The 56975-nt window shown below is 31.6% G+C and overlaps 3 protein-coding genes across 3 annotated transcripts; 1 reads left to right on the top strand and 2 right to left on the bottom strand.

Annotated features, from left to right (window-relative positions):
- Positions 1–7317: 7317 nt before the first annotated feature.
- LOC115714874 (uncharacterized) lies at positions 7318–9709 on the bottom strand. The gene is made up of 3 exons (XM_030643636.2): positions 8773–9709; positions 8519–8667; positions 7318–7821 (listed from the first exon to the last, which is right to left on the bottom strand). Exons 1-3 carry the CDS (start codon positions 9023–9025, stop codon positions 7669–7671), a joined length of 555 nt encoding a protein of 184 aa, XP_030499496.1. The 5' UTR covers positions 9026–9709; the 3' UTR covers positions 7318–7668.
- Positions 9710–26316: 16607 nt separating this feature from the next.
- On the top strand, positions 26317–28737 carry LOC115712518 (cyclin-D1-1). Its single transcript, XM_030640805.2, has 5 exons — positions 26317–27092; positions 27184–27270; positions 27353–27671; positions 27782–27903; positions 28323–28737. Exons 1-5 carry the CDS (start codon positions 26805–26807, stop codon positions 28464–28466), a joined length of 960 nt encoding a protein of 319 aa, XP_030496665.2. The 5' UTR covers positions 26317–26804; the 3' UTR covers positions 28467–28737.
- An 18535-nt stretch (positions 28738–47272) lies between these two features.
- On the bottom strand, positions 47273–48262 carry LOC133037124 (uncharacterized). Its single transcript, XM_061113947.1, has one exon. The coding sequence runs from the start codon at positions 48260–48262 to the stop codon at positions 47273–47275; it is 990 nt and encodes a 329-aa protein (XP_060969930.1).
- Positions 48263–56975: the final 8713 nt, after the last annotated feature.

The following is a 56975-nucleotide window of genomic DNA, read 5'->3' as shown; positions in this document are numbered from 1 at the left end:
GAGTTGACTGACGCTCACAAACTGTAGCGTCAGAACGCAGCAGTGGTTGCCACGTGGCAAATTCGGATAAAGTGAATTTCAACTGTAGGGCTTCTTTTCTCAGCGCAAAACAACTAAATAACATCACAAAAACAACTAGAAAACAACTTAACCATAACATATAAATCAATTTAAGTTTATCATATTATGCAAACAAAAATAAATTTATAAGACAAAAACTTCAAAAAATACAATACTGAAATAACTTAATAACAACGAATAAACAACACGATAACAATTATATTTTAATATAAAAATTAATTGAGCATCAACGCTCACTACAACAATTTTGGTTATTAGGGGCGGACCTATTACCGGCGGGGAAGGTCCGCCCCTAATAATAAAGTTATTACCGGCGGATGTGGGGGCCCGCCGGTATTAATCAAAATTTTTAGATTTTTATTTTTGTAAAATAAATAAAATAATAATTAGCGGCGGGCATTTGGTAATACCGGCGGACAGCCCGCCGCTAATTTGAAGTGATATGTAAAGTGCGGGAAAACGAAGCAGGGGGAATTCAAAATTTATTAGCGGCGGACCAATACCGGCGGGGTCCGCCGCTATTATTATTTGCGGCGGACCAATACCGGCGGGGTCCGCCGCTAATTATATTATTACCGGCGGGTTAATTAATACCGGCGGGCCCCGCCGGTAATAATTTGTCTATAAAAAAAAACCCCAACCCAGATACCCCATTTTCACACTTCTCTCATTTTTTATCAGCCATTTTGCCCCACTTCTCTCTCGGTTTGCAGCCATATTTTTGCTCCACCACCGGCGTTGCTCCACCACCGACTCTGCTCCACCACCGATTTAATTTCACTGCTTCAGGTAACTAATTTTCCCTTTACATTTTCACTTTTCACATTTCCACAAACTTATTTTTTTTTTTCTGGTTGCATATTTTTTTTGGTTCCTCTCTCGGTTGCACTGTGGCAGTGGACCTCCTCGCACCATCACCGTCGCATCACCGTCACCGTCGGTTCTTAGTTTCAAGTATGTGTTTTGTATTTATTTTTGATAAATTTTCTGTGTAATATATGTATGTGTTTGTAATTAGTTTGAAATTTCTAAATAAATTAATTTTCTGTGAGATTTTGTGTTATGTAATATAAATTTCTGTTATATATTAGTTTTATATATAAATGTGTGATTTGTGATTTTTTAGGGTTTTTTATTTTGGTATGTAATATAAATTTGTGTTATATATTAGTTTTAGGTTTTTTTATTTGCTGTGATATATAAAATGTATATATTTTTATATACACTTAAATATATTATTTTTCTTAGTATAAATATTTTTTTTTTGTTAATATATAAAATAAATAGGTGTATTATATACATTATATTTTTTTTTTGTGTAAAAGTATATGTATTATATATATTGTATTTTTTAATTTGTAAATAATTTTATATTGTATATATTATAGTTTTTATATATAAATATATGTTTTATATATTATATATTTTTTAATATATAAGTATATATATATATTTTTTTATATATAAATATAAATTTATTGTATATATTATATTTTTATATATAAATACATATTTATTGTATATATTATATATTTATTTATATATTTATGTATAAATATATAAATATATATTTATTGTATATAATTAAAATGAAAAAAATTATTTTTATGTTATATATATTTTTATATTTTATAAATAAAATAAATAAAACTTTTATTATATAAAATATTTTATACATAATATTCATATATTTAATATTATACTAGGTGATTGTTACGTGCCAAGCCACGTAGTGTTAGTTTTATTTAATATTTTAGTTTTTTATTTGAATTAATAATTAAAATAGTATAATTATTTGAACGATTTGTTTTATAAAAATAAAATATGTGTCAGTATATTTAGTAAGTAAAATATAGTTGTGTTATAATAATGTATGTTATTAATAGTAAAATGTACATTAATCTTCTAATTGAAAAAAGTTCTATTATCTCATTTCATATCTAATAATAGCTACACAACTATATATTTATAGACTTTCACATTCTTTGCAAATTACTAATAAGCACCAATAATATTTTCATATTCTAATATTTTTCAACCTTCTCCTCTTGGTGGTAAAATTAAAAATAAAACTAAAAATAAGCACAAACATATAAGGTAAATACTAATTACAGCCAATTTTATCTTTTTTTTTATTATTTTTTTAAGCCCAAGCCCAAAAATCTCTAAGCCAACACAATTAATCTTCTTTTATATTATCTTTTCTAAATATTTTATCTATATTTTTCTTTTTTAAAAAATAAATAAAAAAATTATTAATATTTTCCCAAGATAGGTTTGTTAGAGAGATATGTGGCTAAGATGATTTTTTTAATTTAAAAAGAGATTATTAATATTTAAAAGATTGTTTATTTAAAAGATTGTTTAATTTTTTTGGGTTTAATTATTGGGTTTATTTTTTAACGGGAGATCAAACCTAATCGTTAAATTTAACAGAATATTCTTAGCCAACACAATCAATCTTCTTTTATATTATCTTTTCTAAATATTTTATCTATATTTTTCTTTTTTAAAAAATAAATAAAAAAATTATTAATATTCTCCCAAGATAGGTTTGTTAGAGAGATATGTGGCTAAGATGATTTTTTTAATTTAAAAAGAGATTATTAATATTTAAAAGATTGTTTAATTTTTTGGGTTTAATTATTGAGTTTATTTTTTAACGGGAGATCAAACCTAATCGTTAAATTTAACAGAATATTCTTTTATTTTTAAGTATATTCTGTTAAACCAAGAATGTTAAACAAGAAATGCCGTTAGATAGACACTTTTAATATATAAAGATATATAAATATTTATTTAAATATGGTATATTTAAATTTATTTTATTTAGTATTATTAGGAATTTTATTTAATTTTCTTAAATTGGTATTTTATTTATGTGTATGTGTGAAATGTATAATTTTATATATAATTGGTTTGTTGTTTACTTTTGATTGTAAGTTACAATATGATATTATGTTATGAAATTTATTTAAAATTAAAATTTTAGAAGTTTAGAAGAATAAAAATGTGACAAAAAAAAAGAATTTAATATAAATTTTTAGTATGAAATTTAATTTAGATTCATATAAATATTTTAGAATTTTAAATATTAATAATGAAGTTGAATAATGATTTTTTTCGGTCAATTTTTCGGTCCACAAAATCCATATTTTTTTCCTGGTCAGTTTCAGCAACAACCCCCGAACTTCTCGCCACAACAATCTCCAAATGTTTCGCAACAACAACAATCTCCGAATTTAGCACAACAACGACAGACTCGACAATTTCTGGAGATTTTATCTGCTCAGCAACCATATTACCCATCACCGCCAGTATCCCAAGCTCAGGACAATGCACCAAATCCTGATATTAACTTAAATGCTACTGGCTCAAATTTTGAAGATGATTTGTTTAATCAAGACAATATTAATTAGTGTATCTTAATTTTTATTATGTTTGGATTTCTTTAAGTTTAAATTAATGTATGGATAATAATCTTTTAATTTTTAAATTTTAAATAATGTATGGATGATAATTTGTGGGTTTATTAATTTTAATTTTGATATTTATTAATAATATAAATTTGAAAAAAGTTAATTAAATAAATATAGAAAAAATATTTCTAATATTATTTATAATATTTAATTAAATATAAATGTTTTTTAATTAAATAATTATTTATAATATTTATTAATAAAATTATTTCATTTTTATATTTTTTTTTAAAAAACCATTATTACCGGCGGACACCCGCCGGTAATAATGGTTCAGATTAATTAATTCTACGCGTAATTACCGGCGGACCCCGCCGCTATTTGTCCGCCGGTATTAAACATTAATAGCGGCGGATGTGTCAGTCCGCCGCTATTAATGATTAATAGCGACGGGCTATTACCGGCGGATTAATACCGGCGGATGCCCGCCGCTAATGGGCTTTACCGGCGGATTTCAGCATTATTACCAGCGGACTGTTCCGCCCCTATTAATGGTGTTTGTTGTAGTGGCTTACGTTAACTTAAAAAATAAAATAAAAAAACATATATATATATATACATTTATTTCTTTTAGTTGGTCAATATAAAATAATATTTTATTGGTCAAACAAAAATATAATTTGATATTACTTTTAATATTGTTTGACAACCTAAAAGAAACGTAAGAACAACATAAAATTAATTTTAATAAAACAAAAATAACTACAAATCACTTATACAAACACAACTAAAAAAATATCAAAAATAAACTAAAATATACAGCAAAATAACTTAAAACTAACTACAAAACAACTGGACAACCTCTCAAAATATGTCTGAAAAACTAAATATATACTCATATTTATTTTCTCTTTTAGACAACTCAATTACAATTGAGAAACAACTAGACAACAACACTACTTTAATATGTAAATTAACTAAATATCAATTTCAATAAATCAAAAACAACGACAAATTACTTATACAACACCATGATACAACAAAAAAATATAAAAAAATACATTAAAATATACATCAAAATAATTGCACAACAACTGAAAATAACCTACAAAACAACTAAATAACTACTCAAAAATATATCTAAAAAACTAAATATATACTCATTTTGTTTATCTTTTTTGGACTACTCAAGTATAATTAAAAAACAACTAGACAACAACACTGTTTTAATATGTAAATTAGCTAAATATCAATATATTTTGTTGACAACCTAAAAGAAACGTAAGAACAACATAAAATTTATCTCAATAAAAAAAAAATAACTACAAATCACTTATACCATGACAAATAAACACATACTCAATTTGATCTTTGTTGAACAACTAAATCTCTATGTACAAATAATGAATAATAACCTGAATTTAATGTGGAATTTAAATAATTAAGCATCAACACGTTGTGTCAACTCAAAAAAAAACTAAAATAACACGCAAATAATTTAGAAAAAAAAATAATTTAAAATAACTATAATGGAGATTCTTTGTGTCTTAGATTAAGTGACAAGTAATTTTTCTATTTTTTTTTTCAAGTGTGGGTGGGAGCTGAAAGGTGAGTACTATTGAATTAACTTAATAAATTTTTTAATGCGTGTGGATGCAAATAAATTTTATGTAATATTTCAAATACAATCAGTTGGACCCAAATCATTTTTAGCATATAAATTTATATTTTTAAAACTATAGATAAAAATAATAATATAAAAAAAATCAACTATAGAATACTAAAATAGGATAGGACCTCCACTTCTATATGATTTTTATGGTGCTTAGCCATTTGAGATTCAACCTTCTCACCAAAAAAAATATTTTCAGAAATAAGAAGGCTTCCTTCTTCAATTACAGTTAGCTTTGAAGGTTAAAAGAAATTTTTTACCCATAACAAGAACAATTTTGGAATTTTTTTTTAGCCTTTTTGAAAAAAAAATATAAAAAAAGAGAAGATGAACTAGAACTAGTTACAACTATAGGTTGTAAACAATGTATGTGAAATTGGTATATATTAACTATATAAAGTGATTTTTAAAAAAAAAAATAAAAAAGGAGAAGAAAAAGTTGATATGACGTGCTTGTAGAGAGTAATTATATTGAGAGAAAGAATGTACATAGAAAATAAACAAGAAAACAAAAAGTGGGGAGAGAGAGATAGACAAAAATTTTGATGTAAGTCCAAATCGTAAAAATGTAATTAATGAAAAGTTAAAAAGTAATGATGTAAATAATGAACTGTACAAAAGAATAAAATACCGAACACAAATAAAAATGTAAAATACTTTACACTTTAGTCATAAGTTGTAAATTTTCCTTTTTAATATATATTTTTTATTCAAAAGTTTAGGCATTTCCTTTCCAAATAAAAAAAAAAGGTTAGGTATTTTTCATAACTTCTATATAATGTTTATAGTAGTGTATATATATAAAAAAGTCAATTAGACCGGAAAGATGGTTCAGAATCGCCAAATAAGAAGGAAACAATGATAATAATAACGTAACAATGTATACTAAAGCAATAATATGTATTAGGTTCCTTAGCAATAACATATAACTGCATAATGCATATTACTAAATTATTGAGTAATGCAGCATATAAGGCAAAGAACCTTTTGAGAACGTATATAAAAAGAAAAAGAAGAGATACTGCATATAAAAATATCTTCTTTAATTATTAATTAAGAGTCATCATTTGAGATATATATACATATGTTTTTCTTTCTTTCTTTCTTTTTTTTTTTTTTTGATGGAAAGAGTCATTTGAGATTAAAGCACAAAAGAATCTTTTGCCTTTTTTAATTAAAAAAAAAAGAAAAAAAGAAAGAGCTCGTAGTAGCAAGCTTTTAGGTCCTATATATAGGTGCATTAAAATATGGGATAAAGTAATTCTTGAATCATTAGCCAATTATTCAACAACAAAAATCCAATAAAAATCTAATGAGAGACAGAGTAACACAAGTGGGAAAAGCACTAGGTTAAAAAACATGAAATATAGTCAAAATTCATTGGCGTTGGACTGTGCATGCTTTGTTCTTATCGTGAATATTGTAAAAATCCCACTTGTTAAACTCTCTACCACAAATCATTTAGCTTCATATACATTTTTCTTCCTTATAGATTAGTGATCAAGTTGAAAAAAATATCAATTAACTAAAAAGTTTTAAGTACTATATTACTAATGTGGCAGCCTCAAATTAGGTCGTAATTTTGTAGCCGATAATATTGTATGATGCCATCCATATCACCGAAAAAATAATAGGACAGATCTTGTTGTAGTATTTCAATAAATGATAACCACCGAATCCAACAGAATAATAAATCCACTTGACTATGAAACCGAAAACACCATAATTGAAAGCTTCGGTTCAATACACACAAACAAAACCACAGATACTGTAAATGTCATAGTGACATAAAATTATAGATGGCATCTTTCAGATTTTCAGTTCCCACTTTTGGATTTTGGAGTGAATAATACTGAAAAAATTCAATGAATAAATTAAAGACTGTTTAAAAATATAATAGTGTGTATACCAAGTAAAGCTTTTAAACTCCAACCATACCAGGTCATTACTTGTTCTTGGTTCCAAAATCTTTCTTGTTAAGCTATATATAGCTGATGTAATACTTTTCAGTTCGATTAATAATGAACTGACAAGCTAGCTTAATATATATATAAAGTAGTAAAAGGACCACAACCTAACCTCAACAACAACAACAACCTTATTACTCTCTCTTACGACCCTGATCAGTTGAACCTACTAAAATAATTGAGAATAATATAACGTTAAAATTAAGTCATACCAAGTATATATAATAAATTACAATATTTATAGTAAACACGACCTAATTGAGTATTACACATACATAGGATTAATAATTATCTAAGTACATATATATAGAAATTAGAAACGATCTAGCTAAGCTAGCAGCAGTTAGTTGAGATGACTAATCATTCATTCATAACATCATGGAAATAAGTAAACTATTAATGCTATATGGCTTGTTTTTATTATTACAAAGAGAGAGAGAAAGAGATTCGATGAACACGAACGACAAAGAGAGAGGTGTCGTTTGAAGGGGACAGATGAGAAGGGAGGGATTTTAATGTGGATGATTTCTCAAGTTCCAATAACCTCTGAAATGCTCTGCAAAGCTGGTCTCCATTGCCCCCCACCACTAACTCCGTAGTGCCTCCCAACTGATCCTCTGCCACTACTACTACTACCCACGACGACGTCGTTTCTTCCCATGCGATGAATCTCAGGTTCCGACTAATACAAAAACCAAAATAAAAAGACGAAAAACTTAATAAAAACACTATGGAGATTGGAAAACATGCACGCACTTGCGTGGTGAGACAATGACTACTCGTGATTATACCAAACTCCTTCGATTAAAGCAAAATTTATACATACAACAAACTCTTGTTAAAAAGACAAAAACAAAATCTGCAAATTTCAATATTACCAACTTTTTTTTTGGTTTTAAACTTTGTCAGTACTACAATGGCTTTTTAATTTTTCCTTAGGCTTTAATTATTTGAGTCAACTTTTTTACAAATGAAAACCGGTGTTTTCCGAAAAAAGACATGGCCTCGAGAATCGTGGCTCCAACTTCAAACTAAGTTCAGATTATTCCATATACAGAAGACAAATTGAAATGATAGCAGTATATATTCAGAGATTTTCTTTATACAAGAAAGCTAAGGATTAATTGTTTATTTAAATAAAGTATTCTATTTAATTTTTCTCTTTCGTTAATTTGTGACCTATGTTAAGATAAATGATTAAGAAAATGGCAAAATACCAAGTCACTATCTGTGCGTGCAAGAAAATAACAATTTAAAAGGAAAAGAAAAAAGAACATATTTGACAAAGATTTTCATACCGAAATGACGAATTTGCCCAACAAACAATACGAGTACGTACTTCCAAAAACGAAAAGTTAAATTGTAATAATTAATTTTACCTTGAGTGAGTTCGTGTTGTTCGGAATCGGGCCAGTACCCGAATCTCTCTTCCTGGTTTCCGGCCCAAGCCCAAGCCCAACTCCTCCTCTCTCCTTCAACAGCTTCCCTAGTTTCACGCTCTTCTTCGCTGCAAACTCCTTCAACACATCTGTTCCAAAACAAAATTAAATAAATAAAACAAAGACAAAATTCTGGAATATATAATAAGTTAGCTTAGCTCGAAGTTTCAATTGATAAAAAATAAATTAATCACCTTCAAAACTGATTAAACGATAAACCTGACCGATCAACAAGGTATCTTCGGGTCGAAGAAGCTTGAGCTGCTTCAATGGCGAACCGTTGTCAGATTTCAAGGTCGGTGAAGTGAAGACGAGAGCCACGTAATGACCTGGGTTGGATGTCATGACTTCTTGAGCACTCACCGACCAGTAAATCCGGTCGATTTTGTTATTCGCCGGATGATGAATCACCACCGTCGCCGCCTCTGCCGCTTGACAATTTCCCATATCACTACTTAATCAATTTACTTCCACAAAAAATATATGTATATATATAAGGAGACGAAATTATGGGAGAGTTGAGGAGGGACACGACGTCGTTAATGGTAATGGGCTTTTAAAATTTTTTTGGGGGATGAATCCCAATGTTTGGAGGGTAATTAGGGAATAAGGTCTTCACGTCCTCTTCTTCCTCGGCCCATTAAATGACTACACTTCTCTCTCTCTCTGTATTTCTTTCTCTCACTTTAATTCTCTTACACGTTCACCGACGCACGGCAAAGAAAGAATCCAAATATATATAAAAATAAATGAAAAGCGAATATCGAGATTGATCAGAAGAGAAGGGAAATCACAGAATTTAACACCAATGAGAACTGAGAAGTGGTGAAATATATATATATATATAGTTAGTGTGATGGGATATTGGGGAAGCGTAATTAGGAGTGGAGACGTGTTAGGTCTGCAAAGAGAGAAATCAAACCAGGTTAGGGTGATGAGTTGCTTGCGTTGCTGTGCGTCTATATGGGGAGAAAATATGGGGACCCACGTACTGGATCTGAAATCTGAATCAATGCAACACTACGATACTACTTCTACTAGTACTACTATGAATATCATGGTGCTTAAATTTAAAGCATTTGAACCCAGCTCTCTCTCTCTCTCAAATCTCTTGTTCAACTTAATCCAACGTGGTTGTAATTTATATACCTGCTAATAATAAAAATAATTAATACACTTGTTTTTTTAATAATATTCAATAGAAAAATGCTAAAAAGATGGTAAGATATAATATTACTATTAGTGAATTTAATATTAGGTTTTACTTATTTCATTTTAATAAATATTATAAAAATTATCACTAATTAGTAATAAAAATATTTTATCGTGATAATATTTTTTTTACATGTAGTTCTTTTTAGAGTATTGATATTAAGTACTATTGGTGACTACTTTTTTGATATGTTGTGTTGCGATACTTTTTAAAAATTATTATATTAAATTATAACCAATAACAATATTAAAACATATAAAAATGCTAAGCACCATTATATTTTTAACATTTCTCTTCATTTAAATGATATTTTTAAATGGATATTTTAATAATATTATTTGTTTTGATTTCGATGCTGAGGAGGACACTTTTCGAACATAGGATGTGATGGAAAGACGGGAGATTCCACCTACAGGCTGGGCGGTATTGACCTACTTCTTTCCCCTCAACCTTCAAAATTGCTTTTTTTTTTTTCAATCAAAAAATAATAGTAATAAGAGTAATACTCTGTTTTCGTAGTTAATTGACAAGTGTTTTACAAATATAAATTTATATATATACTTGTTTTTCTGAAAGCAACGTATAAATATTTATTTATACTAAATCAATATCATCAATATATATATAAAGGAAAGCATTAGAAGAGTTGAGGTGGCTTTCTATATTTTATTTAGTCTAACTTATCTATTTTGTGAGAATTTTTTATTATTTTTTTAGAAAAATACACATATATTAAATTCTCAAGTGTGACTTTTTATTTTTATAACTTCTACATATAATATTCATTATTATTATTATTATTATTATTATTATTAACATTAATGATAATGTCTCTTCATTTTCATAACTTACACAATATAAACTACATATAATGTTGCTATAGAAAATATAATGTAATTATTTAAGGAATGCTTATATTTTTTTCTCTTTTTTCAATTCATTTTTATCTTTAGAAATATAAAACTTAAAATTGAATATGTTGAAGTTTATGAAGAACTTGAAGATGACAATCACATTGAAGATTTGATGATCTTGAAATTTATAATCGCATGGATGATGATAGTAAAACTAAAGGTGCTTAAAAGCTTCATTTTTGGGATTTCTTCATGTGTTTATTTTTTTTATTTTTATTTATGTTTTTTTTTTTACTGTTTTTTTTTAATGTAAGTTTGCTTAGTTTCACCATTCTTCCTATATTTTTTTATATGAATTTTACTTTTGTGATGTATAGGTTTAGAATTTTAGTAGTTGTTTCTTAATTACAAAAAGTGATGAAGTGAGAGGTTATGTAAATTTTTTTACATTGTTTCTTTTATTTTAATTTTTTTTTATTCATTTATGTTTTTAATTTTATTTCATATTTATTATTCATTACTATTTTATATTCTCTATTTTTTTTTGTTTCATTATGTTTCAGTTTTAGTTGTGAGTTTTATATATTTATTTTAATTTATTTTTTTATTAGTAATAATTTAAAATAAAAATCATCTATTTTGTGATACTTAGTTCTAATCCTAATATTTCAATACAAATTCAAAAATAGTTTAATCATCATTTTTTTGTTCATTCTTTAGTTTTGACTAATAAAATGCTTCTATATATATATTAATATGCATAATAATGACAATTTTTTTTTTTAAGAATATGAAAAATTTATTAATCATTATGTCTTAATCGAATTATTAAGACAATCGATCAATATTTGAATGTTATAATAAATCTTCATTATAATAAATATTCAAGAATTTTTTTTTTGAATGGAATATTCAAGAATTTAATTATTAATTAAAAATGTAAATTTTTATATTAATTAAATTGATAATATTGTGTAGGAATATGAGTAATCTTATAGCTTGAAATAAATAATTTACAAACACTATTCTTATACTAAATGTTAGTATATTTTCATTATTAAAGAATTTATTAAATTTTAATAACACTATATATATGTGAATTGTACATATAGAAGATGTATCATGTAGTTCATAAGAGTTTTTTTTTATTGATCTTTTCTTCTCTATTTTGTGTTAATTTGATTAACTATTTATTTTATTTTTCTCATTTAATTTGTGCATGTTTTTTCTATCTATTTATTAATAGAGATGGATGTCCATTATTTTATTTTATTATTATATATGACATATATGTATTAAAATAGCAGTTACATGTATTAGTTTTATTGTCATTATAAAGTCTAAAATTCAATATGATAAAATATTAATAGGTAGTGGTGGTGACAAATATCTTGGAAATAGGAGGTTTCATTTTCTATATTTTATTTAGTCTAACTTATCTATTTTGTGAGAATTTTTTATTATTTTTTTAGAAAAATACACATATATTAAATTCTCAAGTGTGACTTTTTATTTTTATAACTTCTACATATAATATTCATTATTATTATTATTATTATTATTAACATTAATGATAATGTCTCTTCATTTTCATAACTTACACAATATAAACTACATATAATGTTGCTATAGAAAATATAATGTAATTATTTAAGGAATGCTTATATTTTTTTCTCTTTTTTCAATTCATTTTTATCTTTAGAAATATAGAACTTAAAATTGAATATGTTGAAGTTTATGAAGAACTTGAAGATGACAATCACATTGAAGATTTGATGATCTTGAAATTTATAATCGCATGGATGATGATAGTAAAACTAAAGGTGCTTAAAAGCTTCATTTTTGGGATTTCTTCATGTGTTTATTTTTTTTTTATTTTTATTTATGTTTTTTTTTTACTTTTTTTTTTAATGTAAGTTTGCTTAGTTTCACCATTCTTCCTATATTTTTTTATATGAATTTTACTTTTGTGATGTATAGGTTTAGAATTTTAGTAGTTGTTTCTTAATTACAAAAAGTGATGAAGTGAGAGGTTATGTAAATTTTTTTACATTGTTTCTTTTATTTTAATTTTTTTTTATTCATTTATGTTTTTAATTTTATTTCATATTTATTATTCATTACTATTTTATATTCTCTATTTTTTTTTTTGTTTCATTATGTTTCAGTTTTAGTTGTGAGTTTTATATATTTATTTTAATTTATTTTTTTATTAGTAATAATTTAAAATAAAAATCATCTATTTTGTGATACTTAGTTCTAATCCTAATATTTCAATACAAATTCAAAAATAGTTTAATCATCATTTTTTTGTTCATTCTTTAGTTTTGACTAATAAAATGCTTCTATATATATTAATATGCATAATAATGACAATTTTTTTTTTTAAGAATATGAAAAATTTATTAATCATTATGTCTTAATCGAATTATTAAGACAATCGATCAATATTTGAATGTTATAATAAATCTTCATTATAATAAATATTCAAGAATTTAATTATTAATTAAAAATGTAAATTTTTATATTAATTAAATTGATAATATTGTGTAGGAATATGAGTAATCTTATAGCTTGAAATAAATAATTTACAAACACTATTCTTATACTAAATGTTAGTATATTTTCATTATTAAAGAATTTATTAAATTTTAATAACACTATATATATGTGAATTGTACATATAAAAGATGTATCATGTAGTTCATAAGAGTTTTTTTTTATTGATCTTTTCTTCTCTATTTTGTGTTAATTTGATTAACTATTTATTTTATTTTTCTCATTTAATTTGTGCATGTTTTTTCTATCTATTTATTAATAGAGATGGATGTCCATTATTTTATTTTATTATTATATATGACATATATGTATTAAAATAGCAGTTACATGTATTAGTTTTATTGTCATTATAAAGTCTAAAATTCAATATGATAAAATATTAATAGGTAGTGGTGGGGACAAATATCTTGGAAATAGGAGGTTTCAATTGTTCTTTGACAATTATAAGGAATAAATGGAACTTGCTAAGGAAAATACGAGACTGAACTGTAAATAAGTCAATGAGATTTGGACTTCAAGGATGGATAAAAAAAGGAGTAAATACCATTTTGGATCCTGTGTTTTGCAAAAGTTACAGATTGGACCCTGTGTTTTGTTAAATGACAAAATGGACCATGTATTTTCTAAAATAGTAAAAATAGGACCCTGAGCTTAATTTTTGATAGTTTTTTTTTTAATACAACCAACTTGAAGACAATGCTTAATACGAACAGATACAAAAAATGTAAACAATTTTGTCATAGCACTTTTAGATCGGATTATAATTAAACTTTATTTTGACAAAAAATCAATTCAAGGTCCTATTTGTACTATTTTAAAAAATACAGGGTCCATTTTGTCATTTAACAAAACACAGGGTTCAATTGGTAACTTTTGTAAAATAGAGGATCCAAAATGGTATTTACCCAAAAAAAAATTAAGATGAATACACTTTTTTTTTTTTTAAAAAAAAAAACACCTTCAGTAGCATTCTACTCAAAGAGAGAAAGAAAAAAACAACTTAAATAGAATTTAAAAGACTATAACTTGAGCATTAGTATGGGAAACATTTAATTAGAAAGAAGTTACTCAAAAGTTTAGAGGGCTTTTTGTTTTGTCTATTACACCAAATACACATGATTACATTTATGCAATTAATAATGAACAATATTATGAAGAAAAAAAATGACACGTTAAAATGAGTTTATTGTTTCTATTTGTTAGGAGGGTTAAAAATGAGTTTGAAAGATATTTTTTGGTCTTTTAGCATCAATTTGAAGCTTCTCTTGCACACATCTTAAGTTAGTTTAGCCTCTCATTAATAAAGTGAAGTATCTTTGTATATAATGAGAAACAGAGAGCGAGAGAAATAAGCAAGAAATAGAAATAATTTTTTTTTTATTATGCTTAACTAAAGATGTTTTAGTACCGTATGCCTTAATATAGACAGCAAATAAAGACCACGATTAGTTAGATAAAACTAACTAAAGTTCTAACAACCTAATGAGTACCTCAACTAACTTAATCAAATATAACTAATTTAATTAAAGTTAATTCTAATATGTGTAGAAAATAATTACTATTTATTTCTATTAATTAATTTAATTAATTAAAATAATAGAAATTTGTACATTTCATTTTTTTTTTCGTTAGAATGATTCTCATCAATAGAGATAAAAAATTTGAATTGAAATTTTTTTTCACATGTAGGATGTTCTTACTATGAAAATTCAAAGAAAAATAAACATAATATAAAATTGTTGTCCGAATACTTCTTTCATCCATTAAGTATTTTATTCATTTTATTAGTTAATTCAATATAATATTTTAATAATATTATTATAATTCATAATTTACAGTAATCAAATATCTATATAATTTTTCAATATTTTAAGTTTATATTTATTTATATGATTTTTCAATTAGTATAAAAATGTAAATCAATTAAAAAAATTATAAAATTTGACAACACCGCGCGAAGCGCGGCTTAATTCCCTAGTTGATGATAAAGGAAAGTTAGCAATAGCATATATTACGCCCACAAAGCACATATTAATAATTCATGAGCCTAAATGAATTTTGTAGAAACAATGTTATTATTAATGAAATTAAGAGCATTAAATAAAGAGGAGGAAATGATTTCATATCAATGATTTTTTGAGTGTAGTAACTGTCAATTAATTATTATCAGTCACAATAAGTTATGATTATTCTTAAAAATATGGTCATAAAAAATTATTATAAGTTCATATAATAGTAATAATTGCATAGAGTTTTCCTTAGTTTTTCTTCATTCCCACAATAGCTAGTTATAATGGTAATAAGTAATCAATGTTGGTTACGTATGGTCTAAGGGCTATTAATGATAAAGAACAAAACTTTGTATATATGAAGATTGACATACACCTGAAATCTCAATTCATGAACCTATCTTAGAAAATGGTTTAGGAAAATCTTTATATAACATTAACGGTACCATGAAGCCCATATAACAGGCACATGGTTCTGGGAATTGACTCATAAAAAAATATATACTTTAGAGAAGAAAAGTTAAATTTCACCTCTGTTTTTTTTTTGGGGGAAGAACTTCAAGTTCATTAACTAGAAAAGATAGTTGAGAATGAGATGTCCCTTTCTTTGATACAAACTAGCTGGTAAGGTAGACATTCTAGCTTTTTTTGCTAAGCCATTGCAACTGAGTTAAAGGAACGATTAATAAAGAAATATTACGGACTCTAAAATTAGGACACAAATCTAAAATTTTCAAATAAACATTTAAACAAGACCACTTCGGAAGACACCTTCCCATTGCCAAAGCATTCATAAGGACTTGAGAATCAGAGAGAACATGAATATCACTCCAATTACTTTGGTGCGCCCATGAGAGAGCAAGCAGAATCGCACGAGTTTCTGCTTCCAAAACATAGGCAGCTTTCGTGATTTGCACTCTAAAAGCCCAGGAATCATCTGATCGATTAAACACGATAGTTGCCATTCCCCAATTCCCTGAAGCCAAGAAACATCTATAAACAAAACAAAATTTGCCTCTTGCTTCTTTTGACGAGCTACCAACCTATGCTTCATTTTTAGATTGGTCTAGGTTATTTTTAGTATTAATTTTAGATTAAGTTTAGTATATTTTTAATTTAATTTTTAATCGTGTTTGGAGTAATTTTACGCTTGTTATCTTTTATTTTTGTAGATTTAAAATAGAAGAATATTTGAAAAATATCAACAAAAAAAGATAAAAGATCGTAGAAAAATATCAATGTGAAAAATCGGAATCCTAACCAGAAGAAAAAGATATTACGCACGTGGGTACTGGAGCACACGAGTTGCGACCCAGCGATGTGGGCGCCGCTGCCCGCCTATTGAAAAACCAACATACCACCTTTCAAAGCCACATGGACAGCAACCCAGCAATGTGGGCACCGCGGCCCGCCGCCTCTTCAGCAGCAAAAATATATATTATTTTTTTCTCACGTGGGCTCGAGTGTGGTTTCCCAATTCAATGCTGAATAGATGCCAACTTACCTGAAATTCATGAAAGACATTCTATCCAAGAAAAGGAAGTTGGAAGAATTTGGATGGTGGCACTTACTGAGTGCAGTGTAGTTCTGCAAAAGAAACTACCACCCAAGCTAAAAGACCCAAGTAGTTTCAATATTCCATGCTCAATAGGGGGTTTGATACAAACGAAAGCTTTATGTGATCTAGGAACCAGTGTCAACTTAATGCCCCTATCTGTGTTTAAAAGATTAAAATTAGGAGAAGCCAATCCCACAACAGTGACTTTACAAATGACAGATCGTTCTTTGACTCATCCTCGGGGTATAATTAAAGATGTTTTAGTGAAGGTTTGTAAGTTCATCTTCCCTGCTGATTTCTTAATACTTGACATGGAGGAAGATGAGAATATTCCTATCATTTTGGGAAGACTATTCCTAGCAACGGGGAGAGCGTTAATAGATGTGCAGAAGGGGGAGTTAAAGTTGCGCGTTCAAAAAGAAGAAGAGACTTTCAAGGTATTTACCGTAACCGAAATTCTTTCTTGTTGTCGAGTGGAAGTTGTAAAGGATACTCGAGAAGTAACTACCAACAAGAAGAAAGGGAAATCTGAAGAACACATTCGAACATTTCAACGACGTATGAAAAGACTGTTGTGTGGGAATTGTGAAGATGACTCAATCTTTAAAAGAACATTGAATCATATTAGGTAATTTTCTAGTAATTGAATTGATTTATGTATGTTAAATTTGACTTGTGAAAAGTTGTTTGAAAAAATTCTAGAACTTGCTTGCTTGCTATTTGAGGCGAAATAATAAATTATGCACGACTAGGAAAGTGATTTAGGCATTTTTCGGATCGATTGTACCTTTCAAACCATCCTTATAATGTTATCCTAGTTACCATTTTTGAGCCTTAACCTATTCTTTATTTTTCTACACATATTGAGCCTAAAAAAGACAAACCACTGAATATCCAAAAATTTAACCCTAATTATACCATAAGTAGATCTTTAGTTTGGATGAGAAGTTTGTTCTGTGTGCGTGGAAAAGTGTAAGAATTAAGAGAATATGAAAAAAAAAAAAAATTAGATTGACAACAACCTGAAAGAAAAAAAAAATCTGACAATGAGTGTCAAAATCTAGAAAAAAAAAGATAAATATAAAATTATTGCAAACTTATTGAAAGAAAAATATATTTCTCATGTAATTAGAAAAAAAGGATATTGGGCATTGTGTGACAAATATTTTGGGTGACATGATTGGAGAAGCTTATGGTATAGACAAGCCTAAATGATCATTTTATCTACCCTTACCTAAGCCTAACAGTACAAGCCTAGAAAGATCTTTTGATTTTTGGTTGTGCATTATAATCTATATTAGTGGAGAATAGTAAGTATTGCAAGCGTATGGAATTTGGGTTTAGTGGATTGATGATTGTAATTGGCATGCATAAAGTGGTCTAATTGTTAGTTAATTGCAATCTATGGTTTCATGAGCTGAATGAAAATAAGTTGAAGTTTGTCAAGGGTGTAATTGAACTGAAATTTTGGATTATATGCATAAGTGAAATTTTTTATAATCATGTTATTGAAGCTACTTGAAAATTACTCATGTTTTTGGAGATTGACTTGTTTAATGTTTATTTAGTGTTTTACTCGAGGACGAGTAAAAATTTAGTTTTGGAGGAATTTGTTAGGTTATTTTTAGTACTAATTTTAGATTAAGTTTAGTATATGTTTAATTTAGTTTTAATCGTGTTTGGAGTAATTTTACGCTTGTTATCTTTTATTTTTACAGATTTAAAATAGAAGAATAATTGAAAAATATCAAGAGAAAAAGATAAAAAAAAAATTGCAAAAAAATATCAATGTGAAAAATCGGAATCCTAACCAGAAGAAAAAGATATTACGCGTTGCACACGTGGGCACTGGAGCACACGGGCCGCGACCCAGTAATGTGGGCATCGCGACCCGCCTATTAAAAAACCAACATACCACCTTTCAAAGCCACACGGGTCGCGACCCAGCAATGTGGGTGCCGCGGCCCGCCCCCTCTTCAGCATCTCACATGGGCTCGAGTGTGGTTTCCTAATTCAATGCTGAATAGAATTTTCAGCATGTGTGTTTTCTATCTTTTTAATCCCTCGATGGCTACATAAAGAGTGATTTTCAATTGATTTCTTCAAGAAAGTGGGAAGGAGATAAAAAGCCAAAAAATGAGTACGAATTTCAGAGACTGAAGTCAATACTGGAGACATTTTTCAGAGGGTTTTCAGCATTCTTTCTTCTCTATTTTCTTCTCTTTTCTTAAGTTAATATGTGTAATTTTGTTTCCATGAACATGAGTAGCTAAACAGTTGCTTAGGGTTAGATGGATATTGTTTGATATTGTTTTATAGTTTATATATGATTTATTTTCCCTCAATTTTTATGTATTCTATTTCATTTGTACCTAATTACTTCTAATTGCCTGGTCATCAATTAATTGTTTTATGATTTCGATGCAAGATCTGAGAAGGGAGTGTCGATTATGCTGTAGTGAAATAGAACTGAATTTCGATATAGGACGAGAGTACCTATATGGTTTAGATAGATTATAGGGTTATCGTGTTTAATGCCTGTAACATGTTTAATTTATCACGAGAGTAGAAAATTTGCATGTAATTGAGATTTATACATATGAGAAGACTATAAATTACTTTAGTAAACTTGCTATTGCATAAAAATTGATAATAAGAAGATAATCATATTAAGCCATAGTCAATAGATACAATTGAAATCAAAGCCCTAATTTTTATTAATTGTTAATTTCCTTTATTTATTTATTGCTTCCTGCTTCCGCTAGTTTTCTTATTTTAATTTTCTCTCTTAATTTTATTTAACCATATACAGAATTAAGAATTTAATTTTAAAGTACTTAACTACAATCCTCGTGGAATCGACCTCACTTTTTGTGAATCTATTACTTGTTAATGATACATTGAAAATACCACAACATGTCTCAATATAAGAATAAGAAGAAAACTCGAGAAACTTTGAATTCACCATCCTTACACATAGCTCTAAATTGGCGTTCACTCCTTTGAGGCTAAGATTGTTACATTGAATCCAAATTTCAGAGAAGATACATCCAATGTAGGTGAGCATAGATTTCCTACTGATATGAGGGGAACTAAGCGTTGGGTTTTTTTACCTTAAATAAAATCTATTTCAGTGTAATCACATTTACTAATTAATGAAAGATCAAAAATCATTTTATGTTGTATGGTTCACATGATTTATTTCATGATTATATATGTAATGTATAAATTCTATTAAGTCCAGAATATATATATTTGTTCATGATTATAGTATTATCAACACAGTGGAATAGAATCATGATTATATGTTCAAAAGTTTAAGTCTCATGATTTATCAGTTCACTGAATTAAAACTGACATGATCATCAACGATAATGTATGCTTACACCTTTGGATAAGTGTTATTCCCTTTCCAGAGCATTGACAAAGTTTACCAATATCGGATGTTAAATTTTCATCCACGTCAAATTTTCTTTAGTAAAATTAGACGAAAGTTTTCAAATCCAACAATCTCAATAGTTTGATAAGAATTTTTAACAACAAAAAAAGTTCAAAGACAAAAATCCAAATTAACCTTTTAAAATTCATGTACCTGATTATATATATAAACATATTTATGTTATTTTATATATGTACATACATAAATTTATACTATTACTACTGAAATAATTCCATGCACATACCACTTTACATTGTAATGGACTTTTATGCGCTTTTATTAATATGTTTGGATAATATCTCTTGCATATTTTGAAAAATTCATTGTTTTCTTATGGCACATTCGGTAAACATTTTTCTGAATGAGAAGTCCTTGCTTCCAGATCAGCTTGTCATCAATTGGAGCCTTTCTTTTTTGAATTGGCACCTGACTGCCAATGGGCGCCCTGCTCTCATTGACATACTGTGATCAGGAAGCCGCTGGTGGTGTGATGTTGGGAGAGACTGACGTCAGGTGTGATGAAACTGAATTGCAATGCAGGGCTTGATCTGATGCCAAGAAGACTGAAGTTGGGGTGGTACTTCGTGATTCTCACAGTACTGTTCTTGCCTCTAGTACCTGGTCATGGAATGGGTTATTGGAGCCCATTGTTGATAAAGTCTTGAAAGTTTATTCCAGTACATTGTTGTGCTCACGACTTAGGTATCATGCAGTGGTCATTGAATCTGATTGTGTCAATGTGGTTCGTGCTATCAATAATTGCCATATGTATTAGTTGTATTCGAGATGCATTATTAGGGATATCCTTGCTCATTTGTAATTGTTTTTGTATTATCTCTTTTAATATTTGTGTGAGGATTGCTAATAGTGTGTTGCACACTCTTTTCTATTTTGAGATTTTTTTCACTAGGTTTACTCTTATGGCGCGTTTATTAAACTGTAATTGGAATCAGAATAATCAATGAGAAAAATGAATTAGTTTAAAATAGAAAATAATCGGAAATTTTTTTCTTATGCTGTTTACTAAACTCTTCGAAAATAAAACTAGAATCATATTATTTTATTCACATAACTAAAAAAGGTAATCGTAATGCTTTAATTTGATAAAATTGTCATTATTAGAACATGTAATTATTTTCTGTTCATAGATTTTTAAAAAACATATTTATCTTTTTCATTTTTAATTAATACAATTAAAATTAAAATAAAGTAAGTTAGAAAAGATAAATGTATTCCCTATAAAAATGGGAGAGAACCTTTCCCTTTGTTTTTCCCTTAATTTGTATGAGAATCAATATCATAACATTCATTCACACTCCTTTTAAGTAAACTTGCCATTAAAGTTTTATTGAGGTCTATTTTTTTTTAAAAGAAAAAAGAGTAAAAAGTAATTGATAATTTTATAATAAATTATTTTGAAAGGAGAAATGCTAAAAGACACCTGTGGTGCCTAGCACCTTCCTATGTGTCAATATTGCTATTGGTCCAACTAAGTATCGGGTCCCATATAATTTAATATAATAGCTTTTAGGGAGTATCGTTAGCCAATTGTAACGTAACATGTCGAGAAACTGCTAGGCACCACTAGTGTCTAATAGCAATATTCTTTTGAAAGGTATATGAAAAGAAATTCTAAATTTATTGTGTTTACTTAAGTGCGTGAAAAGAAGAAAAAAAAGTTGTATAGAAAGCACCTTAAGGTTATTTATTTGAAAAAAAAAATAGATGATTTTTGCATGATCATATAATGGATTGTGCATTAATGCATTAATTTTTTAAAACAACTATGGAAAGTATGCTATAAAGTATAGACAGTGTAGATAGATAATGGTTTTGTGGTAAGAGAAAGAGAGGTTAGTGGTCAAAGTAGGATTGATGAAGAATGGTGCTGAAAAGCCATTAGCATCACCACACCATATTATAATGAAAGTACACCAAATTAGTTGTTACACTTGCAATATGTATATAATGACTATAATATATGTAAATTTATAGATAAATGAGCCAAATTCCATTGAATTACATTTCCACCACCAAATATTGTCTCCATACCCCTTATAGTAGCTAGGGTCTTTGCTTTACCCTCATCATCATCATTTCAACTTTTAATTCAAACCTTGGTCCACATCCCTTTCCCTTCTATTATCTTTTCAAATTTAGTTTATTTTATTTTACTTTCATAAAATGAATGATATTTTAATTTATATACTTGGAATTTATAAATTAGCTTGATGTTGACCCAAAGACTTCAAAAATCGGTTATTATTCCTCCAAGCTCATTTATAGTTTTATTTTAGAAAGGCATGTATATTTAATGGTTTGCATCCAAACCTATTGGGACTAGAGTAAATTAATTTGGGAAATTTAGGTCGTATATTGACTTATATATAATATACTATTAATATTAAGTATTAATAACATGCAATGCATATTTACTTAATGTTATTACTTAATTATTAAATTAAATAATAATAATAATAATTAAAATTAAATTTAATACAATTTAATTATATTTTTAAAATATATCAAATTTAATCTAATTTTAGATTTATATATATAAAAATATATCTAATTAATTTTATTAAACAATAAAATAAGTAAATAAATTTAGATATTTTAAACAACATAACTAGTAAATTTATTATAAAGTATGATTAATTAATTAAATTAATATCTAATTTAAATTTAAATTAAGATTTATTTTTTAAAAAATAAGTGATTAATTTAACAGTGTTAGTGTTAGTTTTAACCATTAACTTTATAAAAAAAATTATTAAACTAAAAATTTAAATTTCCTTTAAATAGCCACATTTAATATAATCTTCTTATATATAATGAACTTACATGGCTCGAACCACATTCCAACAATATATAGATATAGATTTTTTTTTTTTGAACACATATATAGATATAGATTGTGGTATACTATTATACATGATATTGTATTAATGTAGTATTTATGTGCCTTATTATACTCACCTCTAATCAAATTTTATATAATCAGGTTCATACTTATTTGTGGTTACAACAATCTTTAAACTCCCATTTAATTGTACTACTGAGTTTTTAAAATGTAAATATTGGTTAGTTTGTAAAATAAACTGCATGGTAAGTCGTAATGAATAAATCTAAAAACTCAAATATTACAATGAGTTAAAATACTAACCACTCAAAGTTGATATTCATGAATTAACTAAGAAGTTAGTTAAGTTGGTTATTCGATGACTATTAAGTTGGTGTCCTAGTTAGCTAAATGAGTATATAAGGCTCTATATCAGTCACTTTGTACAAAGTTAATTCAATATATATATTTCAATGGTATATTAGAAAGAGTTGTTTTCATAAAACAAATACATAAATAATAATAAATAAATAAAGAGAGTGAGTTGTGAGAGCTATTGTTTTCGATCTGTAGAAAGATTGTTGGAGCTAGTCTCCATTGGTGTACATGTAGCCATGTAGCCATGTGGCTAATTACGGCCGTGGATGATGTAGCCATGTAGCCATGTGGCTAATTACGGCCGTGAAGCGTTGCCAACTAACTATATATATGATTCATACATAGTTTGTCAATTCATCATCATTTGATTCCTTCCTAACCAATTTCGATTTTTGTGTTGATGATCATCATTTCATTATCATTTTCTACTTTTAATTGCTTTGGTGTTTTATTTCTTGTTGCTATTATAAAACCACATTTTCTTATATTATATCAACGCGAGAAATATAATTTATTGACTATAATCAATTGTATTGCTTGCTTGTTTTATTACATAATTATTTATTTAATACAAAAGTTTATAAAATTTTGAATGTATGTCAACAATTAGATTTTTAGTAAATGGTCACAATAGATATTAAATGTAGTTATATGTTAAAAAAAAAACTATTCCTAAAATTAAATTAAGGGATTATTTCATAAATACACAAAAACAATAAAAAAAATTACAAAAACACAGTTTTACAGAATTTTAAATATTTTTACGATTTTTTTGACTTTATTTACAGAAAATACGGTTTTTTAATGTTGTACTCTTGTTAATTTGTTGTTGATTTTTTGTTATCTGCATGTTATTTTTTGTTGTTGTTTTGATGTTATTTAGATGTTATTTTCATGTTATTTTTATGTAGTTTTCTTGTTGTTTTCGTGTTGTTTTTATGGAAAACCGTAAAAATATATAAAAAAAATCTATAAACGTAAAAATGTAATTTTTTTCACAAAAAATAGTGTCTCATGTAATTATCCCTTAAATTAATGCAAAAAATAACAGTTTGTAAAAATTCTATAACAATTTCTAACATTTTTCTATAGATATATTTTTTTTTTGGAAGAACATTTTTGTATATAGTTCATAAATATTATTTATAAAATTGTCGCATATCGTTACAAATTTGAAAACTTTAGTTATTAATGTGTAAACTTAACTTACAGAAAAAAAATTGTATTGTTACAAATTTGTAAATTCTGTTTACAGTAAATTAATAAAAGGATGTTTTCCTAATTTTACACTTCAAAAGTAGTTTTTTTTTTTTTTTTTTTTTTTTTTTTTTTTGTATTTTTATGAAAATCCACATAAAATTCTATATAGCAACTAACAAAACAACTTAAATTGTAACTAAAATCCACACGTAGAAATCACTGAAGCAACTCAAACCATCAATTTGAAAAAAATAAAGTTAAAAAAAAATAATATATGAGGTAATTAACCTAAAATAAATTTCGTATTTATTATTATGCCCCACATATTTCAGTAATTTTATACCGTATGTTGTATTTTTTTTTCTTTTCAAAATCATGGACATTTTTGAAAATCATCCAACGGTTTTGGTTTGGCCAGGACAGGCCCTGGCTTAGAGTCCCGTTGAATTGTAGCCCAATTTTAAAATTGACACTCTTTACATATATTTTATAAAGATCATTTTTTATATTTCAAAATATATATGCTGAAAATATATACAAGCTCCTTAAATTTACCCTGACATAAAAGTGTGAAGAAGGTAATTTCTCAAATACTGTATTAAAGTTCTGGAATATCATTAATAGTTTGTGAAGTAGGATATTAAAATTAAGAGTAATTTGCGGTATAAATACTTAAGTTTAATTTTCATTTGTAAATAAATATTTAAGTTTAATTTTTAGCAGTAATAATACCTAACTTATAGTTACCTGACCGTTAAATATCAAGTTATTGTCATGTGTCATTTTTTATTAGTACATTTAAATTAATTTTTTTAAAAAAAATTTAAAATTTAATGATATGGACCAATCAGAGATTATCGCGTGGCAATTTACTTAACAATCAGGTAACTACAGAAGTTTTAAATTATAACTTAGATATTATTACCATTAAAAATTAAATTTAAATATTAATTTACAACTTAGAGTTAAATTTAAATATAAGAGCAGTAAATAAATATGTGGGGTAGAATAGAAAATGTATAAAATTAAAACTAAAGATTATAAAAATAATGGTTGACTTTTGTCCTCCCAATCCCGATATAAGAAGTAATGAAATTTTTTCCATCTCACTGTCACAACAATGCTTATTATTGTGTTGAATGGAACAAAGTTTAAGATCGTATTAATTTGTCAAGTTTTCTTTATTTTCCTTGTCTGTCCACTCAATCAGGTTTTGCTAAATCAATGTTAAGAAATATATAAATACACTAATTTCTAAATAATCACGTAAAAAACACAGACAAATAAGACGGAAAAAGAAAACGACATTATTACTACTTATTCAAAATGAGTTCCAACTATTACTGATCAATACTGACCTTTAGAAGAGGAAAACCATGTGAACTGTAACATATTATTCATGCATGCATAGTACATTTTTAACTTTGGCTCTCTTTTCATCGATATCTCAATTGACCATACTTACCACGAATCAAATTCCATTATTTTTATTCATTTTTCCCTATATACTATAGTTGTATTTATAGCCACTAAGGCTAGCTTAGTGGTGAGGGAGGGATGGGAAAAAGGGAGAGGTCATGGGTTCGAACCTAGGACCTTGAAGCTATTAAGCTATTAAATGATTGTAAAATACCATTACGCTACACTCAAAAAAAAAATAGTTGTATTTATATATATGTAGGTTGCTATAGGGCATAGGCCTAAGCTAGTATGACTTTTTCTTATTCTTCTTCTTCTTTCCCTTTTATATATTCTATCTCACAATCATTATAGTTTTCTTTCTTTCACTGTACATAATTATTCTCGAACCATGAAGAGATCAATCAGCAATTTTTTTTTATTATTTTTTGATTCATTTAATTTTTATATTTTATTATTTTTAAAAATAGCATACCAAAACAAAAACAGAGGGACCTGACCCTACTAGTTTGGCATTGTTCTAAACGAAGTTTCATGCAAAAATTGATTGAACTCGCGTCAAAGAAATTAGGGTTTTAAATCCGCCAGCTGTGGCTATTTGTACCTGATATGATGTACTCTTATGAGTATAATATATTCAGTTCTAACTAAAAATTTTGATACAAAAGAAAGAGAAAAAAAATGGCACAAGAGTCTCTGTTTTAACAACAGAAGTAGAACACTACTAGCTATAGTACTATTTTGGCTACATAACTATGTCTTTATCCCAAGATTATTCAAACTTTGATTTATATTGTAACGAATTAGAAGCTAGTGATGATGATTATGATGATGTCGTTATATCACATCAGGTTTCCAGCTTTAATGACCATATTCTTTCCTCAAATTCAGATTTTCTACACAATGAGGCGACTTCTATTGTTAACTCCTTTGATTCTGAAGTTGATCAACTTCAAGTTTTGGATTCTGATATGATCCTACGGTTTAGAAACGATTCTGGGTTTGTCTCAGCTCGAGTAGAGGCTGTCAATTGGATATTAAAGGTGGAAATATATAAATCTCTCTCTCTTTTTTATGGTAAAATATTCGTTTGTATTGTTATTAGTGTTATTTACTCTCTTACTACTCTGTTAGGTTCATGCTTACTACCAGTTTAGGCCTGAAACAGCATATCTTTCAGTCAATTATTACGACCGTTTTCTTCTCTCAACGACATTACCGGTAATTATATATAAATATATATTATATGTATGAGTTTGATAGTATAGCATAGTATATATCAAAGTTTTTTGTATCAATGCAGAAAGGTAAAGGTTGGCCTTCACAGTTGTTATCAGTGACTTGTCTTTCTCTAGCTGCTAAAATGGAAGAAATAAGTGTTCCACTTCTACTAGATTTACAAACAAAAGAGCCCAAATTCATGTTTGAGCCCAAAACAATTCAGAGAATGGAGCTCATTGTAATGGCTAATCTCAAATGGAGATTACACTTAGTAACACCTTTTGATTTTGTCCATTACTTCATATGGAAACTTTCAAGTATTGGGTTTCAATCAGAATATCAAAATCATCATCACATTCTAATCTCTCATACCTCAAATATCATTGTACTAACATGCCAAGGTAAATTAATATTCTAAAACCAATACTCTGATTTGAATAAATTTCATCACTATTATGACTATATGTCGTATCATTTTGTAACTCAAAACATTGAAAAATTTCTTCACCAGTGATAGAATTCCTCGAGTTTTCGCCGTCGACGATAGGTGCAGCCGCCGTGATCTGTGCAGCTGAGCAGTACATTGATGAGTATGATCAGATATGGGGATGCTTCCACCACAGAGTGAGCAGAGTAAGTTCTGTTTGTTGCTCCTAATAAATGATAGTCTAACTCTGCTGCCTCACATGGTTCACATTAGCTTAGTCTAATTACAAAACAAAAATTGGATTCTTGTGAGTTATTGACTAAAATCAAAATAAAATATTGCAAAAAAAAAAAATGATGTTCTCATGTTCATGATCACCCTAAACTGACAAGTATCAAGAAAAATGTAAGGTACCACACATTACAAATATGTGAAAAAGACCTTATTGCATGGTTTTGGATTTTACCTTCACATTCACATATTTACCATATATAGCATAGTATGTTTTGGTAAAAGTACACATACATGTAGAAAAATCAAACTTTTTAACTTAGTGTTTTTTTTTTAAGAAACTTATTAGATATTGGATAAGTTTTGTTCTGAGTTTAGTTCTGAATTGGTGCAGGAAAGAGTTAGAAAATGTTACAACCTTATGAAGCATAGTATCTGCCCATTGCCACAGATGAAGAGGCCGAAATTGAAACCAGAGCCTACTTGTGTTAGCTTGCTTGAGGTTGAACCTTCCAAGATTGGGGTGACAGGAACTTGATTTAAAAAAAAAAACATTTGCCTTTTTACAATTCTTGAAGTTAATTTCATTTTTTTGTGTGTTTAATTTTTTTGCTAAAAATTGAGTGTGACCCCTGAAAAAAAAAGTGTGACTTTTGTAAGGTGATTTTGTGAGGATTATTCAGCTTAATACATCCCACTTTAACTAGCAAAAAGAAAAGGGAAAAAAAGAGGTTTTTAATGTTTTTGTTGGTTTCAAATAATTGATTGGTGTAAGAATGCATATGTTGACATTGTTCTCACTCTGTAAATCAATGTTGCAATGATGCCTACATTGTTCTCGTTCCTTCAGAGTTAAAAGTAATGTATAGTGAAGAGTTTCACACTTATATTAATATAAATACCGCATTTTATATATTTTAATTTAATAATTTTTAAAAAATTATTAGTCATTCACTACGTGACACCTTTCGAATTGTGTTTTCTGAAACTCTCAATCGTATTTCTAAAAAAAAAATTACAACACCGCAGTGCCTTGCCCCATCCGATTAAATTGCATCTTTAGAGTTAGGGGCAGATAAATGCCTTTGATTTCACTCTGTTTATGTGAAAATACACTACTAATTTAATTCATCATTTATTTCTCCAAATATTTAATGATAAGTTAAGCTAGTTTACAAATAATAAAACCTTCATTTATCATTAATAGTTTTTAAAAGCTTTAAAAGAAATATAGAGCCGCGAAATATCATTTATGATCATCAAGCTTAAAACAAGAATAATATGCAAATAAAATAAAAAGGACAAAGAATCCTACAAGATTAAGGAACAAAATTAGAAATTATATCAAGTGAGTGAGTCCAAGAAAAGAGTTTCATGTGACATATTCTTTGCATCAAATTAAAAGCATTTAATGCCTTCATCAAAAGAGTGACATAAATATAATTAACTTTAAAATAACTTAAATGATTTTGAAATTGAAAAGGTTCAAAGAGAAACAAATATATATGTTTGAAAAACACAAATTGATATAAGATTAAAAAACCATTTTAAGAATAAGTAGGTAGTTGGGAAAGTGCTCGGATATAAAATTGGCTAATTAGTAATTTTTTCTCCCGAACTTTGACATGTACCAAATCATGTTCCCTGAACTTTTTTGGCCGTTAAAAATTCCTCATGAACTATTAAGATTGTTAGATTTAAGGACTTTTGTCTAATTTTAGTAAAAAAATTCTAACATGGATGAAAATTCAGGGGCATGATTTAGTATATATATTTAAGTTTGAAGGGCATGATTTGGTAGATATCAAAGTCTGGGGAGCATGGTTTAGTACATAAACAATCACTAAAACAGTAAAATTGATAGAAATTAAACAAAAGTCCTTAAATCTAACAATCTCAATAGTTCAGGAAGAATTTTTAACAACAAAAAAAATTCAGAAAGCATGATTTAATACATGTCAAAATTCAAAAACAAAAATCATAATTAGCCATTAAAATTATTTCCACGAAGGCCCTAAATTAGTTGTCTTTTATCAAAACCCTTTTCTTATGGTGAAAGGGAGATGCAACACCACTTATTTTAATTTAATTTTATTTTTAAAAAAATATCAGAGAATTAAAACCAAGAGCTTTCACGATAATGACTACGTGGAAATTGGAATGATGTGAAATATGAAGCTTCTATGATGAGCCTTGCTCATGTCCAATAAGGAGGGGTCAATAACTTAAAAAGAAAAAAGAAAAACAATCATAAAAAATTATCTATATATTTTATATTTATACTCATATATATTTTTTTGCTTAAATTATTTATATACCATGTTAAGTCACTATATATGTTTCAGAAAAAAAAAAAAGTTGTCACTATATATCGAGAGTTGTTCTTGTACTAGTAGTATACCCCACTTTTACTCACTTTGTTTTACATACGAGTACGTCAAATAACATGAATGATGTTTGGAACTACTGAGATGAGAATACAACATTAATAAATGGAAAAATAGCGACATAAGTACCTAAAATTTCATATTTATATGACTTAAGTACTCAAACTTTTTTTTAGTGGCAAAAGCACACAATGTTCACTTCTGTTAGTATTTATTAGTACCAAATTCAATTCTGTCAATTTGTGTACACGCGTACAATTCAAATTAATTCACTCATTTACTAAAATGTAAAATGATGAGATAAAAACAAAAGTCATATTAGTAAATTGGTGAATTAATATGAGTTGTACACGTGTACAAAAACTAACGGAATTGAATTGGGTACTAACAAATACTAACAGAAGTGAACATTGTGCACTTTTGCCACTAAAAAAAAGATTGGGTATTTAAGTCATATAAATATGAAACTTTGGGTACTTATGTCGCTATTTTCCCTTAATAAAATGGTCTTACAATATGAACGTACGTGAGTAAGAAAATAAGGCTTGATTAATTAGTTGGTTTCTTACTATATATGTTTTTGGAATCTGCAATATATATTTCTTCTTTTATTAAAGTCTCACACAGTAACAAAAATATTAAATATTATTCTTTGTAGAAGCTTATCAATACAAGGCTATCACTGAACACAGTGAAAAATATTTAGTTACAAAGTCTTGTAAAAGCTTGAGCCATATAATGAGCTCTTGATCTTTATTTATAGGCATAAAACACTTGAAAGAGTTGTTACAACAGTCACAACTGTAACTAACTCTGACAAAACAAAATGTGACAGTCAGTAGTCCCGTGATCCGTAAGGAGAAATACCGGGTAAGCTGTGCAATCTCACACCGCCTGGGGAAGGTCAAGTGGGATGATTCTAAGGTTGTGTAGCTATGGGACTGCCCAGTTGAAGAGAGCTTAAATGGATTGATTGCTACTACCTATATCAACAAGGTGCATCTTGTTTTTCGGTAGCTCATCTCGAAAGACTCCACAGTTAAGCGTGCTTGGCCTGGAGCAATTTTAAGGATGGGTGACCTCCTGGGAAGTTTTCCTAGGAAGCGTGTGAGTGAGGACAAAGCACGCTGGAAACACTCGTGTTGGTCTGTAGGGTCAGTCATCAATCCAGGAAGTAGTCAGAGTGGCGTACTCGTGTATAAGAGCCATTCATTCCGTGGGTGTAAGGACCCAATGGAGGCTTGAAGCGGGGGCGTTACAAATGCTATCAGAGCCTTGACCCAGCCGGAAGTGTGGTCGACGAGGACGTCGGACCCCGTAAGGGGGGGTGATTGTGACAGTCAGTAGTCCCGTGATCCGTAAGGGGAAATACCGGGTAAGCTGTGCAATCCCACACCGCCTGGGGAAGGTCAAGTGGGATGATTCTAAGGCTGTGTAGCTATGGGACTGCCCAGTTGAAGAGAGCTTAAATGGATTGATTGCTACTACCTATATCAACAAGGTGCATCTTGTTTTTTGGTAGCCCATCTCGAAAGAACTTTACAGTTAAGCGTGCTTGGCCTGGAGAAATTTCAAGGATGGGTGACCTCCTAAGAAGTTTTCCTAGGAAGCGTGTGAGTGAGGACAAAGCACGCTGGAAACACTCGTGTTGGTCTGTAGGGTCAGTCATCAATCCAGGAAGTAGTCAGAGTGGCGTACTCGTGTATAAGAGCCATTCATTCCGTGGGTGTAAGGACCCAATGGAGGCTTGAAGCGGGGACGTTACACAAAACAAAAAAATAATAGAATAAAATTAATCATATTCTCTAGTATCCTCAAACGAAATGGTGTAGGACACATTGGAGTTTGGTTTTGAGGTAGAGAAATCTGTCTTTGGTCAATGCCTTTATCAAGATAATCAAGATATCAGCCACTTGGTCTATTGAAGGGACATATCGAACTTCAATTGTCTTGGCCAGAATTAGATCTCGTACGAAATGTAAGTCTATCTCAATGTATTTGGATCGTGCGTGGAACACAGGATTAGCTGCAAGACTTGCAGTTCCTTGATTGTCGACCCATATTATAGGAGCAGATGGCAGAGGAACATGAAGTTCATGGAGAATAGAGGTTATCCATTTTACTTCAGCAGCATAGTTTGCCAAGGCACGAAACTCACTTTCTGTGCTTGAACGAGCGACCACAGGTTGTTTCTTAGCTGACCAGGAGACAAGGTTTCCTCCATAAAAAACAGCATATCTGTAATACCCGACAAAAATATACATATATTTTAAATTTATTTGTTATACAATTTGTGTGAGAATAAGTATTTTATTTATTTCTACTAATAATGAAAAGAGATAATTGCTTAGAATAGTATTGATAGATTTCTAAACATAGTTGAAATTATAGTAAGTGTCAAGGTAAAATTATGGTGTTTTTACAAATTAGGATAATTACTCAATTAAAGCTCAATATGAAAGTCTATTAGATTTTTATAGATTATTTAGTGGGTTTAATTTATTGTATGAGTGCATGAAATAACATTATAATGGAATTAATGTTAAAAAAATTCGTAGGTTTGGATAAATTCGCAGTATTAAAAACTGTTTTAGTAAAATGATCATCTCTAGAGTTTTAGAACTTCGATTGAGGTGACTCCAGTGGAGTTGGAAAGATAATTCAAAGATCTATAAATTTTGTAGAAATAGTAATATCATAATTCGGAAGTTTTCTAGGTGAAAACTGAGCCTAAAGTTGCGAGATAGATGACTTATTTTTAAAATTTAACAAAATTAGATATTTGTTGATTTAATAATATTTAAGCATTTTATTATATATTATTATTTTTAGTTAACCTAAACCTATTAGAATACAGAATCTCATAATCTTCAGTACATATTTTTTATCAAACCCTAAACTATCATAGTTTTAGTTTTTCTTTCCAAACCAATTAGTCAAAGCTTCATTCTTCTTCATGGTTGCTCCTCTCAAACCTTCCACACTTCTTCTTATTTTTCTACATTCATTCTTAAAGTTTTAGATTTATAATCAAGGCTTGCGGGCTTGAGACATCAAATAGAAAGTTGGGAAGAGGTATGAAATATTTTCTTGCTCAATAATGCTAAATGTTATCTAAGGTTCGAACCTATTATATTTTTCGTTTTCAGAAAAAACAAGTTTCAGTAAAGTGTTGATATCTCTCTTAATATTGATCCGTTTTTAGAGATTTTTGTATCGTTGGCAAGCTTATTCGATGATCTAAAATTTTTATCAAGAAACTAATAACCAATTCGGTGTTCTTCTATGTCGAAAAATATTATCTTTCTGCTATTGTTGTAATTCGTTTTCTTTATATTTTCAGAAAAAGTACTTTCACTTAAAATACAATAACTCACTCAATTCTCATTCATTTTTAATAATCTATATATGGTTTTAAAGCTTATTCGATTTCCCATAAGTTTTATGAAGAAACTTTTGTTAGTTCAAAGTCATACTATGTCAAAAAGTTAGTTTTTTTCAATATCATGTGATTCGTTTCTAGAATCTTGTTCTTGCAAAACTGTTTTGGTAAAATTGTAATATATCTTTGAATATAATTCCAATTTCAAAGATTTTGGTATCATTAAAAAGGAAATTTAATTTCCTAAAACTTTGATGAAGATGTTATCTTTTAGTTCTGAACCATTCAATGTCAAAAATTTGTATTTTTGCTAAGCCGTGTAATTCGTTACTCCATATTTCTGCTCAGAAATAGTTTCAGTAAAACAATCATAACTCCCTCAGTTTTAATCTATTTTTAATGATCTTTATATCATTGGAAAGATAATAAAATTTCCTATAATCTTTATGAAGACAACTTTTACTGAATTAGTATAGTTGTTGGTCAAAAATAGTGATCATTCTGTTGTACTGTAAGAGTACGAATTTTAATGTTAGGGCCTTGAACCATGTGTTGTTATAGGTAGTAGTGACGAGATAACAAGTCTTAAGCATCGGGATTTGAGGATCTTGTCCTCAACAAGAAAATTCATTGAGGTGCTTGGAGTAGCAAGAAGGTGTTCTTAACAACTAAGGTAAGAAGAGTGGACATTTGTGCACAGGGTGTATGTTAAAACATACAACTGTATTATGGGATTGTATTTACATGTTTTTTATTCAATGGTGGATTGTGTTATGCTAAAGTTATTAGTGTGTGATAGTGATAAGATTTTTGACTGTTTGTGTGAGAATAACACTTATAGGATATGTTTTATGCTGCTGGTGTGAGTATAGCACTGCAGGATATGTTTTTAGCTGCTTGTATGGGTTTACTTGCAGGTTATCCTATCATGGGTGAGTACAACTTGTGATAAGGGATTGCCCTATTGGATGTCAAGTGTGAGAACAGCACAAGGTGTTAGAAATTATTTTACCAGGATCTTAGATCTACTCACAAGTATGTTGATTAACACCCTAAATATGAACTTCTAAAACGATTATAAATTAAACACATATAAAGTATGAGAAACCTTACATTGGGTGCAGCGGAATAATATGTCTCCTTCCATTCAGATCTCTAACCCTTGTATCCTTTCTGTCGCAGGGTATTATCAAGATTTGAACCTAGATCTCTTTCTCTCTTTTCTTTAGTGTTGAATCTCCTTCTTGTTGAATGTCTTTCGTCACGATCTTCCTCACTATGATTGAGGTATCACTTGCTGTGTGTGGGCACTACTCTATCACTAAGAGGTTCGAAATTTAAAATGAAGAAGAAAGAGAGAGAAGAGGGTGGCAGCTAGGTATAGAGAGAAGGCTTAGGTTTTTTTCTCTGAAGGAAACAAGATGTTAAAAGTGTATATTTCCAGAAGCCTTCACTATCTATTTATAGCATACCACATAGGGTTAGGCTTGAATTATTTGGCATTAAAATAATGAAAATATCAGATGATATTTCTTATAAAAGTGGCCGGCCAAGTCTATATGGATTTGGGCCTCACTTTTGCAAATTTTGCAGGTTTATCAATTCTGCATCTTACTCTCTCAAAAATGCCAATTTTCAAATTCAACCATTTAAATGCCAATTCTAACTATTTAATAACTATAAATAATTATTAAATAATATTGTCATTTATCATATTTATTAATTGAACCATACAAAGTATCTTAATTAACAAATATGCCCTAAAAACTCTTTCTTTACAATTTCGCCCTTACTTAGTGAAAATTTCACAAATAGACATAGTCTAATTTGAGAATTATAATTGATTAATCAAAACAAATTAAATGAGTCTTACAAGTAATATTGCCTCAACTAGTGGGGGGACCATGGGTCTATATAACCGAGCTTCCAATAAGCAAATCAAGAATTTATAACCTAAATTCACTGACTTATTAATTCTTCATTGAATCCACGCATAGAACTTAGAATTGCACTCTCAATATATAGAACGCTCTATATGTTCCACCATATAGACACGTCATTAGTTATCCATTGTTATAATCCTAATTTGATCAATGATCCTCTATATGAATGATCTACACTGTAAAGGGATTAGATTACCGTAACACCCTACAATGTATTTTATCCTTAAAACACTTAACCCCGTATAAATAATATTTCAGCTATGTGAAATGAGTACTCCACCATTTATTTTCGTTTGGTCAAGCTCAAAGGAAATCATCCTTTACTTTCTATTCGCCAGATAGAAGCTATAGATTCCATATTTATGTTAGCGCTCCCACTCAATTGCACTACCGTGTTCCCAAAATGTACGTATCACCCTGACCCAAAAGTAGGCTTAACTAACAAATCAAAGAACACGAATAAAACTCTTGAGATTGAACCTAATCATATCAGGATTAAGATCATTTGATCTAGGATCAACTAGGCGATATTGACTTGAATAGATATTACGGTAAGTTTAATAAATCTATGTCAAAGTTCAATGTCGGTCCCTTCCGATGCATACTCCATGCACCCAACCTGAGCTTTACTTTAACCAATGCTCTAGAAAGAACATAACACTTCTCCAAATGCAAGTAAACTCTGTTGTAGATTGTCATATCAGTAAAACCCTGTGTCCGATAAATCTAGGAATCTTTATTCACATAGTCATGTTTAATTTCCAATGTGTTGACAACACAATAAACAGGATCAAGTATGTGAAAAGGGTTTCAGATGAATTTATAAATAAAATAGAGAAGCAATTGATAAGATGAACCAAAACATACACAAATGAATGAAAAATACTTCTGTTTCTTTATTGATGTTGAATAAAATGGATTACATTGAAATGGAGTTTTATTTAGGGCATAAAACCCAACACAAGGCAGGGCAAGTTACACTCCATGTCTGATCAACATGAGTGGGAGTAGATTATCGTATGTGAGGACAATGTGCGATAAGATACTATGTGTTATGTGTGTGAGTATAGCATGCATTAAGATTACACTGTGATATGATGTTGTATTATATGTGAGAATAATATGTGATATGACATGTTGTTATATGTATGCAAGTATGGTATGAATTGATTTGATGTTGTGATATTATTATACTTATGACTATGTTATCTAGTTTGGGGGGTTATGTCCTACATAGCTCTTCTTACTGGGCGTTAGCTCACGGGTACTCTGTGTGCAGGTAAAGACAAAACTAAACAGTGAGGATGGCAGGCTCGAGGCGTGGATTACATGTTAGGGGATTATCACGATGTTTTGGTTTAAAAATATTTCATTAAAGATTATGATTCAAATAGTTTTTGTAAAGCTTTATATTTTAAGGTTATGAATAAATAAATGTTTTGTTTTAAAAATAATGAGATCTCATGTTTAGTTATTTTTCATTAAAGAAGTCTTTTATTGTCTTTATCTTAAATGGTTTTTAACGGACTAGCTAGTGTTACGTCTCGGGAAATCGGGGCGTTACAATATCCACCAGTGGAGCGACGATCATCAGGGCAACTAGCCTAATCGGCATCGAAGTATGCTTGTAAACGCAGTCGAATGGCAGGCTTTATGAGAAGTCCTTCATTGATAGAGCCTTTGAGATATCGAAATAATCTTTTACATGCCTCTTAGTGAATGGTGGTGGGAGAATGGATGAATTGATTTAACTTGTTGATAATGAAGGCAATGTCAGACCTTATTAAAGTTAAGTATTGAAGTGCCCCAAGTGTACTTCGATACAGACTTTAATCTGAAAATGGCTCACCATTGATAAGAGATAATTGATGAACAAAGCTTGTTGGAGATGGACTAACCTTTGCACCATCCATGTGAAGCTCTGTTAATAGTTCAAAGATATATTTAGTCTAAGAGAGATGCATACCAGATGCTTTCCTGTGAACTTTGACCCCTAAAAAATAGTGCAAAGCACCAAGATTTTTGACAGAAAATTCAGTGTTGAGATCAGTTATTAACTTGTTTATGAGCACATGATTAGGTCCTGTAATTAGTATGTCATCGACATAAACTAATAGATAGATCACTTCAGAACCAGATCCATGAACAAAGAGAGAGTTGTCAGACTTTGAAGGAGAAAATCCTTTCTGGCAGAGTGTTTGTTTGAGCTTGTCATTCCATGCACATGGGGCTTGTTTGAGGCCATAGAGGGCCTTGTGTAGGAGACAAACATGAGTAGGTTTTGTAGGATCCACAAAGCCAGGAGGTTGTTGCATGTAAACAGTTTCATTGAGTGTCCCATTAAGAGATGCATTAGAAACATCAAGTTGCTGAACCGGCCATTAGAGGGATACTGCAAGTGTGAGAAGAAGTCGAACTGTTGTTGGTTTGACAACTGGACTGAATGTCTCATTGTAGTCTATACCAGGTGTTTGAGAGTATCCCTTTGAAACAATTTGATCTCTCTCAATAAAGCTCTCATTCTTCTTTGTGTATCACCCTCACCAATTTGATCTCTCTCTTTCTATTAGTTGTAATGTTTTCTATTTATAGCAGTAGGTTAGTTAGGACACACACTAATCGAAATAACTGCCAACTGTCAAGGTAGTTAGTTAGTTGTTTAAGTGTTCTAAACCCCACAATATCCACCTGGTTTAGTAAACTTTAACAACATGGTAATCCAAGCCATAATAGTAACCAATAGAACTGAATCCAATGTCCAATGAATGTGAATTTCAATATGAGACTCTAGTTTGAGTTGATGGTGAGCAAGTCAAGACAAAGTCTAAAGTTGTCTTTAGTCAAACTTTTTGTAAAAGCATCAGCAGGATTATCATGAGTATTGATCTTCCTTACGGAGACTATTTGGGATTGAATCACATCTATAATAAAGTGCATCTTGATGTCAATATGTTTAGTCCTCTCATGAAACATGGGACTTTTCATGAGATGTAGTGCACTTTGATTATCACAGTGCACAGTGACATCCTTTGAGTTAATGTTGAGCTCACATGTCAATCCCTTGAGCCAAATTGCTTCTTTAATGCCCTCTGTTGCAGCTATGCATTCTGCCTCTATAGAAGATAGTGCAACAACCTTTTGTAGGTTAGATTTCCAACTAACATAGCCCCCATAGACATTGAATACAAACCCTGTTAATGACTTTCTAGCGTCTAAACAACCTGCATAATTTGAATCAACATAAGCAGTCCCCAATTCCTTGAATTTTCTAATGCCATCATAGGTTAAACCAGTGTTCAATGTACCTTTTATATACCTCATCACCCATTTCAAAGCAGTCCGGTGAGCATTTCTTAGATTAGCAACAAACTTACTTGTCATGCTCATGGCATGAGCTAAATTAGGCCTTGTACAAACCATTGAGTACATCGAACTCCCTACACAACTAGCATAGGGAATTTTACTCATTTTCTCTTTCTCTGCATCTGTTGTTGGTGCTTGGGAACTAGACAATTTAAAATGCTGAGCAAGAGGAGTTGAAACAATTTTGGAGCTGTCCATTCCAAACTTATTTAACACTTTCTGCAGGTAGTTCTTTTGAGACAGAATTATAACATTTGATGAGGGTCTTTGAATGTCAATTCCAAGTATTTTCTTTGCATTACCAAGGTCTTTCATTTAAAACTCTTGACTGAGTTGCAATTTAAGCTTGTTTATCTCTGATTTCTCTTTACCAAATATCAGAATATCATCAACATATAACAATAGGTAAATCTGATCATTGTAATAGATGCATGGATCATAGTTGCTTTTCACATACCCTATTTTCTTCATGTATTCATCAAATCTTAAATTTCATTGCCTAGGTGCTTGCTTTTTACCATAGAGAGATTTCTTAAGTAAACAAGCCTGATTAGGATACTTGCTTAAATACCCTTCTGGAAGTTGCATGTATATTTCCTCATCAAGGTTCCCATGTAAGAAGGCAGTCCTTACATCCATTTGCTGAATATGCAGTTCTTCTTTAGCAGCTTTTGCCATCATGACCCTAATTGAAGTTTGGTTGAAAGCTAGAGAAAAAATCTCATTAAAATCCACTCCTTCTTGCTGAGTGAACCCTTTTGCTACTAGTCTTGCCTTGAACTTGATTGGTTCAACACCAGGAATGCCTTCCTTCTGTTTAAAAATCCATTTGCAGCCTACCAATTTCTTTCCTTCAGGCTTCTTAACCACTATCCATGTTTTATTCTTCTTAAGTGAAGTCATCTCTTCATCAATAGCTTTCAGCCATTTTAACCTGTTTCTGCATGTAGTAGCCTCAAGGTAGCTAGTTGGTTCTGAAGATTCTAATTCCTCTGCAGTGATCAATGCATATGCTATGAAATTAACATATCCAAACTTGCCTGGTGGTCTAGTTTCTCTTCTCACCCTGTCTCTAGCAAGTTGATAGGTGCTTAAATCAGTTGTACCTTCATGTGTATCAGTTTTTGCACTGGTTTCAGAATTCTCTTTTGCAATTTGAGTGTCAGGTTGGTCCACCTCAAGTTGCAGACTTTGAACTGGTATAGCAGGTTGTATATCATTGAGAGCTTTGGTTTTCATTGCCATTTCATCCTCTTTGAAGACAACATCTATACTTATGATGCATTTCTTGAAACCAGGTTCCAAACACCATAATTTATAGCCTTTAACTCCATTAGGATAACCAAGAAACATGCACTTCAATGCTCTTGGTTGCACCTTATCCTGTTTTATGTTTGCATAGGCAGTGCACCCAAACACTCTAAGGTGATCAAGTTTGGGAACATGCCTTGTCCACATTTCTTGTGGAGTTTTGAACTTGTTTGCAACAGATGGACATCTATTAAGAAGATAGCAGACAGTTTTGAGTGCTTCACCCCAAAATTTTCTTTCTAGACCAGCACCAAGTAGTAAACACCTCACTCTTTCAAGTAGTGTCCTATTCATCCTCTCAGCCAAGCCATTTTGTTGTGGGGTTTTGATCACTATCTTGTGTCTCATTATCCCTTATCTGGCACAGAAATCTTTGAACAAATTTGAGCAATATTCAAGGCCATTATCTGTTCTTAGCACCTTCAATTTCTTGCCAATTTGGTTCTCCAGTAATGTCCTCCAATTGACAAATGTTGCTTTTGAGTAGATGACCCACACATTTCTACTATAGTCATCTATGATGCTTATGCAGTAACTAGCCCCACCAATTGTTTCCACCTTAGAAGGACCCCATAAATCTGAGTGAACATAGGCCAGTTTCTCAGTTGTATGATGTTCTCCTTTTCCAAACTTAACCCTGCAACTCTTACCAAGAACACATTCTTCACAAAATTCAAGTGTGCTCTTAAAGCCACCCTTGAATATACATTGTCTGTTGAGCTCACCTAGACCCCTTTGACTAACATGTCCTAACCTTAAGTGCCACAACTTTGTACTCACCTCAGAACTTTAACTCACTGCTGGTGTTGCATTTCGAACCACTATTTTACCATCAAGGTAATAGAGTCTATTGTTCAAGATCCCTTTAATCATAACTTTTGAACCTTTAAAAATTCTGAGCATTCCATCTTCAATCTTGACTGCATATCCATTTTTGTCAAACATTCCAATGGATAACAGGTTTCTCTTCAAATCTGGCACATATCTCACATGTTGCACAACCCTGGAAACACCATCATGCATCTGCATTTCTACTAAACCAATCCCCTTCACTTCACAAGCTCTGTTATTACCAAGTAAAATAGTACCTCCATGATCATCTAAAAAAGAACTGAATAGTTCTTTGTTGGGTGTCATGTGGAAAGAGCATCCTGAATCTAAGATCCAGGCCCCATCAGATGTGCAACTAGACACAACAAGAACCACAACTGATTCATAGCCATCTTCTATGTCAGCTTCTCCATTCTTTCCACGATTTTCTAAATTTTCAGTTTTGCCTTAATTGCCAAACAATCATCACAAAAGTGACCTTCTTTTTTACAATAATAACATTATTTACCTGTTACAGCCTTTGGTTTGAACCTGTCACTCTTGTCTTTGTTATTGCTGTAAGAATTCTTGTGCCCCTTGTAGTCTTTCTTTTGAAATCTTCCTTTTGCAATGAACAAACCATCACCACTGTTATTTGCTCGATCATCCTTCCTTTGAATCTCTTATGAACACAATGCAGCCTTGACTTCTGTCATTGTCAAGGTGTCCTTTCCATATAAGATGGTGTCAACAAAGTTTTCATACAGTTTTGGCAATGAACTAAGTAGGATAATTGCTTGGTCCTTTTCTTCAATCTATACTCCAAGATTATTCAGATCAAGAATAATCTTGTTTTAATCATCAAGATGTCTTCGAAGCTCCTTGGATTCATCCATTCTAAGAGTATACAAACTTCTTCTTGAGATACAATTTATTGGCCAGAGATCTTTTCATGTAAATGATAGCCAATTTATTCCATAATCCAAGAGCCTTTTCTTCACTTGACACTTCGCTCAAGACTTCATCTCTAAGATTGAGAAGTATGGCACTGTGAGCCTTAGTTTCAATCTTCGCTTTCCTCTTGTTGTCATCTATCTCCTTCATAGCTTCATCATCCAAAGCCTTTGAAATCCCCTGATGAACAAGAAAAGCTTTCATTTTAATTCTCCACAAACTGAAGTCATTAGTGCCTGTGAATTTGTCCACCTCGAATTTGGTAGAAGCCATCTTGCATCAATCTTGATTTTCTTGCAAATGTTTCTTAAATTTGATCCCTGATCTCCCTAGTGCTCTGATACAATTTGTTGTGCACTCAAGCACAAACAAGAACACAATGCAAGAAAGAAAATAGGCTTAGAACATTAAACTAGAAACTATAAACTAGAAAGTAAATTGGTAGCAAGAAATAACGAGGTTCAGTCACAAGTTTTGGATAAAACTTAGACCTAATCCCTGGGTAGAAACAACTCTATTGGTTGTGATGATTTTATTATTGAATGGCAAAGATTACAACTTACAACAATGGAGAATCAAGAACACAAAGCACACTAATGGTGATTCACACCAGTTACAAAATGAGCTCACTAAAGGCAGTCGAAATCTTGAACCTGAACAACCTTGTAACACCCCAAACTTGAAGAGAATTCATCTCAATAAAGCTCTCATTCTTCTTTGTGTATCACCCTCCCCAACTCTCTCTCTCTCTCTCTCTTAGTTGTAATGTTTTCTATTTATAGCAGTAGGTTAGTTAGGACACATGTCAAGGCAGTTAGTTAGTTGTTTAAGTGTTCTAAACCCCACATTACTAGTCCTAGTCTTTTCCTTGTGATTATTTGTTCTTGGTTTGTTTTTGTGGTCTTACACTTGTGTGACACTTGCCATATTTTCTTTCTTCCGTCTGTGACAGAGTATTTACTTAAGGTTTTTCCCTTCTTTATATTTTTCTGCATTTTTCCAAGTCTACTGAAATGAACTAGCTAATCTACTTATAGTGAAATAGATTGGAAAATCATTTTATTATTTTACAAGAAGAGACTATTGAACAGAGATATATTTTGGTCATTATTTTTCAGAATTCGTTTCCCAAAAAAATATACTGAAAAATAGATATGCCAATTAACTACTCTACTAAGCCTAATATGTAAAGAAGAAAACATTATTTTATTAGTCTTTTAGTCAAGTTTGTACATCATTTGTTATTTTCAAAGTTTAATTACCAAATTTTCATAATAATGGCAATAATAAACAAGTGCAATACCATATAAGTGCTATATGTGTGTTCATAGTGTGTAGTAATTTACTTCATCTTCTCTTTCAAAAATTTACTTCATCTTTATTTATTTTTTATTTTTTTTAAGTACTATATGTAATTCTTTTAGTTGCAACCATATGTCGCGTTCTGTTCACCTCTCTCTCTCTCTCTAATTTACATGAAAAGCAAACAACTTTTATTTATTGCAAATATCTTTCTATTTATCATTAAAGATTAAGTGAAAGGTATTAGATAGATAATCCAAATTTTAATTTATTGTATGTACTATTTGCATGTAGATTTACTATTGCTCTTTACTTGTAGGGCCTAATTCTGTTTACAACTTTGTTGTAGGGTCTGGTTCTGGCTCTTTCGATAGCTTGCTATGCTAAATTTGTTGTTCTATTGATATCTTGAACTATGTCTAAAATTACATTTTATTTTTTTGCAGCTGCTCTTGTTTTCTATCTTGTAATCCCTTCTGTTGTAGGTTCTTGTGATGTCATTAATTTGGTTAGTTTACGATTACTCAGTTCATACCTAAGGCAAAAAGGAAAACATACAACCAAATATTGGAAAAGATCAGTGGAGCAGAGCATGCTTTCATTCTAAGGGTGGTTTATAGAATTGGGAATGAGATTTTGAAGACGTGGAACAATACTATATAACAATTGAAGTTATGGTCTGCAGAAGTAAAGAGTGTATTGCACTTTGTACACATTTTTTTTTATTTTATAGTTGGTGATGTTGAAATTTAAATTGATTATAAATTATTTTGTAAGCCTAAACAAGTAAACTAATGTTGTAATTATATTTGAGTACTTAATAAATTTTTATTTATGCTTTGAGTTGTTTAATGATTATGATTATAATATGTATAAAAAAGTAAAAAATGAAAAAAAAAATAGTAAGTTACAAATAAATAATTTGTATTGTATAAACAAAAATATAATTAAAATTTAACATTTTTTAGAAATTAAAATAATACTAAAAAAATGTTATTATATCTTTCCTCGTAATAGTATTTTATAAGTGATGAAATGTGTTATATAATAAACTATAAATGACGTAGTGAAACACTTATCTTCTCATTCAAATAACATAGAAAATGTGTTATGGTTGGTCATACAATAACACATTTCTATAACTAATCAAAAGTGTTATGCAAAATGCTCTGACTTACGATAACATAGTCGGTCTTAACACATTAAAAAGTGTTATCGTATATTATGATAACACTTTTTTGGTCTTATTAAAAACAGTTTTTCTTGTAGTGAACTTGCGATTTCCACACAAGAAAGTTTGTTCGATCCAATTTGACCGTGAGAGATGAGTTGAGAGATTTTCAAGAGCATCAGGATCCATGGAAGACTAACAATGTCGATGGCAATCTGATATCATGTAAAAGCTTATCAATACAAGGTTATCAATGAACACAAAAAAAAGTATTTAGTTACAAAGTCTTGCAAAAGCTTGAGCCATAAAATGAACTCATGATCTTTATTTATAGGCTATAGAGAAAATAGTTGGAAGAGTTGTTACAACAGTCACAACTGTAACTAACTCTGACAAAACAAAACAGAAAATAACAAAATAAAACTAATCCTATTCTGTAATACATTTCATTTAACCCTTCAAATTTTAATTTTAGTAGTAAAATCTTCTAAATTTCTAAACCGCTAACAAATTTAAGCATTATTCATTTATCATAGTTAAATGCCAATATAGACGGTTGATGTGTACATTCTTATACATGTGGCACATTTAGATTAGTAAATATTATTATTTAAAATTTATGAAAAATATTTTTAAAAAATTATTTTGAATTACAAAACATAATTTAAAATTATAAAACTATTAAAAAATAAAAAAATAATTTTTTATTTTAATATTCCTCTCTCTTCCCACTAACTCCCTCTCTATCTCTCTCTTTCCCTCTCTCTTTCCATTACAAGAAATATCACTTTTGTCGGCGCATATTTATACCGGTAAAAGCAGGCACAATGCACCAGCATACTTTGGTCAGCACATAAGTGCGCCGATAAAACGTGTCTACTATTCTCGGTCGGTAAAAGAGTTTTTTTCGACACAATTAGTAGTTGCGCCGAGAAAAAACCAAATGCTAGTGTAAAAAAGTTCCTAAATTCGCCCATTGAAGGGAAAAATAATTACTTTTGTCAATGTAGATATGCAATAGTATCTGCGTCGATAAAAAGTTCGCATATTTTTTTCAATTGACGAGTAAAGGTTTTATCGGCACAGATTTTTACCCGCCAATTGGATTATGACGGGAATTAGTTATGCTAACGCACTTATGCGCTAACAAAAGGCTTACCCGACATATTTTTTTATGGTTGGGTACGTTTTTCCGGCACAATTCCGCGCTAGTAAACGGCTTTTTTTAATTTTTTTTTTTTATAAATTTAATAATTTATTATACTTTAATAATTTATGATAGTATTATAATTAATTTTAAATATTAAATTAGATTTGAAAAAAACTTAATCAAATAAAAAAAAAATATTCACATTTATAATTAAAATAGAAAAAAAAAACACTTGTTTCGATTGAGCAAAATATTATGGACAAAAATAGCAGCCACTGCTATGATAATGCTCCCTAGCATGCCCCTCCTTTTACGATTCAGTCAAGTTTTTCAGCTAGCATAGTCTTCTTGCCAAGCCTTGAAACTAAGCTAAGTGAACAACTGATTGGAGACAAGCTTGGTCAGAGGAAAAGTAAAGAACAAATGATCACGATTAACGAGCCTCATGCATTAATTCACAAACAGGACATAACAGAGAAGGCAAGCTCATATTAATCTGAGCTAGAAGATCTCTTGTGAGAAGCTGGCCATTCACTACTTGCCAAAGCACAAATCTGTGTTTGAGAAGGCTTAGTCAGTTCTAGACATTCATATGTTACGCGACCTGAGTTTGAACAAGGGTACTATTATATAACTTTGAAGACCTAAATTTGCCTCAAACTTCAGTGGCCATAACAGAGCTCTTGCTAAAAACCTTCCTCAAATTACACAACTTCTTCCAATACCAGCTTGAATCTTGCTTTAACCGGAACTCCTAAAAGTCCCCCTACTTCAAATAGACAGAATTGATGCACTTAACCCAAAGAACATCAGTCTTTTTAGTTAAAGCCCACATGTACTTGGCCAATATGGCTCTATTCTAATCTGACTTTTTCTTGATCCCAATGCCACTGTAAGACTTAGGAGGGAAAACTTTATCCCAACTTGCAAAGTGAAGTTTAGACATGTTTCTATTAGAACCCCATAAGAAAAGTCTGCACACTTCTTCACTTAGTCACACTCTGGGGTAAAATAAAAATATTCATCCAATAATTTAAATTATATATATAAAAGTAATCAATGGACAAAATTATTAAAAAAATATATATTTTCTTTATAAAAAAATAAGTAGTTAGTATATTATTAGTATCATTAGTAACTAAAAGTTTTACTGTGAAATACCCAAAAAAAATTAAAAAAAAATTAAGAATTGAATCTTTTTCTGATTTTTTATATTTCGGTATATTTAAATTTGAATCAAGTATATATAAATATAGGGACTAGGGAGTTTCTATAGTAGGACTTAGTGTTTTGTCCTCATGATATACGGAAATAAAATGGATCATAACAAGTTAAAAAAAATTAATTGTACAAAACTTTTATTGAATAACGTGTAGAGAATTATTTAATGACTTGTTTGAATAATATTTAAGTGGGACCGGACCATCACCCAAAGATTGAAGTGCTGGAGGAGGGACGCGTGTAATTGTGATGGGATTGTTGGGAGGGTGAACTGGACCTTATTCATGGGCTATTGGGCATCTGTTGATGCCCTTTTTTTTTTTTTGAGTGAAAATACTTGTTATTATAAATTAAACAAAGAGTTCATCTACAATAACAGAGTAAATAGGATGAGGGATATCCTCAAACCAATAACATGTCTCATCCACCCCTAATGCAAACTTTGCCAAACCATGAGCCGCCTGATTGGCAGTGCGTTTGACATGTGATACAGTTACATTTGGGAAAAAGGACAAAAGACAAGAGATGTCTACAAGTATATCATTAAAAGCAGACTTTGAATTGAAGGGAGCTTGCAAAGCTGTAGCCACCATGAGAGCATCGGTTTCAACTTGGGACAAAGGCAATTGTTGTTGTAAAGCCCAGTTTAAACTATGAAAAAGAGCCAAAGCTTCCATTTCATGAGACTTGAAATTGCCCACTAACTGCTTGGAGAGTGCAGCTATAACCGATCCCGAAGATGCGCGAATGACAGCACCAACACCCGTGACATTTTTGGAGGTGTCAACAGCCGCATCGACGTTTAACTTGAAAGCACCAGCAGGAGGAGGCTGCCACGGGGGAGCAGCAGGTGGTCGAACAGTCGGCAAAAGATGTTGCTGAAGCTGCTGGTTTGAAAAATCTGAAGAAGCAGCCGGTTGGTATTTGGACTGGGCAGATTTGTAGTTGTTCAAGTAAGTCAATGCAAAGCTGGCTGTGGCTTGTGCTAGTTTAGCTTTTTTATTATGCACCACTTGATTGCGTTCAGTCCAAATAGCCCAAAGAGTGCACATAATTTGTTCCATTTCAGGTTTGGAGTATATTGTGGAAAGATGGCATATATAATCACCTTTGTACGTTGCAGAAGAAAGACGCCAATCAAACAACAATCCAGAGTGCCTCCAAACTGCACGAGCATACGTACAAGTGAAAAGAGCATGTCCAATCGATTCCCACGCTTGTTGACAGACAGAGCAGGTGGCATCTGTTATTACCTTCCGTTTAACCAATGATGTTGCAACTGGGAGTGCATCATTTATCGCTTTCCAAGCGAAAATTTTAACTTTTGGAGGAAGTTGCATAGACCGAAAAAATTCCACCATGATGAGGCATTTGTTGAGGTAGAACCGTGGTCAACATCATCAATTGCAGCTGCTAAATGATAGCCTGTGCTGACAGTATATTGGCCCGAATGGTGATTATGCCAAATTAAAGTGTCACTGCTGGTGAAGAAGCTAAGAGGTATAGTTAATATTTAGTCCACATCAAGAGAAGAAAAACACTGCTGCAGAAGAGGGACATTCCATTGCCGTTCCTCAGTAATGAAATTGGCAACAACACTATTAGTAGGTCCGGAGAAGTGAATTGGAAGGAAGGAAGTATGTCCTGGAATCCATGGATCAAAACCAGTGAGGATCGTTCTACCATCGCCAATCTTCCAACGAAGGCCTTTGATAAGAAGCTCTCGGCCCCAATGAATTCCTTGCCATGTGTAGGAAGGCGAATGACCCAAAGGAGCATCAAGGAAACCATTTTGAGAAAAATATCTGCTTTTAAGAAGCCTACCAAGAAGAGAGTCCGGTTGTTGAAGGAGCCTCCAAGCTTGTTTGGCCAATAAAGCTTGGTTGAAGTGAACAAAAGACCGAAAACCCATACCACCATCCGATTTGGACTTGCATAGAAGATTCCAAGAGCGCCAATGAATCTTAGAACCATTTTCATTGGAACCCCACCAGAAATTAGACATCATGGATTCAACTTGATTGCAAAAGTAAACAGGAAGGCGGAAACAACTCATGGCATAAGTAGGAATCGATTGAACTACGGCTTTGAGAAGAACTTCCCGTCCACCCGCTGAAAATATTTTCTCATTCCAAGTGTTCATGAGTTTCCAAATCTTCTCTTTGATATTGCTGAATAATTCCTTCTTATCTCGCCCAGAATAGGATGGCAACCCAAGGTATTTTTCATGACAATCACAAATAGGCATGGAGAGGTGTCTATGAAAAAATACTTGAGCAGCTAAGGTTGAGTTGGGAGAAAAGGACATCACAGATTTGTCCAAGTTTAAGGTCTGACCCGAGGCTTTATGGTATATATCCAGCACACGCTTAATGGCTAAGCAAGAACTTTCATCAGCTTGGCAAAACAATAAACTGTCATCTGCAAAGAACAAATGAGAGATTGGTGGAGCATTCCTTGTCAATTTGAAACCCCTCAGATGGCCGGTTTGTTGTTCATGATGAAGCAATCTTGAAAAACCCTCAGAACAGATCAAAAACAAATATGGCGATAGTGGACAACCTTGCCTAAGCCCTCGAGTAGGAGTCAGCTCTCCTTTAACTTCCCCATTGATAAGAAAAGAGAAAGTATTGGTTGTAAGACAGCTCATTACTAAGGATATCCATCTCTCAGCAAACCCCATTTGCCTCATTACTGCTTCAAGAAAACACCATTCCACTCGATCAAACGCCTTACTCATATCAAGCTTGAAAGTGGCAATACCATTACGACCAGCAGTTTTATTTTTAATGGCATGTACCAGCTCAAAAGCCACAAGAATATTATCAGTAATAAGGCAATTTGGTAGGAAAGCGCTTTGTTCTTCAGAAATAACCAATGGAAGGATCGGCTTGAATCTTGCTACAAGGACCTTGGTTACAAGCTTGGAAATGACGTTGCAGAGACTAATTGGCCTGAAATCTTTCATGCGTTGAGGCTTCTTGATTTTAGGAATCAAAGTGATGATTGTCTTATTCAAAGCTGTGGGATCGGCACCATCATTAAGTATACTTAAAACAACTTTCGTGACAAGTTCACCAACAGCAGACCAGTTTTTTTGATAAAACATAGCAGACATTCCATCTATCCCTGGGCTTTTATCCGACCCCATAGCTTGCAGAGCAGTATAAACATCAGCACTAGTGAAAGGTCTTGTTAAAGAGTCATTATGTTCAGTAGTAACCAAAGTAGGGATGCATTCCAAGGTGGAAGCAAGAGCTTCATTATCAATGGTGGATGAAGAAAAAATTTCTGCAAAGTAATCTTGTACAACAACAGCTATAGCAGTAGGAGAAACTACCTTTTGGCCAAGATCATTGTAAAGAAACTTTATCTTATTGTTGGTCTTCCTTGATGATGCTTTTGCATGAAAAAATTTCGTATTTCGATCACCGGAGGCTAGCCAATCGACTCTTGACCGTTGTTGCCAATACACTTCTTCTTGCTCCAATAATTCCTCTAAGATTGTTTCAGCCGATTGTAAATCTGTCAAATGAGTGCTGGTGCGGACCGTAGCATTGTTCAACTCAGCCACTTGAGCTTGCATATTTTTTATGTTTTTCTTCATCCTCCCGTACTTGTTAATATGCCATGATTGCAGATTTTTTGCACACAAATTCAGATTAGTAACCACAGCAGAGATCGGGTCATTGGAAGGCGAATTAAACCAGCTTTGGGAAATAATATCAGCACTTTCAGGATCAGCCAACCAGAGTTTTTCGAAACGAAAACGACTCTTGCTCTTACCTTGAGGATCGGCAGCAGCACCGAAGGAGAAAGATACAATAATTGCACGGTGGTCCGAGTGATAATAGTCTAAATGCTCAACCGTGGGTAAGTGGAAAGAAGAATCCCAATGATTATTTACAAAACACCAGTCCAAGCGCTCTTTGATAGTGTCCAAGGCTGTACGGTTCTTAATCCAAGTGAAGTGATCACCCGTGTAAGGAACTTCTTGCAAAGAACATCTATCCAAAGTTGTGCGGAATGCATCCATCTGAGATTCACGCCTAAGAGCACCACCCAACTTATCATTGTTAGAGAGAATTTCATTAAAGTCACCAATAGTAAGCCAAGGTTGAAGGGGAGCAACATCTCCTAATCTCCTTAAGAGAGTCCAAGAAGCAGACCGATTAGTAGCATCAGGAGCCCCATAAAAACCAGTGAAATGAAAACTCGGACATCCTTGAAACACCATATAGCAATCAAAAAAAGTAGTACCAAAATGTAGCAATTGGACATCAACATCATCAGACCATAAAAGCATGAGTCCACCACTGAGGCCCACCCGAGGAGATTCAAGGCCATTAGCATAATGTAAAGACTGACGAACACGCATGATGGAGTTAGCACTGAGTTTTGTTTCCATAAGAAACAAAACGTGGGGAGATTGCTGTTGAACTAGCAATCGAAGGTGTCTGAACGCACTCGGGTTCCCCAGACCCCGTGCATTCCAGCTCAAGATTTTCATGATGAATCGCGGGGTTGCGTAGCAACCTCCGCACTAGAGTCGTTGGAGAAGCTAGAATCCTCAAAATCGGAAACCAACGTCTCAATATCATCCTCCCTTGACAATGGAGAAGATGATGATGCTGGAGCATTACGACATCTCTTTAGAAACTTCCTCATAGATAAAGAGTCATTATGCCGCTTAAAGGTGGTTGTTGGGGGCTGATTCTCCTTGGTAACAGACATTGCAGTAGTGGAGTAGGTTGGAAGGTGTTGAATTGATGGTTTTAGAGTGGTGGAGGCAAGAGTGGTGTTGGGAGAAAGTGGATTCAGCACAGGTGGATAAGTAGCAAAAGTATTATTTTGCAAGTCAGGCATATAGATGTGGGAGAGGTCAGTGATAGTTGTTGTATTGGCAATTGGGTTGGTAGGCAATGGCGCAGTCACTACAGGAGAGTGGCTAATCACTTGTTTATTCTTTTTCTGAGTGGTGAAAGGTGGCAGGGAATGTATCGGCTGGTTGGGGGTTGAGTTGTTATGAGATTGAGTACTGGTGGAGCTTGTAGTGTGGAAGTTTATATGGTGGGGAATATGATTATATGTAGGGAAAGTTGAAAAGGTGTTGGGGGGATGAGAAGATATGGTAGGAGGAGTAATGTTACTGGTTTGGGGAAGGAGGGGCTTCGGATTAGTGGTTATAAGATCAGAGAGAGAATTATGTTGAGTACCAGTATTGCATCCAAAAGTCAGCTGAGAAGGTGTGTTATTGATGACATCTGGGTTGGGACTAAGAGTAGTTGCACGTGGGGACAAACCAGATGTGTTTGATGGCAATTGTGGAAGGCCACGGGTGGGTGTTATAATTTGTGAGGTTGGTGAATTAAGTGGTCGTGAGGGTGGATGGAACCTTGGATGTATGGATGATTCCCCTTCAAGAAGAACACTTGGTTGGGGTTGAATACGAGTGTTTAAAGTGGGCAGTGAAGTGGTAAGGGTGGTTCGGGCTAGTCTTGTAAGAAGTGGCCATGCATTACCCTTGGCAAAGTCGGTCCGATAACGATCATAATTATTGGTTGGGAGTTTTGCCCCTTTCATCCATGGCCCATATTGGAAGTCGTCGTCATTCCCACTATCCATTCTCTCCATAAAGGCAATACACTTTTCAAAAGGATGGCCAAGACAACCACACTCAAAGCAGAATTCCGGCAATCGTTCATAGCGAAAATCAATCCAAAACTCATCCCTAACCTTAGGTAGTCGGATCATTTGTCCTCGCAACAACGGCTTGTTTGTAGGGATTTTAACGCGAACCCGGAGGAAAGGACCCCATCCTTCATTAGTAGAGTCTTCAAATACTTCAATGAACTCACCAATGATATTTCCTAAGGCTTCAGCCAACACTTTGGACTTGCTCAAGAAAGGCAAGCGATATATTTGAACCCAAAAGGGAGTGAAAACCAAATCATCCTTTGAGACATTTTGTAGAGCATCTGGTGTGCAGAGAACAATTAAGTGATTTTGAAAATGCCATGGTTCCTTATTCAACACCCTTTTTTTATCACCTTCACAGCCAAACTTTATGTGGAATAAGCCTTCTTTTTCCTTATATTCAGTAATAAGAACTTGGAAACGACCTCGCCAGTGACCACCCATTTGATCTATGAAAATTTGACTGTACACATCCTGGAGAGTGAGAACTTTGGCAAGGAGAGTGTGTTGAGCAGATTCGGTTTGTGGAGAAGAATATTCTGGGATTGTGAAAACTGACCGTTCCTCATCAGTGAGAGAAAGGGCAGTATGTATGTCATTGATTAGGGGATCCATAAGCGTCGTCGATGATGAAAACGAACAGAGAATTGCTACTCCGGCCAGACGGCAGCAAGGCGGGAACAGTTAGCAGGAAGAAAAAATTAAAAAAGATGAACAGAAGGAGCAGTTGAAGGATGAGGAAAACAATTCAAAAGTGAAGAGGTAGTTAAAAAGAAAAAACAGGAAAAACGGCTACAGACCCAAAACAGGGCACAAATGCCCTTTTATCTTTAGTTCTAGTTTTTCCTATTATTTATTTTGAGAATAATAATGTACATACTATAATTATTGCAGAAGTAAATTAAATTAAAGGAAATTTACGTATAAATTTTTATATAATTTACATATATACTCAAAATTACCGTGTAACTTTTACATATATATTGTATCTTGTTTCAAAAAAAATTTCACTGTTAAATGACATTTGTCGTGTAAGTGATAATATTTTTCAATTTTTTCTTTTTTACTGTATCACGGTATAATAAATTTTTTTATATTGTGTTTATATAATTATTTTTTTTTTATATTGTGTGATCGACTTTTGTCACTTCTATCAATTTTTTTTTCTCAATATTATCACTCACTTTACCACTATTTATCCTTCCCATCATTTCATTCTTCTCCTATTTTTTATCATTTCCGTCATCTTTAAAGTTTTTATCTATATAATATTATTTAATATTTTATATTGTTTAAAAAAATTTAATTTGACACAGGATGTCACTTTTATCTTTTTTTTATTATTAAAATTAATAATAAAAATGAAATTGATGGGTTGTTATGTTTGTGACAGAATTTTCAGGAGAAAAAAAGAAAAGATTGATATTAAACATAAATTTTTATATATAAAATAATATATTATTAAAAAAGATAAATATTTAAATAAAAAAATACAATAATAATACATATTTTTATATAAAGACAATCGGAAAAAAAGATGTTAATCTAGAAACTCATAAAATCCATTAATCAATAAAATGAAAAAAAAAAATTAGAAGTTTTCGCTTCATATGCTGATCTTTTTATTGAAAATTTTTGAGTAATCCAATTCACTTTGTCAAAATAATAATAATAATAATAATAATAATAATAATAATAATAATAATAATAATAATAATAATAATAATAATAATTGTTGCCCCTGATTTTGCCCAATATACGTGGACCAACCAGATAAGGACACGTGGATCAAGCAATTCACAATATTTGCTAAGTCTTTATGCCATAAGGTAGCGTCCAGGACGTAGCCCCCGGAGAAGGCACATGGAACTTCATATGCTCCCGGAAGCTCGAATAGCGCTAAGGCATCTCCGCGAGGTGTCAGGCTTCTCCTGAGCAATCAAGTCGCATTAAATGCTGCATGGGAGGAAGCGTGTTGGGACTGCTACACGCAATAAAGTCTGACCGCACAACCTTCAACCAGCAGCGGCACAGTAATGATCATTTAAGTCTAGCGACGGCTACACTGTGAAGAGTCACGTCAATCAAAAGGCAATAATGACATTCCACATAAAAACCCTACAGCACCTAGGGATTTGACCATGCATTACCCATGGTATATTCATTGGGAATACCCAACTTTATGGATACTTACAGATACACTTGTAAGGATAATTCTAGGGATCATCCCACCAAAAACACTATAAATACCCCCTCAAAGCTCATTAAATGGGATCGAGAATCTTGGGCTGCATATGAGCAAGTAGAGTAAATACTCACCAAGAACATTCTCTGTATTTATAAGGGTGAAACACTCCCAAATATATTCTCTGTATTAAAGACATCCATAAATAACAGAGACTCGTGGACTAAGGCTCATTAACGCCCCAACCACGTAAAAATCATTCTCTCACTTTCTTACAGCTCAGTAAGTTTATAATATTTTATTAGTTTATAATATTTTACCCCCCAAGCCTTGTTCTTTTGAAAAATGAAACAAGGCTTGTTCAAGTGCCTCCGGTTGACTCCTCGGTTTCCTGGCACGAGCTTTGAGCGCGTGAGGGTGTATTTAATGATGGCTTTTAATGCAGCGATTCACTTTTTGAAGGGGTTGATTCGTTTCGCGCCCATTGATTGATACGGCGCATTAATGGTGTCAGACGGATACTCAAACGTTTCCACCGCCTTTATTGCCAATCGATCTGGTTCGTTGATCTTTGAGCATTCGAATCGTGCGCTTCTCCCACCGTTCGATTGGTAGGTGATGTCGCCTGTTCCTCATGCAGCTTTGCCTATAAAAGTCACCACCTTTTCTTCATTTCGGTTACTTCCCATTTCTTGCCAACTTTGCCCAAATTTCCCAGAGAGAAAATTCTCAGACCTAAAACAAGGCCTTTAAACACTTTGCAATTTTCTCCAGTTCCTCTTCGTTCGTTGCTATCAGTCTTTCTTGTCTCTATTCGATTCACAGCAGGACCCCCAGTTTCAACACTTCATCGTAAGTTCTTTGCACCCTTTGCTTTATTATTGAATGGCATGCTATTACTTATCTGTTTGTTCTTTTCTGGGTTTGCATTCGAAGTTTCTGGGCATGCAAGTGTTTAAATCCTTCGTATAATCGGTTTGAGTTTACTGCTCTAGTGATAGGATTGCTGTTGTCACGCCACTGTTGTTATTATTTTTTTTTTTTTTGTAGAAGGCCATACCTTCTTCGTATAATGGTTGCTTAGGGCATAGGACAGACTTTTTTCTTTCTGTTTTCTTCAACGCGTAAGGCTGTCTTCTGTGAATTTATTGCACCCGACTCTTGTCCAGGGAATTCTCCCAGGGTTTCCTGTATGACACGTGTCCGGAGGGGGCCTCTTTCCAGCGGTTAGGGGACCCCCATTCCCTTTTTCTTAATTTAGGGGCTTGGTATGGGGCCTAACTGCTGGAATCTTACTCTTTTTACAGAATCGAAAAATGTCTGCTTCTGGCTCAAACTCATCGAAGAAAAGTGGTAAGCGCCTGGCTACCCTTGAGGAGGTCTCCCTGGGACCCGTTGCCCAGGAGGGGTACAAGTCCCGGGCGACCGGATGGGAAGCGGCCGAGCTTCACTCCACTCTGACCTGTCCCCATCAGTTGGAGAACATTGTGGAGGTTGCTGGAATCAAGCCTTCCACATCAGGGACCTACCATCGGTCACCTCGCGACGCGGAGACGCCCAACCATAACTACAGCGATTTCGGGGCCTGGAGCCAGACGCATCTAATGGTTGGGGTCATGCTTCCTCTTCAAGATTATTTTGTTAATTTTTTAGTTTTTGTCGGCCTTGCGCCATACCAACTTATTCCCCAAGCATACCGCCTGCTTTCAGGCTTATTTATTTTTTATTCCGCTCGGGGATGGGGATCTCCCCGCCCGGCGGAAATTTTGTATTTTTATGAACTTGTTTCCGTCCGTAAAAAGGGGGACAAACTTAAGGATGGTTTTTATGGGTTCCGGGCCCACCCTGCTAACGATGGGGTGGTCCCGTATAACAGGCAAACTCACGTTAAGGAGTATCGCCACCGTTTTTTCTTCTCCTCCGGATTCTGGGCAGTGCACCATCCGGAGCTCCTTACTGAGTGGGTGAGGATTCCTCCCTATGAACGGACTGCACCTACTCAGGCCTTTCTTCGGAGGGCCCAGGCCTTTTCCTCTTACGACCGGGCTGATCTTGACGTCGGGGGTCTGGTCACTACGGAGAACTGCAGCAAGGCAAAACTCATCCTTCCGCATCAATCCGTGGAGGACTCTAACCTTTCCCGGGTTATCTGTCCCAACGTGAGGGCACCG

The sequence above is a fragment of the Cannabis sativa genome, chromosome 4 (genome assembly GCF_029168945.1).
Source record: "Cannabis sativa cultivar Pink pepper isolate KNU-18-1 chromosome 4, ASM2916894v1, whole genome shotgun sequence".
NCBI lineage: Eukaryota > Viridiplantae > Streptophyta > Magnoliopsida > Rosales > Cannabaceae > Cannabis > Cannabis sativa.
This window is presented reverse-complemented; position numbering and strand designations above follow the sequence as displayed.

Bases quoted from the DNA above. Each gene is read 5' to 3' on its own strand.
- LOC115714874 (XM_030643636.2), bottom strand. From the start codon at position 9,025: ATGGGAAATTGTCAAGCGGCAGAGGCGGCGACGGTGGTGATTCATCAT. The intron at 8,668-8,772 runs GTGATTAATTTA...GTTTTGGAACAG, and splicing joins TCGTTTAATCAGTTTTGAAG to ATGTGTTGAAGGAGTTTGCA. The intron at 7,822-8,518 runs GTAAAATTAATT...TTTTTGTATTAG, and splicing joins ACAACACGAACTCACTCAAG to TCGGAACCTGAGATTCATCG.
- LOC115712518 (XM_030640805.2), top strand. From the start codon at position 26,805: ATGTCTTTATCCCAAGATTATTCAAACTTTGATTTATATTGTAACGAA. The intron at 27,271-27,352 runs GTAATTATATAT...GTATCAATGCAG, and splicing joins TTCTCTCAACGACATTACCG to AAAGGTAAAGGTTGGCCTTC. The intron at 27,672-27,781 runs GTAAATTAATAT...TTTCTTCACCAG, and splicing joins CATTGTACTAACATGCCAAG to TGATAGAATTCCTCGAGTTT.
- LOC133037124 (XM_061113947.1), bottom strand. From the start codon at position 48,262: ATGCAACTTCCTCCAAAAGTTAAAATTTTCGCTTGGAAAGCGATAAAT.